The 63043-nt window shown below is 32.5% G+C and overlaps 6 protein-coding genes, 1 long non-coding RNA gene, 1 other non-coding gene and 1 pseudogene across 9 annotated transcripts; 7 read left to right on the forward strand and 2 right to left on the reverse strand.

The window, feature by feature from the left end:
- Positions 1 to 3085: 3085 nt before the first annotated feature.
- LOC117128392 lies at positions 3086 to 10344 on the forward strand. Its single transcript, XR_004451690.1, has 2 exons — positions 3086 to 3342; positions 3438 to 10344. It is a non-coding gene; the product is annotated as an uncharacterized LOC117128392 (long non-coding RNA).
- A 6801-nt stretch (positions 10345 to 17145) lies between these two features.
- Positions 17146 to 20561, forward strand: LOC103838428 (protein DETOXIFICATION 37). The gene is made up of 7 exons (XM_009114864.3): positions 17146 to 17575; positions 17869 to 18500; positions 19310 to 19366; positions 19474 to 19712; positions 19822 to 19940; positions 20043 to 20129; positions 20243 to 20561. Exons 1-7 carry the CDS (start codon positions 17270 to 17272, stop codon positions 20306 to 20308), a joined length of 1506 nt encoding a protein of 501 aa, XP_009113112.1. The 5' UTR covers positions 17146 to 17269; the 3' UTR covers positions 20309 to 20561.
- A 2655-nt stretch (positions 20562 to 23216) lies between these two features.
- Positions 23217 to 23288, forward strand: TRNAW-CCA. Its single transcript has one exon. It is a non-coding gene; the product is annotated as a tRNA-Trp (tRNA).
- Positions 23289 to 24281: 993 nt separating this feature from the next.
- Positions 24282 to 31017, reverse strand: LOC103838429 (phospholipase A I). Of its 2 annotated transcripts, none has more exons than XM_009114866.3 (18): positions 30252 to 31017; positions 30028 to 30175; positions 29861 to 29939; positions 29618 to 29771; positions 29315 to 29524; positions 28982 to 29227; positions 28744 to 28906; positions 28399 to 28659; positions 28198 to 28319; positions 27800 to 27961; positions 27471 to 27666; positions 27231 to 27367; positions 26881 to 27019; positions 26531 to 26737; positions 25973 to 26444; positions 25659 to 25875; positions 25464 to 25553; positions 24282 to 25008 (listed from the first exon to the last, which is right to left on the reverse strand). In XM_009114866.3, the coding sequence occupies exons 1-18, from the start codon at positions 30798 to 30800 to the stop codon at positions 24529 to 24531; spliced, it is 4032 nt and encodes a 1343-aa protein (XP_009113114.1). In that variant the 5' UTR covers positions 30801 to 31017; the 3' UTR covers positions 24282 to 24528. The 2 variants fall into 2 exon arrangements, with proteins under 2 accessions (XP_009113114.1, XP_009113113.1); XM_009114865.3 differs by having other exon boundaries at positions 25973 to 26447.
- A 6204-nt stretch (positions 31018 to 37221) lies between these two features.
- Positions 37222 to 43007, reverse strand: LOC103838430 (CRIB domain-containing protein RIC9). Its single transcript, XM_009114867.3, has 4 exons — positions 38150 to 43007; positions 37783 to 37880; positions 37644 to 37704; positions 37222 to 37559 (listed from the first exon to the last, which is right to left on the reverse strand). Exons 1-4 carry the CDS (start codon positions 38208 to 38210, stop codon positions 37396 to 37398), a joined length of 384 nt encoding a protein of 127 aa, XP_009113115.1. The 5' UTR covers positions 38211 to 43007; the 3' UTR covers positions 37222 to 37395.
- A 229-nt stretch (positions 43008 to 43236) lies between these two features.
- LOC103838432 (cysteine-rich PDZ-binding protein) lies at positions 43237 to 44728 on the forward strand. Its single transcript, XM_009114868.3, has 4 exons — positions 43237 to 43477; positions 43674 to 43791; positions 44270 to 44367; positions 44467 to 44728. Exons 1-4 carry the CDS (start codon positions 43462 to 43464, stop codon positions 44529 to 44531), a joined length of 297 nt encoding a protein of 98 aa, XP_009113116.1. The 5' UTR covers positions 43237 to 43461; the 3' UTR covers positions 44532 to 44728.
- Positions 44729 to 44973: 245 nt separating this feature from the next.
- On the forward strand, positions 44974 to 52097 carry LOC117128422 (annotated as a pseudogene).
- Positions 52098 to 53174: 1077 nt separating this feature from the next.
- On the forward strand, positions 53175 to 56943 carry LOC103838434 (sulfite exporter TauE/SafE family protein 2). Its single transcript, XM_009114869.3, has 4 exons — positions 53175 to 54094; positions 55913 to 56059; positions 56147 to 56302; positions 56388 to 56943. The coding sequence occupies exons 1-4, from the start codon at positions 53243 to 53245 to the stop codon at positions 56694 to 56696; spliced, it is 1464 nt and encodes a 487-aa protein (XP_009113117.1). The 5' UTR covers positions 53175 to 53242; the 3' UTR covers positions 56697 to 56943.
- Positions 56944 to 59063: 2120 nt separating this feature from the next.
- On the forward strand, positions 59064 to 60530 carry LOC103838435 (probable transcription factor At1g61730). The gene has a single exon (XM_009114871.3). The coding sequence runs from the start codon at positions 59204 to 59206 to the stop codon at positions 60344 to 60346; it is 1143 nt and encodes a 380-aa protein (XP_009113119.1). The 5' UTR covers positions 59064 to 59203; the 3' UTR covers positions 60347 to 60530.
- The last annotated feature ends 2513 nt before the right edge of the window (positions 60531 to 63043 follow it).

A 63043-nucleotide genomic window follows, 5' to 3' on the forward strand; every position in this document is an offset into this window, starting at 1 on the left:
TCAAATATTTCTAAACTATATAAAATATTTCAAAAGTTTCAGTATTATACCTTCAAAACTTAAGTAATTTCATTAAAAATTGAATCATGAATATTATATGTAACAAATTTTAGTACAATTATCAATACAAAATATCAAAAAGTATTTAAAATAGTCTTATTTATCCTTTTTTTAAAACAATCATTTTTAGAAAAATATTTAACAGCAAACACATAATGATAAAATCATATTTTAATTAAAAAAATTATAATAAATATATTGTTATAAAACATTCAAACCCACGAAATCACGGGCATCCACCTAGTATAAATTAAGATGGACCAACCCAATTCTCTAAAAAACTTCAGTTTCATTCTCATGGTGACACGTGGCTACAAAACAATGTTGTAATATTTCTCAATTAATATATAAGAGATAGTAATATACCCAATATTTCAGTCTCGGCTATGATTTTGGTTTTAGTCATCAACAAATAACAGTTAATAGTTTACTTTTACAAAAAAGAAAAGAAATTAATCTACTAATTATATCTAATTTCTATATATTACTCTATCCATCTTAAACTGAATGTTCTTTTTTTGCCTTAGATGATGGATAGGTGAGGGTATGCGTGTTTACATCTGAAAAAAAAAGAAAAAAAATATTATTTTCGTTTCACAAAGAATAGGTATTTTCCTGCATAATATACAATAATAAAACGTTAAATATAAATTGAATTTAAAAATAAATTTTATTATTATTTTACATTTTATTATATTCTCACTAATGTTTTAATGTAAAACTAGATTTTGACCCGCGCTTTGAAAGCGCGGGATATTTTATGTTATAAACATTGCAATGTTTTAGAAATCAGACCGGGCCAACCACTCGAAAACAGTCCGACCATGACTCGTCTAATAAGTTGAGTTCGATTCAGTTTAAAATTTGGGATTTGAAAAAAAAAACTGGAAAATGCAGTAAAACCGATGACTTGAAATTTTGTTGTAAGAAAAATATATATATGGTGATTTGAATGTTAATCTTATGTATGTCAACAATTTAAGTTCACATAGAATTCATTTTTTCCTTTAAACATGGTATATATACATATATAATATATAGTAAAATTTTAAAAACCCGATAAACTAGTCAGGCCAGTCAACCTGGATTTGAGAGAAACTGGAAAAATCCAGTAAAACCGATGATTTGGAACAATAAAAACTGTATTTGAAAAACCCAGGCCCGGATTAAAAAAACCATGGATTCTGCTAAACCAAAACATATTTTATAGTCTTTTAATTGTTCTAAGAATTTTGTTATGAAGCTGTTAGTGATTAATTAGTTTTTGTCTTTTCAGTTTTCACATATTATTTCATACGAAAAATTATAAGTCTTATTCCCACTTGTCATCTAAATCTTATATGTTTTCAAAATTTTCCATTAATATAACATTTAAAATTTTGTCGTAAGAAAAAATATACATGGTGATTTGAATGTTAATTTATGTATGCCAATAATTTAAGTTCATATAGAATTCCTTTTTTTCTTTCTTAAAACATATGGTATATATACATATATAATTATAATAAATTTTAAAAACTCGTTAAGCAGGTTAAACTGGTCAAACCAGTCAACCAATATATATACTGAGTCGATCTTGGTTTGGTTTTCAAAATGTTTAGAGAGTAACATCATAAATATTTTTTTTTTTTGAAAAAATAATATGATAAATGTTTTGTTACAAATTAATAGTTTTATATTATTATTTTCTAACGTGTGTATAAATATTACCAATAATTAATATTTCATTAATATTTTATAGAACTATACAATTATAGTGGTCAACTACGTTAAGTTAATAATTTTGCTAAAAACTAAATGGTGAAGCATATTAACCATGGTGGTCAGATATGGTGGTCAATCTAATCTATTAAAAGAGAAGTACAATTATAAAATACCCCTAAGTTTTCCTACTTATTTACAATGGTATGCCACAGAAGTAATTAATGAACCTATCTTTAAGTAATCATTATCTTTTCATATTTATTAAACCATTTCATAAATCAAATTTAGTTTAATTTTCGTATTTAATATATTTCCTAAAACAAATTAGCTAATTTTTGGGAATATTCAAATTTAAAATCGATTTTAACAATATTAAACTTGGATAATGTTACCATTAATTATTTTTAAACAAAATTCAAGTTTAAATTGGTATTAAACAATATGATGAATATTCCTAAAATATATGTTTAACTTACCATTAATTATTTTGAACAATAAAATCTATATATGCTAAGATTTAAATATCTTTACACTACTTATAGAACAATATGAAATATTTGTAACTGAATATTATTTTTAAGATAATTAAATCTCGCCTAAGATTATATATATTTCAAAATTTTCTAAAACCTATGTTTAACCATTTCGGTTACTGTTAATTATTTTCAAAAAAAATATTAAAATTTAAATATCTTTGAATTACTTATAAAACACTGTTTAATGTTTATAACCAAATATTATTTTCTAACGTATTTAAATCTCACCATATGCCTCATATATGATCAAAATATTTAAATTCTTATTACATTTGAAAAAAAAATTCATGTTAAAAGAAATATTACTCAAACATATCAATAGAATAGATCAATATTTCTTGAAAGTTTAGTATCGGACATGGGTCACTTTTTTCTTACAGCACGTAAACGATTTGATTGTTGTGTTTATAAAATTTTTAAAATATGATAAATATTTAAAATATAAACCAATAAACGCTTAAATAATATTCATATTATAAAAAGTAAAAATAAATATTCGCGCGGATCAAGCTATAGTTAAATCTTAAATCGTGAAGTTTGCATATATTCTGGTCAACTACATTAAGCTATTAATTTTGCAAAATAACAACATCTAAACTATTAAAACTGAAGTACAATTTTGAAATAACCCTGATTTTTTCTCAAGAATTACCATCTTATGCCATTGATCATTAATAGCCTTTTGGTCAATTACTGATATAACCAAATTTACGCTTAACCGTTAACAAAGAATGATGATAAACCGGATTTCATGGCATCTCTCCTCTCCTCGATGAAAAGTTTGTTCTTTTTTTCTTTCATCGGATTTCATTTCCGATTAATGTTTTGTTCTGTTTTTTTTTGTCTGGTTTCTTTCTCAGAGTTTCTTTTGTTCGGTTTGATTGTTCTTTTGTTATGTTTGATAAAAAAAAATCCGATTTGAAACAGAATTCTAAGTCTCTATGCCAATCTATTATGAGCGGTGTTTAATTTAATCAGTCGAAGTTTTTCTTACGAGGGAGTAAAATCACCTTCACTCAAGCTTCCCGTCATCTTGATTACTGTGGGTCATTGGGCCATTTTAATTGTTTAGTTGGGAGTAAAATTCTCTTTAGTAGTGAATATTTACAATGATTTATGTTTAAGGTTTTGGTGTAGATCGATAGAGGATGTTGAAGAAATTTAGAAAGCATGGCCAAGATAACGATACGCGACGATGGTTTCTTCCGTCCGGTGATGAAGTGCGACGGAGAAAAGTCGAAGAGGTGGACCACTAATCACGAGATTCTTGACATGTCGGTCCAAAATTTAAATGGTTTAGTTTATTTCACTTGCAATTTTATTTTGGTCCATTCGGCTTATTTTTAATTTGATTTTGAGCTATTGGGCTCCAATCTATGTACAATATTGCCTTCGTAGGCTTAATCAAAGCAAAAAAAAAAAAGACTACAATTTTGGCCTTCTTCTATAGTGAACATATATAATATAACATTATTAGTACGTTTAATTTCATTAAATGCAAGTATAACCATTTCAAACCAGAACAATCAAATATATTTTCTGTTCAGATAACACATTTTCTCTAATAAAAATATTAATATTTCCGGTCTCATTTAAAAATACTCGGAATCGGTTTTAGGAACGAGTGAGTCTGACCGGTCCGACCGGTCGGGTTTCAAAACACTGCAAATATGTAATATAGAAAATGTATTATATATTATTTAATATATATAAACTATAACTTTTATGAAAAATATACATCCGCGCGGGCGCGCGGGTCAAAGGCTAGTTCCTTTTAATGTGGAAGTTAAGAGATATTGTTGATTAAAGATACAATTTGGGTATCGTGATTACTTTACATATCATGTATCCATTTCAATAACTAAATTATAGCAACTGAAGTTTGTTTGAACGTTTTATGAATGATTTTATAAACAAAAGGATTTGCTGCTTTTAATTAAAATAAAATTCAAAAATACAAAATTTAATTGAAATCATAGCTTAAAAATAATTCAGTGGCATAAAATGGTAAATACTTCAAAACTCCAAGGATACCTCAAAAAGGCCATTCAGTTTTAATAGTATTGATTTTGAGTTAATTGAACATAAAATCAAGAGAAAATAAATAATATTATTTTTTGAAATTATATTTAAGAATAGATATATATATATACAAATATATTTAAAATTATGATTTTCGATGAATTTTATATATTTTTGGATAAAATTTATTAAATCAACTTATATAAAATTAATAAAAAATTGATACAAAAAGTGTATAATTATCAAAAAGTACAAATAACAATATTTCTAAAATTTGTTGATATATAAAACAAAATAATAATATTACTATTAAAATTTTCTATTTAAAAAAAATGTAAAAAGTTTGAAAACATTTTAGTGATAAAAATTGTATAATTATAAAAATTGAAATAAATAATATTTTAAAATTTGTAATATATTATTATATTTCTATTATTATATTATTTAATATCATATTTGAATAGATTACTTCAATGATGATGTATAATTTACTAATGTATTATAACTTTTTTACCAAAAATATAAATAAATTTTAAATGTAATTGTCTATGTCACATTTAGTTTAAATTTTGTCATCATTTATTTAGTGAAAGTGAATATAGAAAGAATATTTGTAAAAATCCATTTACGAATAATGTACAGGGAATTGTTGTTTTGGAGTTTTTACACATTTCAAAAGTAAAATTAGTATACCAGAAATAATCCTACTTTAATACATAATTTTTAGAGAAAATAATTATTATATGTAATAGTTATCTATTAATTTTTGTAAAGATGTAAAAACTACATTTAACACACAAAACAAAATTTTTGTAAAACAAACAACGATCTTTGTAAAATGGAGGTAGTGCTTTTTAGAATGCGTTAGCAGCAATCCAAACTTCCCTTCACTTAGTGGGTGTTATTGAATTTGGTAGTTTAATGGAGTTTGATGGAATTTAAGTCTGATATTAAATCCAATGTTATTCAATTGTGGAATTGAAAAAAATGAATTAAAATCCAATGTTATTGAATTAAGGATTTGTCAAATAGAATTTGGAAAGAATTAAATTCTCCTGTTATTCAATATCCTCATAGATTTTATGAGAAATAAGTTATGATAGATTTTAATGTACTTTTCCATAAAAAACAAGAGGAAACAAATCCTAACTTTTTTACGTGGATTTCAAATACTTCCTGCACCACCATTCCTTTCTTTATCATCCTTCTTCACCACAACTTATGATCCTTCCGAGTTCAAACACAACAAAGACGGTGGCTTTATGGTCTTGGCCAAGTACATAGGCGTGTTCGGCAAACTGCTCCGGTTGTGACCAAGGAAGGAGGAGGAGAGAAGAAGAAGACGGTGACGATGCAGTTTCTGTTGCCGGAGATGTACAAGAAGGCGGAGGATGCACCGCGTCCGACGGCTGAGAGAGTAGTGATTAAGGCGGCAGGAGGGAGAAATTACGGTGTGGTTATGTTCAGTCATATGGTGTTGTTTATTTGGATACAGTTGGGAAAAAATCATGGAAGTTGTTGAGATCAAGCAACCACATCTGGTTGAAGAAAATAAAAATCCATTGAGTTTTTAAACGTTGGGAACCAAATGTTTGTTCTTTTCAAAAATCTTCTCCATATATTACGTTGATTAGTTACTAAACAGATTTTGTTACCTAGATTCTCTGAATATCAATGATTTTTTATTGTTGACTTGGAAACAAAGTCTAAGCCCAAGTTCGTCATAGTTCTAAAATCCAATTGCTTATCACGTAAATAATTTATTCCCTTGATCTTTATTTTTCTTCTTATCTTTTAAGAATCCAATGAAATCCATTAAAAAGAATCCTAATTACAGTTATATTTAATTCCACCAAACTTCCCAATCCAATACCAGCCCCTTACTTTGCGGAAGCTGGACAACATTCGCTCCGAAGGATTAGGCGCACCTGAAAATAACTCAGCCAATTTTCCAAGAATAATTATGTTTTTTTTGTCAATCAAGAAAATGAAAAACAACTTGCTGTAAAGTAATCCTACAGAACATGTGTTATTTTATAAATTAAACGTATAATTTTTGGATTGTTGAATTAGATGGATTTCTAACCTAAAATTAATATGATAATTGGAATTATTTATTTATTTTATATATTACTTAGGATCTTTTGTAATTACCGATAAAGAGATTTAGCTTCTATTATTCCATCTAAGATAATGATTTTTTAGCGTGAATCTCAAAATGTTTGGGCAAAAATGGATGGGTCAACTCTGGATTAGATCGATGTGAATCAGAACTCTTGTATCATGTTAAGTGAGATAAGTTTCCAACCTAAAACCATTTAAATGATAAGTAGAGTGATCCATCTATTTTATATATTACTTAAGATTTCTTTCAACTACCGATGCAAGAGGTTTTCTCTTTAATATAGATTAATATATCTCTTTTATCTCTAATTAAATTTTATGAACAATTGATATATATAATTTTAGTAATTAAAAATATAAAATTAATTGAACCATTTTTTAAATATGCCTGAGAAACTTAAATGACATCTAACTTGAAGGGAAATATTATGGTATTTGAGTGGAAGACGGATAAAAGACAGAGGACACACGTCAGTGTATGAACCATATGCAGTCCAAACATGTGAACAAAAATCATGAACCGCCTACTACAGTAATTACACAGCAAGGTTAGAGTGTTTTTAGTGGTTTTTTGTTTTTATTATTTAATTTGATTTAAGATAATATATGTTGTTTTTTATAAATGTAGTGTGCTTCCAAAGATTTTGTAGGTCTAAGAACTAATCACCATGAAATCTGCAGAATCCAAGTTTTTTTTATCACTTAAAGCGTTTCAAGTGCCTAGATTCGAACCTAGATGGTAATACTCACAGTTGTAAACCCTTTACCACAAGAACCATTTAAAGCTCCGGTTATAATATATGTCATTTCTTAAAATAATAATTTGGTTATGTAAAATCTTTTTAAAAAATATAATTTTATACAAATACATAATTTTGGTAATTAAATTATTCAAATAGTAGATCAAATTTAATTTCATATTTTAAATATATACATAGGTACTGCTTTATACTATTAGAACCATTTTTATCAAATCAAAATATTATGTATTAAATATTTTATAATATTTAAACTATTCATACAATTATTAAGAACATTTAGCTTTTTAAAATTTTAGGTCAAGATTATAATTTACAATATACTACTTATTCATATTCAACTCATATATAATTTATAACTTATTAAATTTTATTGTATTAAATAAATAGTTTGTACATCAATTTATAAATAGTATTAAAAAACTAAAAAATTAAAAATATTGTTAAATAATGAATAATTATAAATTTAATATAAATAATAATAATATTTTAATTAGTTATTATATTTATTTGCTTTCTAAAAATTTAAATACCTATTTTAGTTATGAAATATAAATAGTAATATTGTAGATTTTCTATAATTATTTAAAATTTGTATAGTATTTTAAACTGTTTTATCTATTTTTATCATTTAAACACATGTTTTGAACTGCTAGATCTACTACGTACACATTTATACCGTTTGATCCGCTTGATTGGCTCATCTTCCGCTAGTTTTGCAACGCTTACGCTTGATCTAATTTTTCCATTCGAAACCTATATCGGTAGTAAAATCATTCGGTTAGTTGAGTCCGTCTTTTTCTCAATAAGAAATTAAGAATGAAAGCAAATTTCTCGATTGGACTCGTATTCCTTCTTTTTCTTTTTCAGTAATCACAACACTACAAAAGTGATTTAAAAAAAAAAATAAACACATGGACTATTGTATTTCCAAACATAAGATTCGAGCCAATTAGTATTGAGATTTTTTTTTTTTTGAAAAATATGATCGAGTATTGAGATCTACACAAAATTATGATCGAGTATTATTCGAACCTAATACACAATAAGACAAGATATTTTATTTGTTAAATTTGATTTGATTCATTATTTATATCCATTCAGTGCAAAAAATTGAATATCTGAAAACTTTTAAAGCAAAATAAATAATAAAACATCAATATTATTTAAAACCGAAGCAAATCCCAAATATAAAAATTTTGAGAATTGAATGTCCATTTTGATCCTACAAATATATACATACATGTATATCTTGATTATATTTATATTTTTAAATGTATAAGTTTATATAATTTCCATTCTAACATATTACTTAACAAATTATATTCACATTATTACTTGTAAAATTATTACATAAAAAAGAAAAAAATTGATGACCATTATAATTCTTTAAAAGTTTTGTCTTATTATTATTAACTAATTAAAATTTACAAAACCTGTAATTTTTCTATTTCTTCTAATTTTATTCTATATGTCATGTAAAAATGTATTTTATAAAACAGATTTGTAAATCAAGTGGCGGTAGTTTAGTGTCAATTTATTGGGGATTAATGTGTATCCACATTAGTCATGAGTTTCATTCTCCATAGGAATTAAATTATCATCAATTGGTCAGTCTGACCTTGGGCTTCGGTTCAAGTGGTTTACATGGTGGATCGTAACAGATGATCGGTTCATCCGCTGATATTAGTTGGAAAGTGTTTCAAACTCGGACCAGACAGTGTGGTAGCCAATCTATTTTGTAGCACTAAGTGTTTTCTTTCGAATCCGACCAGATCAGCCGATAAGATTTATCAAAAAACATTTGTTTTTAATTTTTTAGATTATTTGTATTAATCAAAATAGATAAAAATATTGATAAATATATCCGTAAATATTTATTTATTTTTTAGATATCCAACTTTTAGATATTTTATTTTTTAAAAAAAAGAAAGCAAATAAAAAAAAATCGAAATTCTACATACAAAGTTACAAACAAATCATAAATATTGAAAATTTGATTTGTATCTACTTCGTGTCCGCGCCTAATAAACAATATATTTATTAGTCTATATACTCTATACTAGTTAGGTTGGACATATGGATCGATATTATCGTTCAAATATCGATCAAAGAGTTAGGCACCACCTCACTAGCTATGTTCACTTTATACTTTAGACGTGTCATGAATATCGACCACACAATTACTTTTGTAATTTGTCATTTATGTGATAAATTCGTAAACCTTTTTGCATGGCATTCATAATACGTCAACACACATCGAAATGGGCACGCGCCCAGGTAGGCAAAGACGACATGCAATCTAAAATGAGCAGATATCTAATGTAATTAAGACACGTCTCTTTCTTAATTTTTTGTGCAAAAGACACGTCTCTTTATATAACCATTGTTTTTCGTCTCTGGTTGATATTACGCTGAATTCTAGCTTACCAAATAGTCGCCATCTTCCCTTTTCAGGCATTTTATTGAGACATACCAAAAAATGTAAAGTAACCAAATATTTTGCAACTTATCATTTGTGATTGCGGATATAAATTCAACTGGAATTTATTCCTTACACTAGTCGAATGTTAATTTTTATATTTTTATAAATTGTTTGAAAATATTTTTAAATATATAATTTATTTGAAATATTTTTTAGATTTTTACAAATTTATTCAGAAGGATATGTGTCCAAACTTCGTAAGAAATTTTTTTAATATCCAACGAAATTTAAATTTAAATTCAAAATTTTGATATCTAATAAAATAATTTGTATCTGAACGAATATCTGGATGCCTATGTCTAAATAATTCTTTAAACAAATAAAAATATTTATTAACCGGTTGAATTTTTGTCATACATGAATCAATTTCATTTAAACTTGTAAAATTGTTATGGTTAAGAGTAAAAGAAATGTTATTGAAATTATGGTAAATATAATTAATGAAATAATTAGAAAGAGTAAAAACGTAAAAGATGTAATAAAACACTTAAAATATGTAAATTGTATTTTGTACATCTGTAATAAATGAAATTAGCTTATTTGGAAAAAACAATAAGAATTAGTTTTAAAAAAAAAGAAAGAAAAAATGCAAAAAATCACTTAACAATAGATAAATATTATTTTGTACTTCTGTTTTAATAGAATACTAGATTTTGATCCGCACGTCTGTGCAGATATTTTTTTCATTTATAAATATATTTAATATTATTATAAATATTTTAAATATATAATTTATATTTTATGTAATATGTTTTGTAACTCTATAATATTATTGTTTATATTTCTTATTCGCCATTATTAATATATAATGATTTTTAATACATTTACTTTGTTATTCTTTTTTATTATGCATGAATATATTTTCAAGTTAGGTACAATAAAATAACAATCTGAAATAATATAGAGAATCTTCTTCAAAATATGTTTTTCTTTAATTTATACATTTTGCATATAATACATTTTTCATATAACACATTTTAAAATTTTATTTATTTATATTATAAAAAATATGTATGTTTAGTATAATATATATATTTTCATGATGTGTTTAAAATATACTTTTAACATATATCATTTTAGCATTTTAAGGAATTTATAAGTAAAACACACAGTTTTTTTTAAATAATATAGCCCTACTATTTTAGTGTATTTAATACCTAGTAGATTCTATCATATTATTTTAGTAAATTTTATTGATATATGATATTTTTGGATGTTATGAGATTATTTTTTCTTTTTATTTTTGTTAAGATTTCAAAATATTAGATTACTTTAATTCTTACAACATATATAGTTTGTTTTTTTTCGTGGTGCATTTTAAAAAGTTATTCTTTATAATTTATGATTTTATCTTTTATAAAATTTGAAATATTAACATTTTAATTTTGAATATTTATTTTCAAAATTGTATTTGTAAACAAATTTTTGGAAAATTACACAACTATTTTTGAGTTCGGAAGATTCCATGAATTTTGAATTGTTTTTTGTTACTATGGCAATACGTTATTTTCTAAAAATATTTTATTTTTTTGTAACATTTTCTAAATTTTTCTCAACATATTTTGTTATAATTAAAATAAAAAATAGATTTATAATTAAAATTTGATTTGTCACTAATATTTTTAAATGAATTATTAAAATTTCATAGTTTTCTAATAACATACTTTTAAATTGTATATGAACTAAAGGTTATTTAACTTATGTTAATAAATTTATTTTATATAAAAATATTATATAGTTTACGAATTTTAATGATGAATGATAATTTATTTAAACAAAAACATTTAAAATATAAAATTTATTAACTTACCTATTTAATATAATTTTCCATATTTAACTCATAAATCCCTTCTGTTTTTATAAAATACAGAATATAATTATAAAGTTTATAAAAAATAGTATAGAGTTTTATTTTATTTTTTAGAATAAAATTTTAATTAACATTGATTTTTAATAATATTATATTACTAATTACGAATTAATCTATATTATTAAAAGAGAAGTACAAAATAGAAATATCCCTTAGTTTTACCACTTATTTACATTAGAATGCCATTGAGATATTTATTGAACCTATATTTAAGCATGTTTGTCTTTTCCTAATTTAAATAATAACTTTAAGCATTTAATATCTTTCCAAAATTTAAATAATAAATTTCCTTTATCAAATCATAACCAAAATAAATTACCTAATATATTACATATTAACATATTCAATATTTTTAATATTTATAAGTAAAAAGAAAAAAATAAAAAAATCACACATCATAATCAATTTATATAACATATAAATCAAATATAAAATAGTTTATTCATATCTTAGTATAATGCTTTCATAATATAAGTCCAATTAGTTATAAATATTGGATTTGTTTATATGATACATTTTGATATAATAGACGATTAAAATCACAAAATATAATTATTCAAAGTAATAAATAAAATTGTTATGTTTAAAAATATTATATTAATAATTAGTTAATATATTTTAATTTACATATATATATATATATATTATACCATTAGTACAAAGAAAAAAATTAAAGTGAAAGTAAATATTTACGGGTCAAACACTAGAAATAAATAACAACATCAAGATTATTTTTCTTTAACAAATTTATTTTAATTGAAACTATAGTTCCAAATATGTTTATATATTTCATGTATTTATAAATTTATTTTCTTTGTCTTTAAGGAAGCTTAGATTTTGAAATTAGAAAAAATATGACCACCTCAATATTATTTTAATTAGAAAATTTAAAATTTATATCAAATTTTTTTATTAAACTTTTGATTTTTATTTTTATTAAAATTTCAATTTTCAATATGAATTTATGTTTCAATATTACAAATGCATTATTTAATATAAACAAAAAAAAACTAAAAACATAAAATAAATACCCGCCCGGTTGGGCGGGTCAAGGTCTAGTTATTGTATTATTTTATAAAATTTTTAATTTTTAAGGAAGATTTTGTTAGATTCTTTCTCAATAGATTTTATTATAATTAAAAAATAAAATTTAAAATTTATAGCTGATTTATTATTAATATAAATAATCAGATATGTCATATTAACTAATTTCTTAAGTTGTCCTACTATGTTTTTGTTAATAGTAGATAAAAATAGGGGTATAAATTAATAGATTAGATATATATATTTAAGAAACCATATTCAATATCTTTGTAACTGCATGTCACGTAGAATATAGTAGTAATAAAGGTAGGTTTTAGAGTCTCTTACGTATATTCTGGAATCTTTTGGATACTATATACCCCAATTATCCTTTTCAGTGGTATATCCAAACCCAATAACAGCCTTGGATTGTAGTCGAAATGTGAATTTATTCTGTTGCGTAGTAGTGAATCAATATTTAGTATCGACCACAGAACGAAACAATTCTTCAAATTACAAGATTAGTTCTCAAGTATCTCTTGAGTATCTCGTAGTCACATTCGAATCTGTCTATTCAGGATCTTGTGTGTCTGTATGTATTTAGTATATACTACTACTATTTTCAAAGAGTAATCCAAGTGAAATACTGGCACTAGCAAAATTTTGACATCGTTTCTAAAGCTAGTATCATTTAATGAAATAAAGGGCGGTCGTCTATGCTGCTTCAGTGGCCGTGAGCTTCGACTCCTCACCTTCGGACCTCCTGTTCGTGGTCCCTAATTGTCTCTCTCCAATGTCGCCGGCTTTAGATTGTTGTGGAAGTCGGGGACTGTTGGGTTGGTTTGAGCCCTGGTTCTATTTCCATCTTTGCGGTCGCAATTGGTGGTTCTAACAGCGCCAATTTCGGTTCGTCGGTTCTCGACGGCTACGGGCGTGTGGTGGTTCTCGTGTCTTTGATCGCCGCATCGAATGCTCGGTCTTCGCTCACATCCCAGCACTTCATAGGTTTGCTTGAGCCTCTTGTGGTGGTGTGCGGGGCAGTTGTGTGCAGGTTTGGGCTCTGATTAGGGATAGCAGAGGTGGCGGCCCACTTTGCTCGGTTCGGCGCAGTGTACAGGCCGTTTCCGGGTCTAATAATTGCTCGATTTGGATGTTGTGGGTGAGTTGCACCGCTGCTGTTGCTGTTGTTCGTATGGGCATTTCTTTGAGGCGCTCGGCAAGCTGTTTTCGGGTGGGTCATTATCTTTAAGAGCGGATCACCGGGGAGGCCAAAATTACTGGGTTCCGACTCTCGGTTGAACTTGGCTCATCCTTTTGCGGCAAGCTGTTGGTGCGGACTAAGCTGTGTCTTGGGACTGTGGTTGTGGTGGTCGTGTTTGCTTGTCTATCGCTACTCGATCGAGTGTGTGTTTAGGATTTTATTTTTCTTATTCTGCTTCTTGTTATCTATGTATTTCTGTCACAAATTAAAAACTTGGTAATAATATCTTAACATTTTTACCAAAAAAAAAATGTGTTCCTACGCATAAGTTGCAAAAGAAAAAAAACAATACAAGTTTATTATAGTAAATAGTAAATTGTTTATAAAGAAAACAAACTAATTGTTTCGAAGCATTGTTTTATTTTGCCTGCCAATAAAATATGGTTGTCTGAACTGAAACAAAATAGAAGTTATTGCTAGTCCGTTGCAGTTTAATGTTCTATAAATGGTTACTCGCGTCGCGTCTTGTTTAATGTTTGCTACACAAAATAAAATTTGTGTAGGAATTATCTTCTGAATAACTTTAGCTAGGTGTTTACAGCAGTAATATACCTGATCAAAATTAAATGCTGACAAAAAAAGAAGATCAAAATTAAAAAGAAAAAAGAAAAATTCACAAGTCATTGTGTATTTACGAGCGATAATACTGGATGGTTGCTTTTGCTTACTTAAAATGTTTCTAATTCAACACTAATTGAATTAGTATACATATATGTCATGATCATTATAAACACATGACTAGGCCGAACTCATTCGAGAGCCTTTTTTGCATGAGTTCTTTAACATGATAATTAAACCATTAAAGTGAAGAGGACTGCGTATCCATCGGATTAGTCCTAAATCACTAATGTATATAAGCAAACAAAATGCTTTAAGAACATCTAAGTTGTCTTAGTCATACAAATTATCTTCAAACGACAAGGTATCATTTAAATATGGAATAATATGTTGTCTTATTCGATTTAAAATAAGTTAGAATTTTCGAAAGAATTAGTTTTATATTGGAATGGTTGTTAAATCAAGTAAAACAAATTATTATATGAAGTTATCAGAACTATTGGGGTTTTTAGTTTTTAGGAAGGAATCTACAATTGAATAGCCCATCAAATGATAATAATGACCACGTCTACACTCAAGAATAATGCCCTTTCTCAACAACAAAAAAAGTCTACACTCTATTATAGTGTACCTAGACGCAGAAAATATTGCTCGCAACTTGCAACCAGTGATATCTAATGTTTTAATGTCATGTAAATTGACACGCATAAATACTAAACACCCATTGCAATATGCAATCAAGTTATGTTAACTCAATGGAGTAAGTATATAAGGAAAAGCCTAAGGGTCCAATTGGCATTAGGGTTTCGAGGGATTTGTGGGATTAGAAAGTCCCTGAGCTTATTTTTTACCAATCATGTTTTTTTTTTTAAATTAATCATTCTAAAGTTATTATAAGTTTCTCTCTTGCCTTTTGTGTTGTTTTTTTAAAAGCCAACAATGGATTTGATTGGTAAGACCATCTCCAATGGCTTACTCTATTTTTTACTCTAAAATAGAGTTTGAGTTTGCTCCAATGATACTCTATTTTAGAGTAGAAAATAGAGTGATAAACAAAAAAAATAAATTACTCTATATTTGGAGTAAATCTATTTTTCACTCTATTATAGAGTGAGAAATAAAGTACTATTAGAGCATTTTCTACTCTAAACTTTATTTTAGAGTGAAAAATATAGTAGGGTTGGAGATGCTTTAAGAGTTGTGATTTTATTTTTTTACTCTAGAAATATTGCTGTAATTTTTTTCTTTTTCACTCTAGATTTTTAATTTTTAAAAATCTTTAAATTTAGACGGTAGGTATTTGTCTCTGCAGAGCAATTATAAAAAAAAATGAGTTTAAAGAATTGCTGTGGATTTAAAAAAAAAGCTGTGAATTTAAAAAAAAAATGCAAATCAAGATTGGTGTAGATTTAGAGATGTGGGTATAATTGTGGTTGTAGAAAGCATATACAATAATAGCCAATCACACCCAATATGTGACTTCTAAAACTTTGTTTTTCTGAAAACGTTTTTTTTTCTTCCTTTTTAAACTAAATTCTTTATTTAAGTTTGTAACAATTTTATTAAAACTTAAGATTGACAAATTAATCATTGATTTTTTTTCTTGTTCATTTGAGATTCATATTGTACTAATCATATATATTATTTTTTTTAAAAAATAATATAATTTTACTTTTTAAATAAAATATATTAAATAGTATTCAAAACTTTTCCAATTTTAACTACTATTTAAATTTTAATAAAACTTAAACTAACGGCTAAAGTTTCAACAGCCAAATTCTCTACGGTTCTTATTCTAAAGCCAAAGCCTAAATCAAAAGTCCTTATCAGTCGGACCCTAAAAAGCCACAGTGATGCTTGAAACAAAACATTATTTGACAAAGATGGGTTATTATAATCTCTTGATAATCTAAAATAATTAGTATATTTTACTAAGATCACGTATAATAGAAAATCACATTCAGATTCTATAAAACAATCTAATTTCATAAATGATTTACAAAACAATAAAATAATTTTTTTGATAAAATATTTTTTACATGTGTTGCTAATGTAATTGATTGAATTTACTCAAACAAGCTTTTCACACACACTTGTCTTAATTAATATAACAAATTATTTGTATTTGATGCCATTCTTCTCATTAAAAAGATCCAACACTTAAATAGGTTTCAAACCGTTGTTGGTATTAGTTTTCAAATGATCAATCATTTCAATATTATAGAAATGTGCATATATCAGTTATTTTTACTAATGTTTAGTTAGTTTAGAAAATTATACAGTTTGAGATTTTGTAGAAATAGTTTAGATAAAAATTGAAATTGTTTAAGAAAATATGCTGTCATATTTACATGTTATCTATTTTTAAAAAAATATAATATATATTGAAAATGATTGTGAAAATGAAACATAAGCATTTTGTAAAATCTTTTTTCAAAGAATATTTAGGGCATTTCCAACTTCATTCTATTTTTTCTTTTAAAAATAGAGTTTATTATAAAGTTATTTTATTTTAGAGGAAAAAATAAAGTAAAAATGGTATAATTTTGGGCCTTGCTGGATACAATACAACAGAAAACAAAATTATTCAAAAGTGCAAAACAGCCTTTCCCCGTTTCTTCATTTCCAGTTTTGATTTATTTATTATACAAAAAGAACAAAAGGGGATCATAGTCAAATAAAAAGTTAAATATTATTATTTCCGTCAGCATACACGGCAAAACTCGCATTATATAAGGCCTACCGAAGTTGCAGAGAGACACAGACACACACACACACAAGAGATAGAGAGAGAGAGAGAGACTATCATCTTTCCCAAATTTCGATTTATTATTTTCTCGAATATTCCAGCAAAAAAATAAAGAAATAATGAATTCAGAATCTTTAGAAAATCTCCACCGACCACTGATTGAATCATCGAAATCGTTCATCGACTACCGGCTCGAGACTGTCTTAACCGACCGTGAACTGCCGTACCTCCGCCGGATCTACCTGGCGATGATGATAGAGATGAAGTTCCTCTTCCACCTTGCCGCTCCGGCGATCTTCGTCTACGTCATCAACAACGGAATGTCCATCCTCACTCGTATCTTTGCCGGCCACGTAGGCAGCTCCCAACTCGCCGCCGCTTCACTCGGAAACAGTGGTTTCAACATGTTCACTTATGGACTTCTGGTAATAACAGTCTCCTCTGAATCTTAACCGGTTTCTAAACCGATCTGTTGTAACTTAAACTTAATCTAAACCGGTTACTCAACTGATCTACTGCAATTTGCAACGTAAACCGAATCTAACCGGTTCTATTGAAACTTAAACTGAATCTAACCGGTTCTATTGCAACTTAAACTGAATCTAACCGGTTTGTTGATTTCTGATAATAACGATTTCATCTCTAAACAGTTTTCTTAACCGATCTATTTCAACTTAATCTGAATCTAACCGGTTTTGTTAATGTTCCGGTTATGTAGCTCGGTATGGGAAGTGCGGTGGAGACGTTATGTGGACAAGCGCACGGAGCTCATCGTTACGAGATGCTCGGCGTTTATCTCCAGAGATCAACGGTGGTTCTCATCATCACATGTCTCCCCATGTCGCTCCTCTTCATCTTCTCCAAGCCTCTCCTCAACACACTCGGCGAGCCAGAACAAGTCGCGTCAATGGCTTCCGTCTTCGTCTACGGCATGATCCCAGTGATATTCGCCTACGCGGTTAACTTCCCCATCCAGAAGTTCCTCCAAGCTCAGAGCATCGTCACGCCGAGCGCTTACATCTCGGCCGCGACTTTGGTCATTCACCTTGTCCTCTCGTGGATCGCTGTGTATCGACTAGGGTTCGGTCTCTTGGCTTTGTCTTTGATCCATAGCTTGTCGTGGTGGATCATCGTCGCGGCTCAGATTGTTTACATCAAGATGAGTCCGAGATGTCAACGGACGTGGGAAGGTTTTAGCTGGAAAGCTTTTGAAGGTCTTTGGGACTTTTTCCGGTTATCGGCGGCTTCAGCGGTGATGCTCTGCCTAGAGTCGTGGTACTCTCAGATTCTTGTTTTACTCGCCGGACTTCTCAAGAACCCTGAGCTTGCTTTGGATTCTTTAGCTATATGGTAACTTTCAAAACTCTAAAATCTTACATAATAACATTAATTAAATTGCAAAAATAACATTAAATTGCAAAACAAGATATTTAATTGAATATCTACGTAATTAGCAGTTTTTTTTTACATACTACTCCCTTTATTTTTTTTAATATAAATCGTTTTAAAATTATGTAAACAAATTAAAAAATCATTAATATTTTATATTTTTAAACAAAAATATCACTAATTATTTATTTAACTTGGTCATATAATATTAAATATTAATAAATTTTACATAGAAAAACCAAAAACGTTATATAATTTAGAACATAAAAATTTCTCTAAAATAACTTATATTAAAAAACGGAAGAGTATTCGTTTTCATATACATTATAAATTAAGTGTACACTATTTAGCAATGGATTTGAACATGGGATTTTGTCGTATTAAGATAGACAAAAGTAATTATTGCAAAAGTGTGTATTTAAAACAAAATTATTTCCAAGTTCAGAAATTCAATGAATGTGAAGATAGTTATAAATAATCGCATTAAAGCGAGACAGATGTAATTATTAACAATTAAATAGTTGTAAGTGTTATGATTTCATTTTCAATGAGGGGTCGAAAAAGACAACACGGCTCCTCCTCGTCACGTCGTTTTCTTAGTCAGTTGAGCCCAGAGAAAAGCTCTTTGAGCTTCTGTCTTCACCTTTGTCGTTTTCTATAGAGTTTCAAACTGCGTGTCGTTTCCAATGAGTAAAACGGCATGGACTTATGTGCCTGCTTAACCCATATTATCAATTTACTCATCAAATTTCTGTGTTTTTCTTTTGCAGCATGTCAATTTCTGCAATCTCATTCATGGTCTCTGTTGGATTCAACGCAGCTGCAAGGTTGGAAACAAATAGTTTATTTTCCCCTTCAAAATATTAATAAATCTTATTCTTTGTGGTTACTAATAATAATGTTTTTTTTTTGTTGGTTTTCAAATTATGAATAGTGTGAGAGTAAGCAATGAGTTAGGAGCTGGAAACCCAAGAGCGGCTGCGTTTTCAACGTTTGTAACGACAGGAGTATCATTACTGCTAGCGGTTTTTGAAGCCGTTGTGGTCATGTCGTGGCGAAATGTCATCAGCTATGCGTTTACTGATAGTCCTGAGGTGGCCGAGGCCGTTGCGGATTTATCTCCCTTTTTAGCCATCACCATTGTCCTCAATGGAGTTCAGCCTGTTTTGTCAGGTGAAAAAGAAACCCACAATTAAATCAAATCAAATTTTAGTTGATTAATACCTTTAATTATTAATTAGTTTTAAGATTTTAAACTAATTTTGTTGATAAAAACTTTTAGGTGTGGCTGTTGGGTGTGGATGGCAAGCATTTGTGGCGTACGTTAACATTGGTTGTTACTACGTTGTGGGAATTCCGATTGGGTTCATACTTGGTTTCACCTATGATATGGGAGCAAAGGTAAATATACTAACTCTTATTTACTTTTGTTAACGTAAATGTACCTATTAAATAATGATAAATGAAAATAACTAAGTGTGTTTGTAATGATTATTGGTACAGGGAATATGGACAGGGATGATTGGTGGCACATTAATGCAAACCATAATCCTAGTGATTGTTACCTTTAGAACTGATTGGGATAAAGAGGTATATAAAAAACATTTTCTATGCTTTTAGGTGAAAAGTGTTAGGCATAGATCTTGGTATGCTTTAGGATAGACATGGACCATATGGTAAAGTTTTTTTTTTAAATCATTTAGGTGGAGAAAGCTTCGAGCCGTCTGGACCAATGGGAAGAGAGCCGTGAGCCGCTTCTGAAGCAGTAAACAATGGACAATATTTTTGAGAGAGTATTACATGAAAGATGCCAATTTAATTGATAAAACACAGATTTTTCAATCGAAAAAAAAAACACATATTTTTTCAATCGAAAAATGTATGTTGTTTTGTTGATTAATGACTCGGAAATTTATTTATTTATTCCTGGAAAAGGGGGGAGAGGAAAGAAAATTGTAATCAGTATTTCAGTGTGAGTGAATATATGTATTTTTTATTAAAGAGAGTGAGTTTTTTCACCAATTTACACTGTTTACAGACACAACCAGATGTTTCAGTCATAATGGCACTACAAAATATATTAACCTATGAACATTAGACACAAAATCGAAAGTCTCTTTTGCTTTTTTTTTTTCCACGAAAAAGTAATTTATTTCATTCAAAAGAAACATACAAGAGCCCACATAGAAATGGCTACAAGAACCCACACAAGGGTGACTCAAAACATAAACTCGGAGATGAATGAACAATTTCCATCCACAAAAGCCCACATAAAGGCGGCTACTTAAACCCACACCGGGGAAGCTTACAATACCAAGAAACCAAAACCGACACTAGATAAGGCTAAGCAACCCGAGCGAATGAAAAGATAATTAGCAGATTTTAAACTTTTGTAGAGGCCAATGATCGGAAATTGCAGCTGCTGCTGGCTATAGCTCGCCACGCGGAAAATTTCACCTCCTACACCATGACTTATCGCTGCTGCTACACGCACGCAAAACGATAACGCCCAAGAACTCAAACCCTGCGACTTCATGACACGACAGGAAGAACCGCTACACGGTCACCTTTCCTTCAGATAATGGTGCGACGCACATCGCGCCCACTTACTCATAGATAGAAGCCCAGATACAAACTCAACTAAGACGAGGCCTTACCATACGGACCCTCCAGAACCACAGCCTGAGAACCGAAAAGCGATCACTGCACCCACCACTCTACGAATAACCTCTGCTAACCCAACTCTCACCACGCTTTAACACTACCACCACTAACGGATTCAAGAAACCCACCAACACACTAAGGAAAATTTTTAAAGACCAAGCTATGACAGCAAACCAACTGAGAACTAAACAACAACCAACCAACACAAATACCACAAAGACAAGCCACTAACACAGACAAAAATAACAACAACAACACCGAAACCTACAACAAAGACAACAAGACCTAGAACTACGACACTCGGGATTGAAAGACATCAGCAAAGGGAATAAGCTGGAACGATACCGGCGGGATGAGACTCCGTCGAAAGACACCAAGAGACAGAACTTCTCACGCGCCACCACCTCCTGCACCGGCCCTTCAAACGACGGATAGAGCTATAACACACCGAGGCCGGTGAGAGAAACATCCTCAACAGATTCACGCGCCGCCTAACGGAGAGGAACACCGGAGATCTCCAAACGGAAAACGAGATCTGACAAACCTCAAACCCTAAAAACCGACTCCCTGAACTGACCAACCTTACACGCCTCGCCGGGACTCCAAAGACTGACGAACTCCACAACCGAACGAAACCTCATGAGCAGATCGCTGGAGAAGTGAAGTCGGAAGAAACCAGAACCCCTTGCATCTTGGACGGAGGAGAGGAACTAGAAGCAGAGAGCAAACAAAGACGAGGACTAAAGGCTAGGAGAGACGCCTCCGACACCGTCTAATCCGGCGCCGGAGCAAGGCGGAGGTTTCTATTGTTGTTTGCAAAAGTCTATTTTGCTATTCAGCTGTTTTATTTCCTCTTCCTGGATAATAACTGACCTCAAGGCTCTGAATCTGTGACAAATATTGGCGGATCACCTCTATTGTAGGCTGCAACATTGGCCAAACTTCTTCTACTCCATTTATCATCTTGACTAGGGTTAGAGAGTCAGATTCAAATATAATATTCTTGTAACCAAAGCCTGCCAAAGTTTCTGCAGCCCATTTTAGCGCTTCTATTTCTGTAATAATGGTTGAAACCGATCTTGTCACAGCTCTTGCCCCTGTACATAATACATGAGCTTTCTCATCTCAGCAAATCCACCCTAGCCCGCTATTCTCTTTGTTTTTATTCCAGGTTCCACTGCTGTTGCATTTCAACCAATTCTTGGAAGGTGGATTCCAAGAGCAACTCCGGTTTGTAAAAATGGGACTTACTTTTTAGTTTTATTGATTTTTTCTACGGTTTGGTTTTTCACTTAACTGAAAGATAGGTTAAAAGAAAATAAAAAATGGAATATTTACGTTAAAAGCTACCTCCAGTCATGTACTAGTATGTTATTATTATTAGTGCTGAACCAATTGAAAATGGTCCAACCTTTCCTGACAAAAGAAATAAAATGGTCCAGTCAATAATTAACTAAATTTAATGAATCCAACCATCATCATCACAATGATTCATGTGCTTTGGTTTTCAATTGTTTCTTGTGTAGTCATATAGTATTGAACAATAATAATACTCTTTTACCAACCAGCCATTATTATTATTCTTTTGTGATTGGTTGTCTAATTTGGAAAATAAAGTGTATTAACAACCAACCAAAAAGACAAGATCTAGAAGTAACAACATAAACGGCCAGTTTGAAGAACAGTGAGAGATTTATCATGTAAAATTCTTTTCCATCACGTATAAGTAAGTTATAACTAATGAAAAATATAAAATAAATGATGTTAACCATTTTTTGTAGTGAATAACAAAGAAGCTAGAAAAGTTAGTGAAGAAAGGTCACTCACTAGAAAACTATACCATTGAAACCAGGTCCGCATACCTGATCATGTATTATGTGTTGACACTGATGTTATTATTGCTTAGATTTTTAACGATGCTAATAGTGGTTTGGAAATAAACTAGAGTTTGCTTGAAAACATCACAAAACTATTGTGGGAATGTCTATATTGCAAGTGGATATGTATACCACCGGATCCGTGGCGCAATGGTAGCGCGTCTGACTCCAGATCAGAAGGTTGCGTGTTCGATTCACGTCGGGTTCAAAACCCCGGTTCTATAGGATCTTTACTTTTTCATCTCCATCTCCATTTCGCTGTGCTTTTACTTATGTCATCAAGATTCGTCCAAACGACCTCAAAATGGAGCGTTTCACTGTTCATGCCGTTGTTCACTACGCTCATGCGAACATGCTTGACCATAGTTAGCCCGAGAAGTTAGAGATCCCTCGGTAAAGTCATTGAACGCTCTTCTCTTCGCTTGCGTGGTAGCTAAGGATTACGAGGAAACGAAACGAGTTTACATAGAGATGCATAATATCGAACTTGATGTCAAGAAGACAAAAGAAGTATGAAGGGTTCTGCTAGTTCGTCTTACTCCATTATTGCAGAGAGGAAGGGGATAGAGCCGACAAGGTTAGCTTTGGTCTGATGATTGCTGGTAAGCTTGGAGAGTATGGAGAAGAACTGGGTTCCGAGTTTTGGAATCATGAAGTTGCTTGTTAATGGACTAGCTAAGGATTCAATGGTCGAAGAGGCAAAAGAGCTCATTGCTCAAGTGAAAGAGGAGTTCACCAGAAATGTCGACTTGTGGAATAAAGTCGAAGCAGCATTGCCTCACTGAATGAAAGATATATAATGGCTCTGACCATTACGAGGTTGGTATTTTCAGATTACGTTTTTTTTGTCTACCTTCAGGCTTGACAGCAATGAATGATAACTCATTTTGGTTTTTTTTTCAGATATAATTGAAGTTCATAAGTATCTTTGGTAGTATTGTTTTCTTGTGAGCATTGAAACTGTTTTAGCATGTCTTAGTGGTTAACAGTCAACCTATAGGCTATACGCCACCTATTATGATGATCATATGTATAAAATAAGTTTAATCTTACATGCTTACTACAAGGTATGCTGGCCTCTTCCAAATAAATGAAGACAAACCCTAAAAATACAAAAGTCAAATCCTATGGCCTATAGAGGTTGTTGATGACACATGTGATTCTCTTTTGTAGTATATTCATAATTCACATCCCAAGCAAAAAGTATAATACAATTCTATCAATTATTGAAATCTAAAAACAAAAAATGAGTGAGAAGTTAAGGCATAAAGAGATTTTCTCTACCAAAATTTGTAAAAATCTTTTATTTCTTGTACCTCTTTAAAGATTTATAAGCAAGAAACTTACTGTTATATGCAGAAACGAACAAATTATTGTATTTTTCAGTTTTCTTCTCCCTCCGGTCAAAAAAGTATAAAATTAATAAAAAAGAGATTGTTGTCTCCTCTCTATACATTGGGGAGATGACAAGTGTACCTTAGCTTCCGATGAGAGGCAAGAGCTTTCTGAAGAGCAACATCGACACTTGCATTCTCTCTGAACAACATATCATATAGCTGGCAAACAAACTCAGACACTTGCTCTTCTTCGTCTTCCCAAAGACCAGAGCACTTATTGTCGTCTCTGTTCATCTTCTCATGGTCACTATCTTCCCAGTCACTTGTCGCTGTCGGGGTCGGTGGTTCCATCTGTTCCCTTTCGGCTTCCTCTTCTTCTTCGTCTTCTTCTTCTCCAATCTCAAACTTACCGTTTTCTCCAATGTTGTATTCAAATGGGGAACCTTGAGATGTGATTAGAGGTGTCTCTTGCGGTTCGGTTGAAGGACCAATCACAGCTTTGGCACCAGAGTCTAAGAAGGCTTTAACTACAGCTTGTGTTGGTCCAAATGTTCCTGAGTAGAGTATAATCCTGTCTCTCCATGCTCCTACCTGTTTCACAGAATAGGCTTAAAAGCATAAGCGTATGTACGATCTTTTCTTTCATGCTACCTGATAACATCTACGGAGAAATCAACAATAACATAACGGCCTTTGTCTCTTCTCTCCAATCAAGAAACAGTGAATCAAAAACCGAACCAAGAACCAACTACAATTAGGGTTTTGTTAATAGAGTCCTCAAACACTCCCAAAGCCTAAGAGACTCCTAAGTATCCAGTACCGAAGACAACTAAAATGTAACCGAAACTACTTAGTTAACATAATATATTTTAACATGTGACATTCTTCTTATCAAGATTTGTAACCATCAACCAAACATGAGTATGAGTGTACAGACACTTCTTTTGTACAAGTTAGCCTTTTCAGGAATGCAAGAATGAGAATATGCCAGCAGGAAACTAGCAGACAGTTTTTCTTTGGTTGTACAAAGGTCAGAGTGGCATTACCATCCAGCGAATGTCATCTGGAGTTAGGTGGGTCGAAGGGACCGTTCTGCGGAACATAAATGCTGCGATTTCTTGATCATCTTCCATCACCTTCAAATTAAATTAACAAGTAACGTCACAAACAAACAAAAATACTCTGCAAAGCTATCTTACTAACATCACAAAGAAATTGGAAATGAGAGAGCATATTCTTACTTGGGTTTGGCGTCCGATATAACGGTGGATGATATTCCCAACCTGGAAGCATTTCTTGATACGCACCAGATCCGAGATTGAGCAGATGTTGGAAAGAATTGATGCAGCCTTTCGGCGATTGCTTTGCATGACTGATAATATACTGAATTTGACGCTTTGGAGAAACTTATCCGCTAGATCTCCAGGTTCAGCAACCACAAATACATCATTTTGCCAACTAAATGAAACCAGAAAGCAAATGTATCTATTAACTCCAAATCAACATTTTAGACCTGAGGGGTTCTGTGGTGAAAATGGAGAAGTTTGAATGTTACCTTAGGATCGAACCATTAGAATCATTCTGAAGCGCGAGATGTATAATCCCCACTTGGGGTAAATTCTGTAGCTTTTCATGCATTTGACGTAATGGAAGATAGAGTTGTCTTTTTGGTGGAGGAGATGATGGAGGCGACAAAACGGTCTTTCCAGCATGACCTCCGTCCAAGCTAAGTGGTGGAACCATGTCAATCCTGTTAAACTTTTGTGGGCCATGATCAGGAGTAAAGAGAAGGGGGCTCGTAGGCAAGCTTCCGCTTATTAAAGGAGAGTTAAATGGCGTTGGGAAAGCAGTTCCTGGAGATGGTTTCGGACCTCCAGGAGTAGCATGTAGTGAAGATAACTTTATTCCATTACTCGAACAAAATGACTCAAGTGCACGAGCGTGATGATTAACTCTCCCTGAGTCAGGACTATGCTGAGCCTCCACAAGCAAAACATTGCGTCTCCATCCTAGAGAAGGACTGCTCTCTACTGTCATAAAAATGTTAAGTCACTAACTAAGCTAATAGTTTGAGAAGGTTTTTATCAAGCGCATTTAATTTGGAAATATATACCTCTTCTGTTTGGTTGCTTTCCATTCATAAACCGTGGTTTCAAATTCTCACACCACTTCTCATCGTTTAGGAAGGGGAGTGTTAATCTCTCGCAGACGTTTTTAAGTACTTGGGAATTGCTTTGTATGTATTCATCAATTGCAGCTTCTAATTTTAGCCAAATCGCTGGATCAGTCTCATCCAACTCCATTCCACAACGATCATCAACTGCATAGATAAAACATATGTATTATGTACATGCTTAACTAGATTCAAAACACTTCCACATTATACTAATTGGCATGGATTAGAATTTAAGTTTTCCTAGGTGTTATATAATGTTATTGCACGTTGTAAGTGCTGGACATTACCTGGGTTGAATCGAAAATATTGTATCTCTGGCAACATGGGAAGCAATGTGCTTAGAGCTTCTTCAACCCGTTCCACTGAGCAAGCACTCTCAATCAGTACTTGTCCAGTATCTAAGTAACGCCATCCACCTTTACGTACCTATTGACAAAATTACTTAACACTATAAATATGATCAGCTTTTATTCGCCTTATGTATAAAGACGGCCAGCTTTTACTCGCCCTATGTATTTCAGTGGGTTTTATCTTATAAACAAAGACTTTTAACAATTTGACCATTTGTAATTGACACTTGCAGCCACAAATCAATCAACTAAATTTCACAATTAAGAGAGAAAAAAACACGACTTACCCTTGTTGGTACAGAGCCAGAGCCAATCGAAACCAAGCAGTCAATTTTTGTGTCAGGCCATAGAAGTTGTGCTTCTCTAATGGCAAATATAGTAGGATTGTTTGCCACTATTGCACCATCTTGCCAGCGGTATGAATCTTAAGCGATTTGAAAAGCAAACAAAGATTATAAAAAATATCAGCGTAGAAGCTTATTTAAGTCTCAAGGATAAAACTAGAAAAGAAAAAGGTAGACTTGTACCGACTGAAAAATCATCAAGATAATATGGAGCAGCTGATGATGCGCGTATTGCTTGCCAAACCTGATGCTTACAACTTCCCATAAACGCACTTTGCTTGTAGTAGCCAGCTTGATCACTGGCAGTTGATGAAGTTAATGTACTGCCGCCTGAATGATCTGAAAATGCATATGACATTTCCGGAGTTCCAACAGAATACTGCAAACAGAAAACAGAGAGCATATGATACACAAGAGAAGTATAGAAAGGAGAATGTAAAGTGGTATACCCTTCCTAGCAAAATAACAGAAAATACGGAAATAACCAAAAATGAAAAAGGGAAGTGTTGTACCTGGTAGTTCCGGAATATAAATGGTTGCGCAGGCATCACACTAACAAGAGTAGATACGACAAAAACTTTCGGAACATTCTTCACAGCTGATTCTATTAGTAAGTCCCCATCCTCATCAGCACACATTTCCTTTAACAGTCTCTCGAACTCGTCTGCGCTATGCTGCAAGACAGTATATTATAGAACCTGATTCCAAGTCATGTAGGAACCAACAAGAGCTATTCGATTTTCTACAAGTATATCTTTTTACAATTTGAAGGAAATCATACACTAGTCCAAGACGCTAAACAACATAAAAGATGATAAATCCTTATAAACAAAACAATAAAGGACTGCTCTTTAATTTTATGTCGCTAGAGAAGAAGCAATTATGAATAGACCAAAGGATCTGTATATACCTTGGATCCATGGATGACAACTCTGAAACTTTGCGATGAACTTTTATATAGTTGATCCAACTTTTCCCGCCAACTTGCAGCTTCATTGTCCCTTGGGACAGGTTCAGCAAAAACAAGCTTTCCTAAAGAAAAATAACTCAAAGTAAAGTCCAGAACCAGTAAGTCAACGAAGCTGCAAATCTCAAAGGGAATTCTACACACCTAGATTCTTGTAAATTTCTTCGCATTGCTCCAGTGTCATAAGCTTGACACCAAGAGCAATAGCTAGCATTCCTCCTGTTGATGTGCCACATATAAGGTCAAATAGTTCATGTATACGCTTGCCACTTCCCTTCTCAATCTCTTTGAGAATCTGCACCGTTGCAAGACCTTTCATTCCACCTCCATCCATGGTGAGTATACGCAGTCCTTGTTTTGGTACTTGCCTACCTTTTATGGAACGTCGCAGAATATCATTTTCTCCTGTCATCAGAGGAACAATATTTTATGTAATGCCCAGCTCAGAGTGTTAAACAGTTATGCAATATAGCACATCAAGAAACACACCAAGAATTGCCAAAGCTCGAGCTGCAGCTTTATTGACTCGTGGTTCAGGTGTGACAGTCAACCGCATCAATAACTCCCTCAAACTCTCGGAAGTAATCAGAATACGACGATTTTCCAAACAGAAGGCCAAGTTCCCAACTGCTAATAAGGCTTGTCTTTGAACCTAAGGAAAATGAAAACTCAGTTAAAAAAGCTGCAGGTTTTACTTATAAGGAGAGCCGAAATGCAGCTATCTTACTTCAGGATTCTTATGAGCACAAAGGGATTTTAAGGATTTCAGCATATCCTTGGTGAGCATCTTCTGAGAAACGGAATCAGAGACGAAAGCTAAGGTGACCACGACTTGTAGCACAGATATCACTTCGTCTGGGGCCGCAGATTTCAGAACAGTTTCAGTTGGCTTCATTATATCACACTTCATCAGCTGCATTGCTACGCTAACATCTCGAGCAAGAGACGATAAAGCAACACATGCTTGCTCAACCTATCAAACCTGTAGTTATGGTGATTGTTCCCAAAAGAAAGTATAAATTTATTTTCTAGTAATAGCAGAGAACAAAAACCAACATACCACATGGCGATTGTCACTAGTTATCATACTTATAAGCTGCCTCACTGCATTTTCATCTTTACCAATAACAGAACGGTTTCCTTCATCTTGCATTATCTTCACCAATGTAGATGCTAGAAGAGGATGGTGACAGGACGAAGAACGGAATATAAGGGGAGAGAAGGCACTTAGCTTGTGCCTAGATGCCCCAAAATAGGAAGTGTTTTCTGTCTAGCATCATGCAAACGCACTCTTAGCCTACAAACTTAATCATCTAGAGAGTAAAAAGTGGCAGAGAGATTGTGTGATGGGTTTTCTTCTTACCTCTATCTGTACATTAACTGATCTAAGATTCTCATCAGACACAATTCTGACATTTACAAGAGACAACTGGCGAAGCTGATGCAAAGGTAATATCTCTGGAAGGAATTCAAGGGGATTACCAAAAAGCCGTAGTATTCGTAGCCCAGCCATCGCCCTGCATTTCAATCAAATAAAAAATCAGCCTCCTACCTACTAAATTCAAGAAATGGCAAAACAGAGATATCAGCTATCTGCCAAAATGACCTGAAATCAAGCAGAGGCCGGATGAGTTTATTGTGTTCCAAGGACAATTCGACAAGACCTACGCACTGTCTTAGTTCCGCTGCACAAGAGTTCAAACTAACATCATACATACCAATTCTCTTTTAGCATTAAGATGCGAATAACAAGTATAAGCAAGTAAAGCTCACCTGGAACAGAGATAAGCAAGTTGTTGTCAACTCTAAGAACTTTAAGGTTCTTCAGCTTCCCTAGCTCAGGTGGCAAAACTGACAATTTATTGTTCTCAAGGCAAAGCTTTTCAAGAAGAGGCAACTCAGTCACTTCAACAGGCATTACCTGCCCAAATCAATAAAGCTTAATGCTTTATCACAACACTCTTCATTAAAATCAAGAAACGTTAAAAAGACCATACCAACAAACCAACACCAGACAGACTCAACGAGGTCACAGTCTTCCAATGCTCCCCACATGACGAAGCAACATCAATAGCCGGCGCAGGAATCGCCGCAGGCATCATATCAGACCTCATCAGCCTCGTTAACACCCCTACACCATCGTACTGCTGACCAGAGCCAGCAGCTTTCATCAACGTAACTGCACGCAACGGCTCTCTCCGTTTCTCAACTCTCATCACCACCCCAACTTCCTCTCCTTCCCCGTTGAATTCAACCACCACCGTATCGTTCGGCGCAGGCAAAGCCACCATCAGCTGCGACTCGAGCCGCAACGCGACCTGGTCCTCGGAATCCCCCGCCGTCCAGTCCAAATCGATCCGGAAACCTAGCTCCGGATCCTCCACCGCGGAGGGAGACGAGCAGGCGGATGACGTGATCGACGTCGGAGATCCGAACGGAGAAGCGGACGGTGATCGGATTGGATCCTCGTTTAGATCGTCCGCGCCGTAAGAGAGACTCAGACGGAAACTCTCCGACGATCTCTTCCACCCTAACCCCCACGACATCTCGATGATCGCCGATCACCACCGCGGGTGGGTGTAACCGCAACCGGAGAGCGTCAGATCAAATGGGCGAGTCGTGGATCGGATTGGATGATTGAGAATTCGAAATTGCAGAAGAGAGATCGATAATGCGGATTCGATCAGAGAGGAGACTACGACGAGTCTTTCATCTGCATTCAACGGAACTCAAATGTTCTTCGTCTCTGATCTTCTTCACCGGAGGTTAGTGATTTTTATAAAATGGTACCAAAACGTCGTCGTTGGGTTGAAGATTGTAAGGCCGAGGGAAAAGATGTTATAAAAGCCCATAGTAGTTTTTGAGCCCACCAACTAGGTATCAAATACTACAATGATGAATGATATGAAGCTGTGCCCGAGGATATAGAGAAGAAAACATCACTGAAGAGCACAAGGCAGCATGGACCAGTTGATGATACGGTTGTCGAAAACAATGAGGTGACTCGGTAGAGAAAGATTGTGTATTCTTCGAACTACCTGAATGATGTTTTTGGAAGACCCCATGATGGAAAGAAGACTGTTGGATCGATCAAGTTATACGAGATACATAGATTTTACATAAGATCTATAGCTAAAAATCTATCATACTAAAATATATATTATCTTTCACCTTTAATTTATGTAAAATATGATATATTAAGCAATTATTTAAGTTTGATCCTCTTTTTTTTTTTTTGATAAAGTTTGATCCTAGAATTCAAGCATTATAGTGCAGCTTTTCAAAAACTAAACTCATATTATATCTTTTTATACAAAAATATAGTAAAGAAATATGTGATCTTAACAAATTTTCCATGAAGAGCTTATGAATTGAATCCAATTGCAATCCCTATAAATCACAAAGTCAGTGTAAATATTATAAAGCCTTTTATAGAAATAAAAGTGTAGATATTATAACTTCCATTGTTTTATAATAATAATATTAATAACAATAATACAGGTCACAAGATGCAATCCAAATATCAAACCGAGAATTACAAAGATGAAGAAAACATGGTGATGCAGCGCATCCTTATCGGTTTATGATCTTGGTTATCTCTTAAACCGAGTCTGTTATGTTTTAGCTTATCACTTTAGGATTCATAATTATCTTAGGATTTGTTGGTGTTATTTTGACTAGATAATTACTATCTAAGTCGGTCTTTGGTTTTAGTTTTATTATTTAAGGAAGTCTCCTTCCATTGTAATCGATACCTTATTATTGAATAAAAACAGAGCTTCTCAAGTTCATAATTTCTCTTGTTCTCGGCATTCTCCAGAGAATCAACGACAACAAGATCAAAAGAGACGTTTGGGCATTCTGAGACTAAACAAACATCCTTTTGAAACCGTCCGCTGCGCCACATGGGCATATAAAAAGTAGAGAATATAATTTAAAATTGGAAGCTAACACGAAAAGGATTTTCAAACCCAAACTAGGAGAAGGAGATATGGAACTAGTCTTGATTTCCATGTCTTATGATATCAACCATGTTAAATAGATTTGTGAAAAACAACGAGATTTGAACAAGAGAGAGGAGAGAGAAGTAACTTTCTCTCTTTGGTCTCTCCACCCCCGCCGCCGACTAAACCCTAATTTCTTTAACTTCATTTTGTTTAAAGAGGCCGGCGGCAGTCCTGGCCGTCGGCCTCCTCCCCCTGTTAGTCGTAGTCTGCTTCAACCATACATAGCCATGATTCAGAAACGTTGTCCCCTCCTTCTTGTTTTCTGCGATTCTGGATTTTTGTCTCTGCAAATCTAATCGGAAGTGTGGTGAGTACCTCTCTTCTCTGGAATCCAGTCGAGGTCGTGATAGTTTCGTGAATCCTGGTGGCCTTGCTTCTCTGCCTCTCTAGTCCGCCGGCGTCAGATCTGGGTCAGATCTGAGCCCAAGCCATCGTGATTTGTAGGAAGCGTCGCTGCCTCTCCTCTCATCACATCCGACTTGCCTCCCGGTGGTCTGTCTGTCATGTAGATCCAAGGTGCGTAGAGCCTCTCCTCGGGGTTTGTTTCCTCTGAGAGCGGCGAAGCCATGGTTCTCCGTTGAGAGCTTCTTCTCTTAGCTTCAAGTGTCAGCTTCCATGGTAATTTCTGTTGTTGCTCTGTTTCTCTTTGTTGTGGTTTGAGGATTGATACTCAGGGTCCTTGAGGACAGACCCACTGTGTCTCTAAAAACCACTATGGGAGAGACTTGCTACTGATGAATTTTCACCTGTTTTTGAGAATTCGTATGGCTTCTCCCGATCTTCACCTCCGTCTACAAGCTCCGGGCTGCTCCTCCTGCGTGTGTGAGCTCTCCCCGAGAGGCTTCTGGTTTTGGTTTCAACGGAGTCTACCTCAGCCTGCACCGGAGTGGATTGCATGGCCCTCCGTCGTCGCGGCAGAGAGAATCCTCGGAGTTCACCAAAGCCTGCACCGGTGTGGTGTGTTGTTGGCCCTCCGTCGTCGCGGCCGAGTGACTCTATGGATTTCGTCTACGGTGAACCAACTCTGCGCAGCCTTCTCCTCGTCACCATTCATGGTACTTGGAAGCGCTTGTAAGGAACCTTTGTTGATGCTTGTTGCTTTACTGATAGATCAAAGTGTTGTTCTGTTGATCAATCTTGTGGTCTAAATTAGATGTTTAGGGTTTTTTATATTTTTTGCGGTCCCTTTTATCTGAATGGCTTAGTTGCATATGAGATTACAATTCCTTGTAATCAAACCTTCATTACCATTTAATGATATTTACCCTTTTAGCAAAAAAATAAATAATAGATTTGTACTTTCTCTCTCTTTTTTTCTTAACAGAGACTTCGAAATAATAAACAAAATAATCAGATTTTCTTAAAATAAAGCAAACTAAAGTTTTTTTCGAGAAGGTGATTAACAGTAAGTGATGAATATACGTAAACGAAAGTCTAGAGATGAATATTATACGAAATATCAATATAAGACCATTTATCTAGGAAGTTTAAAGTGTTCACTCCTACGAAATCTTGTGTAAAGCTACTTTGTACTCACTAACAGAGCTGAGCAAACTTATATTCAGGCTGTAACATTTTATAAAATTAAAAAGACATTCAGAAATAAATTTGATATTAATTAGTACCCTGATTTGCAAAAAGAAATAAAGCAAAGCTAAAGCTCTGAAAATTAAAATCCTAACTAGATTTTGACCCGCGCTTTCAAAGCGCGGGATATTATTTCAATTAAATTATCAATTTTATTTTATTTTGATTCAATGTGCGACAAAACATTTAGATTTCAACGTGTGATCTAGTGGTGGGCATCCGGATATCCAATTTGTTTCGGGTTTAGTCAGTTTTTGGGTTTTTGTGATTAAAAATTTCAGTCTCATTCGGATATTTATAAATTTTAGTTCAGATTCGCTTCAGATCTTTACGGGTTTGGATAAACTGTTTAAATTATTTTTAAAAAATTAAATTTACATATGCTTTAAATTTTTCAAATCTAAAATAAAAATAATATATACATATAAATTTTAATATATGTTTGCTAAAATACCTAAAAATTAACATATAAATTGTTTTTTTTAAAAAAAAATTATGAAGATTTGTAATTTTTTAGAGATTATGTGTTTTGTATGAGATAACCTAATACATTTATGTATATGAAAAGATTGTTCAGAGGACGATATGGCTAACAGATTTTTATTCTAAAAGAATATTCTAAAGTATGTAACTGAAATAAATGATTTTATTTAATTTTTAATTATATTATGTCAAAATTACTATGCATTCAAATTTTCATCAAAACTATAAAAAAATTGTTCTATTAAAATTTTTAAATATATAATATAAAAATTAAACATAAAATTTTATATTTTTAAAAAAATATGTCAATTATGTAGAAGTTTTAAATTATCATCAAATAATTTGTTCACAAACGAAAAATAGTATTATATTTAAAATTTAATATAGTGTAGTTTTCATTATATGTATCTTAGTTTTTCATGAAAGTAAAACTTATATTTAAAAATACCAAAATTTAATAATCTAACTAAAAACAATTAGAATGCTACAATTTAAATTGGACTTCATTTTGTCAGCCTAAATTATTTAACTCGGCCCAAATGGCCTAAGGAAAAAATAATTTGTACCGAAAAAATATTTTGCAGGGCTAATGTTCTGTAAATAAAGGAAAACAAACCAAGTACATAGACAAATTACCACAACATTATACAATCATGTAATCAGTAAGTTACTTTTAACTATTTTATTAAATTTTGTAGAAGGTAGTAAGTTACTTGCATTGGAGATTTGGAGTTCTCCTGTCAAATAAAATCAGTTAAAAGAACGACTTACATACCACATATATTAAGACCAACAACATTTTTTAGAATAGTTTAAAGCAAGTTTATAACTCTAAATCTCCCTATGTTAGCAAATCTTATAAGCATATGGTTATTCCTTCTTCGTCTTATGTGCAAGCAGAATGAGGATTTTAGCAAACTTTCCCCAAAGAGAGCAGAGAACACGGGAATCACTATAATACAAAAACATGAATTAGTAAGTATACTTTTTATGCATCATATCGAATAAGTTTCAAAAAATGAGAGAGAAATCTATGGTACCGACTTGATGTCTCGAAGAGTCTCCAGTTTCATCATTGGTTTGCTTGAAAATTGAATTGTTTCTACCTCTCCCAAATTCATAACCTGACCAAAAAAATTTTAAGAGCAGAAATGAATAACAGTATATACATATTGTAAATAGTGTAAAATCAGTAGTCTTACATTCTGATCTGCAATAATCATCTCCAAACTTACTCATATTAAGCACTAAACTGCTTCCAGCTATGAATTATTTTGACTTGAATCCACCAGCCTATTTTGAAATGTTTGATATCACTTGGGGTACTGTTTTTTTAGGAGGCGCCATCTAGATTCACGATATAGGTAGAGTAGGATATTGGTTTGATGAGTCTTTTGGGTTGGCGTCGACCTTCTACTTATTCATAGCGTGAACTTGAAGACGAAGTTAAGATATTTAGCAAATCCCTAGAAAATCTATAAAATGGCATAAAATATTTGTATACCAAGTAAAGATACCAAACTCGGTTGAAAAGATCGACAATATATAATTTATAATAAATGACACAAAATATTTGCAAACCAAGTAAAATATCAAAAATCGATTTATTTAAAACATTAAATACCAAGTTATTTCCCCTTATTCTTCCCTTTTATAATAAGATTAGATTGATTAATAATCTATTGTCAGACATAATTAACATTTAGATTATATTCGGTTTGATAGGATAATTTGCAAAATCTATCAAAGCAGTTATACAACGAACAAATCCTTACTAAAATTAAGGACAAATTAAAATATGAGATTCTCTTGTAATTTGCAAACCGTCAAACTGTAATTCTGTTAAACTTTGAAATTATTATTTAAATATAATTTTTTTAAACATATAGAATAGCACGTAAGTTGAGATATTTTAGTATATGTTGCTCAAATTATAGTACATATTTGTAAGACTTAAAAATGATATTGTGAAATGACTACATGCATTAAGATATATAGTTTTGATATATAATAAGAAAACATATAATAAGAAAACATAGACACATTTGTAGTGCCTAAATTAAACACTTTATATAACTACACACAGCTGATATCATTCACGTTTCGGTAAGTAATTTCAAACACTTTATATAACTTAATTGATGACTTGAGAGTAGTTCTAAATAATATTTTGAAATGAGTATATGCATTAGTATTTACAGTTTTGTTATATGATATAAAAATATGAATGACACACATTTGTAATCTCTGAAAACGAAAGGGAAATGTTTCTGGTGCTTTGAATCTCTTTTGAGTTTATGGTCAAACTCAGTAACATAGTCGTTGTTTTTGATATATGTAGGTTATGGAAAAGTTAAATGTTTCTGGTGCTTTGAATCTTCTATATGAAACCCGAATTGTATGTGTCGATTGTTTTGGAAATATGCTTGATATATTCTTTTGTAGTATTTTCCTTTTTTTTTTAAGAAAAAGCCAGTGGCATGGTATTGTAATTATAGGAAAAAAGTAAGGGCATAATCCTATAAGGGATTTTGCTTTAATAGTATAGATACAGACCAATAGGTCGTCCAAGAAATTATGTATGCAAGCTCAAGTTTTAAAAAATTAAAGAGAGATATATTTTCAAACTAAAAATTGAGAAAATTGTTATTGAAAATATTCATTTTTAATAATTTTCAAACTTAATTAGTTTACCACCAAAATATTAATGTAATAATTTTTTTTATCCTGTAGAAACAGCTAAAATGATACTTTTTTTTTTGGGCAAACAGCTAACACAATTCGAATAGCAAACAGCAAACAGCTAAAATGATACTAAGTTTAGGAAAATGTAAAACTTTGTGTGGTTTTGAAAGCATCATAAAACCTTACTAAAACATCATACCTCAACTTACCAAAAAGAACTTGGTAACACAATTCGAATATCATTGCAAAGACACTCTCAATATTAATATGTACACACTTCTGAAGATAGATATCTCGAATGAAACAACAACATTGATATCTCACTATATTCTCTACATTATTAATTAAACAACGGCAATGAACTATAAAGTTAAAATAATCAAGCAATGACCTTGCTTGATCTTAAGAATCTTGGTGACCATGGATCACACAATTTAGAGGCTTTTGAAGAGAGTTTCTTCTTCAGGTATTGTTTCTTTGATTCTTTCCCCAATTCTTTGCTGCTTTCAACTTCTCCAAATGCTTCCATGGCTGATTTCAAATCTATATAATTTAAAAACAACATAATTATATTATTTTTTCTGAAAAAATAATTATAGTTTATGGTAAAGGAAAAATAAAACTTGCCTGTAAACGGCCACGATGAATTTGGCTCTAAAACGTTGTTGCTCGTTTTGAATTCACGTAGCTGTAAGAAAAATAATAAACCGGTTCAGTCTAAACCAACATCGATTAACGTTGTAATTGCTAAAATAAAATGTTTTACCCAACTCGGTGCACTACTCGATGAACTATCCCAACCGATATGTGACACGTGTCGAACATCTGTAGGATAACCTATATCCATCTCTTCATCCTTCTCATCTACAAAAAAGAATTTCTCATTAATTCATTTTGTTAATCATTAAAATGATCATTTATATGGCCGTTTAGTAAAAGCTAAACTAGAAGAAACCACTGATGTCAGAGAACAGAAACACTTGAAGTTCTTCTGATAAACACAAGTAATCATTTATAATCGATTATTATAGTAAAATTAACCGATTATAAACACATGTATTGAGTTCATAATCATTTACATGAATTGGCCAAAGGAAAATTATAAACACATGTAATTATTTATAATCGATTACCCGAAATGTCGGAGAAACACTTGAAGCTCTTCTGATAAATTCCCTTGAATCTTGTTGACATGCTCGAATCCCAGACACTTGGACGATAATGTCAAAATGAACAAAAAAGGTTTGGTTTACGAGAGCAATGAAGGAAAAAGACCAGAAATGATTGGAGATGAAGAAAAAAAGGAACAAAAAGCTCTTTTGTCAAGAATGGAATGATATGTAAGAGTAAGACAAATAAAATATAGGGGAGACATGAAAGAGTAGTGGTGCATTAGATAACTACAAACTATATTCTTTTCAATTATTAGAAAATATAAAATTGTTTATTTTTCAAAGGGAAACAATGTTTTATTTCGAGAATGTTGTCTAAAGTAAACTAGTTAAAGGTTTAGGTGTCAAATTACCCATTCCACGAGTTTTAGTTCAACTACTAGACCCATAGACTCGAATCTTAGCCGTTCGAGGAAATCAGCAAAGTTGCTAAAAAGTAAAAACTAATGTATATGTTAAAAAAAAAAACTGGTTCAACTACATAATTTGCTGCTTTGGTAGGAAATAGTTTTTTAATTTATTTATCAACTAAGACCCGGTTCGTACCCGGGCGAAACCATTCTCTTTGTCTTTTTCAAAAAAAAAAAAAACTAAGACAATATAAATGTTCAAAAAATCAACTAAATCAATATATACACAAATGAAAAAACAATTCTCTCAAATAGTCTTTTTAAGTTTTTTTCACAAAAATAGCCATAAAAAAATGACCAAAATAGTCTTTTTATTTTGAAATTTTTCATAATTATTTTTTTATTTTTTAAAATTTGAAACCCTATCACCAAAACCTCATCCCTTAACGCTAAACTCTAAATCTAGATTAATTAACCATAAGGTAAAAATATACTTTTACCCTTTAATAAAACTTCATTTGGTTATTTTTAAAAATGGCTATCATAAAAAAAATTCTCCAAATGAAATCAAAGATTTGTTCTAACAACTTCAAAAGTATGTGATGAATGATATACTCACTCAAGTCTCAAGTTTGAACTCCACAAAATTTTCATTGCATATGTTCTTTTTGCTATTTTTACTGAATAACAAATTATTTCCCTTTTGAATCAATACTAGATTCGGATCTCTGCAACCGTGCGGGTTTTGTTTCGATCCTTTTATTTGCAAAAGTTACTATCTTGATTATAAAATGGCTAATAATTTAACATAATTGTAAATAGTTTTTACATTTTATATTACAAATTCATGTTCATACATATGTGTAAGGTTAATTTCAAACAATTATGTCAGGATTTTAATCACACCTAACTGCTTAGATAGATGAAACAATGGTATAAGGTTAATTCTACAAATTATCATGTTTTAAGGAGATAGATGAAAAGCTGTCATTTATCATTATATTAAGTTTAAAGTGTATAACTAATCAACAACGATTAATATATTATACAAAGAGTAAACACAAAAAATATTGTTGTCGAATCAAATGATTAGCCTTAAGCATTTTTTATAGATTTGGAAATCTACACATTTTGAGATATTTGAGTTGTGGCCTTCACGTTTTTTAGTTCCTATATTTATGTATACAAATGTAATGCAATCGTCATTGTCTTTAATTGTAGATTGTGATAACAGACAATGTGACTAGGTGAGACAGCTGTGTTGGTTTTGTTTATATATGTTGAAAATTGTGCTTAGTCACTTTCAAGACACCTCTTGCCTTTGGGTTAAATCTTCTATCCCGTCAGAAAAATGTAACTGATTATAGTATTTATGTGTGGCTTTATTTCGGAAAGAGTAAAAGTCAATTTCTTTAGGAATGATCATAATCCATTTTAGTAAATGTTATATTGCCACTGTATTTCATTTTTGGTTTGCAGTTTAAGTTCGTTTTAATTAAGTAGATAAAAATATTTTATTGCTTTGATTTGGCAATCAATTAGGGCCTAATTTCTTTATAAAAATATAATCCAACCCTGCCAGTCTTAACTAATTTCTGAACCAAACTAATCAAACTAACTAAAACTTTGAAAAGACAGTTGAGCTAACCATAAAATGAATTTAACCGCAACAGAAAACCCTAAGTTTTAACCATAATTCAAGTGAAACCAAAAACTTTGGTTAATGTTAGTAAAATTTTCATTAATTGAAATACTCGAATGCCAATGCTGAACCAATTTTTTTTTGTTTAATTCAGCACATTTTTTTTCTAACCGAACTAAATAAACTGAATAATCCGAATAAGGTGAACCCGTAAGCCTACATCATGCATTGCAAGCATGATGACATAGAAGAGCTAATCGCTTTGTGGAGCCAGAAATTTTATAACTAAAACTAAAAGGCCAATATAACGAAAAGCCCAAAAGGGAGTTGGACAGAGTTGGTAGTTATAAGAAAATATCATATGGATAAAGTCATAAAACTACTATTGGCTGTAGATTCGTTTGAAAAAATAGCATCACAACAAACACAACAAACAATCAGAGGTATAACCACTTCACTTGTGTTGTTCCAAAAAAAAACACTTCATTTGTGTAATGCATCATGCCATCTCCAACCCAACCGTAAAATACCATTATAGTGTAATTTCTATACCAAAATTTATTCAACCCAACTGCAAAAATCTCATCATTTTAGTGCAAAACTACACTTATTTTTATTAATAAAATATTAATTAGATAAATATCAGTGGCAAGATAAAAACATATAAAATGGATAAATAATTATATATAATCAATATATTACAAATATTAGAATAGTTTATTTAGTTTGTTATTTTAATATTATTATATTTTATAATAATAATAATAATTTATTTTAAAACAATTATTTTAGTGTTATACATTTTTGTTCAATATAATTACATAATAATTTTTAATAATAAAATTTATAACTAAATAATATAAAAATCAAAAATACAATTTTGATGTAAACTTTGTATTGTAGTCGAAAAAGAAAATAAAGTTTGATACTAAAATGATATAGTTCTCACATTAAAATAGTGTTATGGATTGGAAATACTTTATGAGAGGCGTGATTAGCATTTTTCCAGGTATATCATGGTGCCCACGCGCACAAGCCTGTCATGTTGATAGGCTAAAGCTAGCAAAGTTATAAAACGAAACTCAATCTCTATCACAAAAGATTGGATGAAAGAACTCATATATTAAACCGATCTTGACTCAGGTTGATTCTCAAACAGATAACAGGCGATGGTTGTAAATTTTTCCTAGAGATCAAACTGAAAACTCAAAAGAAAAGAGCAAGATCAACAACAAAACAAAAGATCAAACGACACTTTCAAAATAAAGTAGCATTCGATGTAACACAATCTTTTTATGAATATAATTTACATTCATTAAAAAAACTTTGTATCTTAGAGTGATCTCAAGACTCAATATTTCTGTGATCTTAATAATTTGACAATGTGGACAAACGCCAAGAGCAATCCAACCGTGAATCCCTCAGCTCCGAGCTGCACTCCAGATCCTTGGTAGAAGAAAACAAGCTTGTTCGGATCATTATGATCCTGAAGAAACATAGGCATTTCCTAACGATGTTGTGCATTGTTACTGCCACGATGAAGAAATAAATGAAGCTAGCACCTGCCAAAGCCTAAGATCATAGAGAATAGACGACATTTTTACCTATAATTTTAGAATCTTTTTTTCTACAACATATAGTAAACAAATAAAACAGGATGTAGAAAAAAAAATAGGTAAGAACAACCAGTGGCGAATCACGACGAATGGGATCACTTGTCACGAGTCACGACTAGTTTAAAAAAAAAAAAATTTAGTTCAAAATTATGGTTTTTGAAATAATTAGCTTAAATGTCATAAAACTGTTCCCGGTTCACTCAAAATTCATGTAATGACTCTGGTATCAATTATAACAATCGACAATGTGGTTTCAATATTTTTAAAGGACTTTTAAGAAGTCCCACACATAATGATGACCAAATAAATAAAAAACAAACCTCAAAAACCAATATTAAAATGATGAGAATTTCTTGGTGTACAAGTATAGTTGACCATTCGATTTTCTTGAGTCCCAAACATATTTGATACGCAGTGCTCCCCAAGTACATGTCTCTATATATGTACACATTATTAAACTCAACAATGCATCAACTCTCAAATCAAAATAAGCAAAAATGAAGAGAGAAGGTCGCCAACACGGTGTTGTTCGGACATTGATGATTCTTCCTTCCGAATTAAACCCGCGACCCGCAAAACTGTTTGTGAACCGGTTTGATTCACCACCAGCTTTTGGAGTATTTGCCAAAGTGTCATCAAAACCGACTAACCACTCGAAATTCACAGGAAGATGTGAAAGGTCCAAGTGCAGTGATTGCCATGCCTCACCGGCTAAGAAGTCAGCCAACAAATCTAAAGGTCGCCGTAAGGAACAAGCAATGGCTTCGTGGACTGAGGATAAGCTACATTGTCTCGTCAGATCGGACTTAAGCGGAGAAGATTATGAAGCTCTTGTGTATGATAATGACAATTATTATTAATAATCATCAGTTTGAGATATATATATATATATATATCTGTTTATGTGAAGGTTGTTTTTATACATATGAACATTGAAAAAACAAATATTGTAAGACCTCAATCTCAGCCTTTTCTATTTTCTGTTTTTTTTTTTTTTACTTTCTCGCATACAAAAATATATGAATACGTAACACAATACTACTTCCGTTCCCGAAAGTAAGATGTTTTAAATTTTTTTCTTATTCCACAAAGAGAGATTTTTTATATTGTTAAAGTACTTTTTTATACTTTTGAGGAATTAATTGAGAATATTTGAATTGATTAAATTCCATTGATAGAAAATTATTGGAAAGTGTATAATAAAGTAAAAATAAATTAAATTATAAACATTTATTAAGTTTTTAATAAGTGTGTATACTTTAGAAAATCTTACTTTCGGGAACAGAGGGAGTATAAAGTTTTTAGTTTAGATTTTACAATGTTTTCATAATTACTCATAGGTTAAAAATACTCAATATTTAATTTCTTAAAATACTCAAATATTTAATGAATATTTATATTTTAGTAATTTTTAAGATTTTTCGTGAGATGATCTAAGTAATGATGCCTATGGTTGCTATTTTGCAATTGGTGGGTGACGCTAAAACGAAACGCGATTCCGCCTCTAGTCGCGCGTTTTAACCGACAACGGTAACTATACTTTCCAGAAAAGGAAAAATAAAATAATAAAAGTTAATAAATAAAAAAAGGAGTTAGCTTTCTCTCTCGTGTCGAATCGAATTGGGCGATAGGGTTTCTTCATCAATCTCTGGGGAGACGACGAAGATGGTGTGCGATAAGTGTAAGCCCTCCTCTTATTTCATCTCAGATCTTCAATTCCGTATTCGAATCGAATTGGATCGATCATCAAAACCTAATGATCTCTAGATCTATTTTATTTACCATATGGTTTCTGATTCGGTTTGGTTTGGTTTCTAGATCTGTTAAATTAGTGGAAAGCATGAACCTTTTTGTGTGAATCTTTGCTGCTTGTGTAGGTGAGAAGAAGTTATCAAAGGTGATAGTTCCAGATAAGTGGAAGGATGGTGCTCGTAATGTAACCGAAGGTGGTGGCCGCAAGATCAACGAGAACAAACTTCTCTCCAAGAAGAACAGGTTCCCTTCCTTCATCTTCCTTAAACTGTGTAGAAACATCTAAATAGCCTTAAAGGTGTAATCTTTGTATTGTCTTTGTTTTAGGCTGAGTATTGGTTTGCTTCTCGTTAGCTCTTTCTAAGATTCATTAGTAGATGTTGAAGTTATAGTGGAAAAGGTGATACATTTGTAGTTTTTAAGGCGAGTTCTGTTCTGTTCTAGTTTGAGTTGAGTGTTGTTTTGTTTCTTCTAAGAATCATCAGTGCATTAGTTAGTGTAGAAGTTCTCATTGGATGTTTGTATTGTCTTTCTTGAGTTGAGTATTGGTTTTCGTAGAATCAACATTGGTATATGTTTAGGAAGATCAAATGTTTGCAAAAAACACGTGTTGTAGTAGTATAGTGCTCGCTATTGAAGTAGTAGTTATAATTGTCGAATGTCGAGATAAGTGTTGTTGTTGTTTTTTCTTGGCTGATTCTGATGTTTATTTACTTTGTAGATGGACACCTTATGGTACTGCTACCACCAAGTGCACGATCTGCAAGCAGCAAGTGCATCAAGATGGTAAATATTGTCACACATGTGCCTATAGCAAAGGTAAACTTAGTACATAGCCTCTACCTATCTGTTAGATAGTCATGTAAGGGTGTAACTCAATGAACTGATGGATTTGGCTCTTCATTCATGGTTGTGCAGGTGTGTGTGCCATGTGCGGGAAGCAAGTGTTGGACACGAAGATGTATAAGCAAAGCAATGTTTAACCAAATCCACTAAGCTTCTTCACCCTTTGATGTCTATTTGCATAACCAGGGGACTATCTTTGTTATATCCTGAGCTCTTTGAACAATCTCAGTCATGTGTTAATTCTCTGTACCTCTCTCTTTTGTTTCTATTAATAACAAACAAAAGCTTCCCTCTTTTAAGGTGTGATCATGATAGTTCTAATCTTTCGTTTTAATCTTGTCGTTTCTCTGTGTTTATTGGGTGAACATGAAATTATGAGCGAGTCAAAACCGGACCATCCCATAATCAGACGTGATCCAACTTGTACATGCAAATTAGTTCTCAAGATTCTGCTTCTCCCATAGCCTTCTCTGCACCAGATCTTCTTTCTTGTATTCATCTGACAATCAGCACACTTTTTTTTGAGTCAGATCTTTCATGCACGTCTTGGGTTGGTTCGGGTATGAAAAATAGAATAGGTTTCCGAGATTTGTCCATGACTCAAGAGACACTCCAAAGTGATCTTCGGGTTAGGTAAGATGGGTCTTCCCATGTATCCAACTGCTGTACCATACTAGCAGCTGAAAGGCTACAGAGAGTTGAATCAGTACTCTTGATAAATAGAAATTGGAGTCAGAGACCTTTCAAAAAGGGAAACCTTGATGATGATAACGGGTAGGCGAATGAATCGAACACCAAGGAGTTCCCAGACTGACGGATTTACCTTTCAATCTGCTTTGGACCCTTCTTCTTGCTACACACTCCACAGGACCGGCCATGGGCCAAAGTCCATGAAGCAAGCAAGGGAAAATTAAACCAACATGTCTCTTGTTCTACAACGTCTTCTTTTTTTTTGTAGAAGCCGGAAAACCGGACTGACATAAACGATAAAATAAGAAACGATATTAAGGAAATATACGAATGTAAAGACGAATACAAGAACGATAAGAAATCATGTTCGCAAAGAGACATGGAGTCGAGATATGATCTCTTTCCTTAACTCAAAATATTCGCTCCGTTAGTGAGACGGAACTGTACGAATATAGAGTCCCAGAATAAAACCATGGCAAACGAATCACGCCTCACTCGTGATCGCCCTATCGAACTATAAACTCTACGAAACACTCTCGCAAAATAGACTTACGCAGAGGGATTTTTGCTGTTGGATTTTGATACGGAAAAAATTCCAGAAATGAGAAGAGAGACGAGTTGTATTTAAAGAGATGGACGAGGAGCGAATTCCCGTAACTGTTGCATAACGTGCGCTCGTTAGTGGGGATTTGGCAAAGATCTCGGGAAGTTTAAGTTACAAACTTATTCCCCAAGACTCGCTCTCTCTCTCTCTCTCTCTCTCTTATCTCGTTTAAATATCTCGAGAGGATGAACTGCATGACGTTTTTATTTTATAGACAAACTGCTTGTCGTTTCAAATAAAATGCATGTTGTTTTTTAGATTTTAAATGGCAAGATGTTGAGCTTAACTTGGTCCAAAAAGAATAATTCTTATCGGGCCAAAGGCCCTCCACCCAAGCCCAAGCCCAAGCCCAAGCCCAAGCCCACGCCGAGCCGCCCAGACGGCGGCGGCGGCGCGCGCGTGGGGAGTCTCTTCCTCTTCTGACTCGTTTAAACAAGTGAGTGTGTTATCCCATATATAAACATCTCACTTTTGTTCCTCTTCCCCGATGTGGAACTTTGTTACTCCCTCTTCATTTACTAGAAACAAGGCTGAGGCCCATTTCTTTTCATCAGTTCACAATTATTTAAAGAGTATTTTACACTATAAGTCAGTTTCCAAGTTTTTATTACATTCTAGGTCAGTTACCACTACTGAGGTAGTTTTTTATGACTAGAAACCAAACCATCCTTAAGTAGACCATCTTTATCTAACTAAAGTGGTCTTACATTTTCTAAATTTTATTGTTTTTCTTCTCTTTCTCGAGAGTATAGAAAAATAATTTTGAAATCAAAAGGTTCTTCTTCACATCTCACTCTTCGACCTCTAGATCTCAAGTCATCTATGTCGCAGGTTTTCTTCGCCCTATTTCCTCGTCATCCTCGGTGACTGCCGGTGAATCTCAGTCGAGCTGGATTGCGAAACTGTTAGTTCGTCTTCTCCTTCGCCGTGAAATCAACACAAACGGATTCTTCCTCCACATCGTGCTATTCAATTCATCTCTCTTGTGCTCGTAGTGGTTGTTATGTTCAAAATCCGCCACGGTGGCCGTGTTTCAATTCATCTCTCCTGTGTTTTTTAACTCATTTCCCTTGACCAAAAATTCACTAATTTTGAAATCTGAATTTGAAAAACATTTTACAAATGATAAAACTACGATCTTGAAGTGTAACCTATAGTTAAAACATAAAAGAATGAAAGATTATGTGAAAGAAATCAATGGCGGCCATAAAATTTTTGCAGAAAATCCTAAAATTCTGGGGAAGACGAAGACATATTTACTAAAATGCCACTGATTAAAAAATTGAAAATAAACAAAATATGTACACATTAATGGGTTGTACACATGGATAATAATGTGTATGTACACTATTATATTAGTAATTTGTAAACATATCTAAAGGTGTTTGCGTGATTAATAAATACTTATAAAGAAATATACAAGTATGTACACTATTTTATCATATATTGCATTCAGTTGTGTTCTGCTATTGGTAAGTTTGGACATGGCCAAATAGTGTACATATGCAAAAAACGAAAATCTTTGTACATTTGTACATAGTGAATAATCTTTAGATGTGGTGTAATATTGGTAAATTTGTACATGTACTTGGTAAGTGTCCATATGGACAACATGGAAACTTCATACATATGTACATGATGCTAAACTTGTAGTTGTATTTTACGGGTGGGATGTACATTACATATGTATACATGTGGACAGTAAAAAACGATGTTTTGTAATACTAGTAAATGTGTTGTGTTTAATGTGGACACTACATTATGTGAACACGGTAGAAAACGATGGTTTTTAACGTGTTGTGGACAGTAAAAAATGATGGTTTTAAACATGTTGGATGTACATTACATATGTGTACATGTAGACAGTAAAAACGATGGTTTTTAACGTGTTGTGTTTAATGTGGACACTACATTATGTGAACACGGTAGACAATGTACACTGTGATGTGTACATAGTTTATTGATAAAAGGAGTCCATGTGGACATGTTAAATACCAATGTACACGTTGCGATATCTTAAAAGAATTAATGAATATTGATTCAACTTTGTTGTAGTAGTAGTAACAATGTTATGATATCAGATGATTCTAATGATTTTGAGTATCTTCTTATAGTTATGATCATATTAGGTTTCGTTTATTGTATTTGTTTGTTTATTTGCATATCACATGGGTAAAAATGCAAATTTGAAAGTCTAATTAGGTGTCTTTTAGTTGTTTTTATTGTATTTGCATAGATGTATTCTTACTACAAGGGGTTAAAATGTAGTTTCTGAAGTTTGGGATGAAATTAAGGACCAATTTTCACATTTAAAAAGTATTGGGGTTACAAAATAAATAACAAATAAATTTAGGGACCAAATATGCAAAAATGCCCAAATTAGCCATAGTTCCTCTCAAGCTTTTCCTGCCAATTACAAAACGCATCAGAGAGGCGGGAGGGTCACAACGACGATGAATCACGACAAGGAAAATGAGTTGAGACACTGTTTCACTTTGCAGTAAAGGAGAAGAGATGATGTTTCTACGGCGGCGAGAGTTTAGGTCATGGCGGTGACAGAGATGAATTAAAAAACACATATCAATGATGAGAAGGAAGAATTGCGGCAGAGAAGAAAGAGTTGTGGTGAAAAAGAAGAGAAGCCGTAGAGAAAGAAGAGTTGCGGCGTCGGAAAAAAATACAAGCCAATGTGAAGAAATTTTTTTTAATATTTTTTTGTTTTCTTAATTTGTGTTTAGGTTTCAAACACTTGGTTCCGTGAGAAAGAGAAAATTGACTACTTTCAAAAATTGTGGGGCCATTTTAGTTAGGCCTATGCCTTTAGTTAACAAAAACTACCTCAGTAGTCATAACTGTTTTATAGTGTTATTAAAAACTTGAAACTGCCTTGAAGTGTAATATTTTCTTATTTAAATAAGTCATGGGCTTTATTAATAATTGATCCAACATTTTTAACATCGTTCATACGCTGAAAATAAAAACCAAATATCATCATTTATATACTTGGTTGTCAATTATTTTCTTCCCAATGTGATATGGGTTGTCTTGTTTTCTTACCAATGTGATATACCCATTATATTATGCAAGGTATCTTTGGCTTTATTCTAGATTAGCACCGAGTATGTAGTTTTAGCATAAACCTCACAAGCCACCACTCGGTTCACATTATTTATTATTACTTCCCATTACCAATTTACCCACCACCATTAACACAAATAAAAAATGCATAACAAGATCGACTCTTTACCGGTAAGATCCGACCGATCAGCTGACCCACATCGTGTCCCCACTCCGAGAGCGAAACTGTTCACAAGGTCAAAGACAGCCTCACAACAAGAGTCTCTAAACTCATATGTGCCATTTTCTTATAACTTTTGTATGTTTAGGCAATGTTTTTTTTCATCTTATGGATCAGTCTGCGTCCTCACCAACCCCGTTTCCACATCCACGAGTTCTCATATAAGCAAGCTTCAAGATAACGGCTCATAACTCGAACCAAAACGTTGGCGTGTATGACACCATGGAAGTATCCGTTTATTACAGAGAGAAACGGGTCGGGTCAACTAAACTCATTCACTCTTTTACCAGGACCCGAAGACACACGAGCTGGATCGAATGAGCCTTACGTGGGCCATCAATGGCAGTGAATAAGGACCGTTGGATGGAGATGGGACGAGACAGGAATCAAGGGTAGGTAGTGTTCTGTTTGGAGGTGTTGTCCGTGATACGGTTTAAGGTGTACATGTGGCACAATAAGAGTCATAGGATGCACGCAAACTGTTATATTGAGGTCGGTTGGGACGACTTGTTGCTTGGTGGGAGCAAAGCCGAGATGTCCAATTGATTTTACTTGACTAGATGTGTCACATTTGCATTCGTTCAATATGTCGGCTGTATCTTAATTGATAGATTGTAAAGTGAAAAAGGTATTCCAAATGTTGCCAATTCAACAACATAAATATATATTGATCTAATTTTGAATACTTATTTCCAATAATGAGAATTTAGAATCGGTTGGATATTTATGGTTGGATCAAAGTATAAGCACGACCCAGGTGACTTCCCAAGAGCCAAACAGTTGGAGATTACAAAAATGTTATTACGAATAAAGGATTACGACGTTTTACCGGAAAGTGCACAACACTTTAAATATCTCATAAAATAAAGTGCATGAAAAGCATTCAATATTTAGTCTAGATAACATAATGAACCTGTTTGGTCTAGTTTAATAAGAAAATAGACGTAGAGCTTAAGATATGTTTTTATGTTTTCTCCAGACAATAAGACTTGAGTAATAGTTTTTCAATTCGCCACATGGCTTGATATATAAATTTATACAAAGACAAATTGTATATCTGTCCAAAGAATAATTGTAACTTGTAAGATTAACTTTCCCAGATTCAGGTTCAGAGGCCTAAACAATCAATATAATATTCAAGCAGTATGCGTTAATATTTTAATACATTTTGTTAATTGTAGAAGTGTTTTAAATCTTTATGTACCAGTATAAGACAATATTCATTGGATGCAACGTGATCACGATGGACATGTAGAAAATGGGGACCCAAAGTCTTTGTGCTACGGTATTCATTTTAAGATTTTAAAAGTGATTTTAATGAGATAAAAGTGTTTTTCCAAAAGAAAAAGAAATATCAAATTTTGAGACTAGTATAAATATGAGGCTAAATATTGTAATTTTATTCATTCACATAATCAATATACAAACTTTAAGCGGATATTTACTTCAACCGGAATTTTTTTAAATCTTTTTGTTTTCTTCAAAATTAATTTGTGTTTGTTCACAGATATAAAGCCAAATATTGTAATTTTATTCATTCACATAATCAATATACAAATTTTAAACGGATATTTACTTCAACTGGAAATTTTTTAAATCTTTTTATTTTCTTCAAAATTAATTTGTGTTTGTTCACAGCGCGTTGTATCTCACTGTCGGTTCAATATGCTAATCAAATGTTACTAAAGATCATTTACATATACATATATATATATATATATATATATTTATTGTTCATGATGAAATAGTTTAAATAGTTCCTTCTGTTGGTTTTTCTATTACTTGATATCTATAATTAATTGAGTAACGATTGGGTATTGAGTATGTGTTCGTTTTCTTAGGGGTGAAGTGCGATCTACTATACAGATTAAGGAGATGTTTCTAGGATAGATTATTCTACACAATCTTAAGGACCAGTGAGAGAGAATATATAAGAGATTTACATTTCTAAGATTTTTTATGTCTAAATCATGCATTTTTTAATGAAGAATTAAAGGACATTTACACCAAAAAGATAATTCAAAGGACTATTTTGTTAGATTCTCTCTTTTTGTTAGGCAGCCGTTTAAGAACAAAATGATGTTCGGAAGCGAAAACCAATTCTTTGAACCGAATTTTCACATTATTTTTTTCAATATTTTGTTTGAAGCCCGTATAGACTAATTTATCTAAGTTTTTATGTGGATATTCTAATAAACAAAACGATTGGTATTGTAAGATGTATAATAACTACATAATTATAAATTGAGTTTTCTTTTCTTTTTGAGAAACTTTTAAATAACTCTAATAATTACAAATAAGTAGATTGGTTCAAAACGAGAAACGATCATAAAAAAACAATTCATTGTGTTAAAGGAAAGAAAAGATAAGTAATACGAAATTTTAAGAATACAAAAAGTTCACCGTTAATATAAAGGTTTAAAATTTAGTACCAACTATATAATCGGTTATCCAAAACCGGAAAACAATTTAACCAGTTACTGGATCAAGTTAGTTCGTGTACACGTGAAGGATTCATTGATATCTGGTTTATGGAGTCGACATGTATATGCAAACAACGAGTTGATCTACATAAAACGAAACATTACACAAAGTATATTTTCTGCCAACTCATGAGTTTAAAGATAAGTATTTACATTAATAAATAAAATTAAGATATATCATATATATAATACTACATTGATTTGACAATTACCTGCTTACTTTATATTAGAAAACATTGGACAAATCATGAGAATGTCACATGAGCTTATAAATCACCGTTTGATTAAACAAATAAACATTTTGCTTATAACCAAAACAACAAAATAAATTATTTGCATGTGGGGTTTATGGTATAATTTCTTGCATGTGGGGTTGACGTAAGAAAATATAAAAATTTGCATGTGGTCGGAACATGTGAATTTTCAAAAGAAAATTTTACACTTATTTTTTTTTGTCAAGTATGCGAATTTCATTAACTTAATAATGAGGCAATGAGATACAATAGGCTTCGAAGAATCTAGTCCTAATGAATCTAAATCTCTAAGTTGACAAGACAAAGCAGTGGAGCATTAGCAAGCCACAAAAAAAAAAGGCATAAAAAATTCACTAAAACTAATAAGGTTCAAACACAACCATGAGGATGTGAGTAAAGCTTAACTAACTAAACAGATCCAAAGACAACTTTTTAGCTAACAGTAGACCAAAGTGAAGATTTTGAAGCCGGCATTAAAGTCCCTCGGGTCGATAGAGAATCACAACCGAAGAACAGTTCAAAGAACCGCAGACCCAGTAGCGGTCCTGGTAGGAAACGGAGGAAGCATCAGCTTCCAGCCGTTTTTAAAATACATAACTTATCGGCTTTCATTTTTTCAAAAGTTTCATTAGTTCAACCGACAAAACATGCACAGTAAGTAAGTGGCTGTCATGGTTTCAATTCTTTGAAACTGCAAACGTTTTCATAATTTATTCTTGTTTTTATAATTTATTCCGGTCCAAATTTTTTTTTAAGCTTCCGGTCCAATATTTTTTCAGAAGTTTCAAGGCCGGGCCTGCGCAGACCGTCCCGAAGGCGATTTCAACATAAGGATAATATAACAAATTTATATTCTTTCAAGAGTATTTATATATGTATATGGAATGCAGCAATTCATGGTTCACTTGGTTAACAATAAGAAAGCAAATCATTGTTAACTAGATGAGTCATTTTTTGTATCTTCTGATATCTTAGGTTCAGTCCATTATATATAAATCAAAGCTCTCTTATTTTTTTCTTTGGTTTATTATATTATTTTATATTTGATGAAAAACAAAATGTAAAAGCAACTCTATTTATATCTCAATAAAATAATACCTAAATAGTTTTCTCTAAGAACAATATATATATATATATATATTTCAAAATTTATTATATTTTTTAATTTATTATATTCATGTAAAAAGATTTAATATGAAGTATATTGTATGCAAATCATAAAATTAAAATATCTACATATTATTCTATTATCTTTGTATTTATAGATATTATATTATTTTCTTTATTTACTAATACTTTATACTTTAGGGATAAAGATGCTGACAAGAATGAATAAGATAGTGTCCAAAACATCTATGTGGCATGTCTCAGCACTTTCTCACCACTTGCCAAAAGTTGAGTGGTCTCTTTTACGTTCTTCATCTATTTGTATTTTTTTTTTCTTTTTTTTTTCTACTTGACAATGCCATGCATAAACTCTCTCTTGAATTGCTTCTCCTATATAAACTTCTAAACATAAATGTCACACACACAGAAAAATCTCGACATCTCCAGAAATAGTCCCAAAACTTGTCAAAAATCAAAAACAACCCCAAACATAAAAATGAGAAACAATCTCGTCCCTCTAACTCTCTCCTTCCTCACCATCACCATCCTCCTAACTCCATCAATGGCAGAACCAGAACCTTCCTTTATCTTCCCCATCCATCAACTCCTCAACAAAACCAGCTCATGGCTCGACTTTCCCAACAAATTCAACCAACCAAAGATCGAACTAACCGCATCAACACTCATCGCCGTTGTACTCTCTTTCCTCGCCGCAACTATCTCAAGCGCCGGCGGTATAGGCGGCGGAGGTTTATACGTTCCTATAATGACCATCGTCGCGGGACTCGACTTAAAAACAGCTTCAAGCTTCTCTGCTTTCATGGTAACAGGAGGATCCATAGCAAACGTGGGGTGCAATCTTTTCGTCAGAAACCCTAAAGCTGGAGGCAAGACGATGATCGACTTCGACTTGGCTCTGCTTCTTGAACCGTGTATGCTTCTTGGAGTTAGTGTCGGAGTGATATGCAACCTCGTGTTTCCGAACTGGCTTATAACGAGTCTCTTCGCCGTGTTTCTTGCGTGGTCGACGGTGAAGACGTTTGGAAACGGGCTTTATTACTGGAGGTTGGAGTCGGAGATGGTGAAGGTCAGAGAGGCGAGTATGGTCGGCGAAGAAGATGAGAAGATGGAGAGTGTGAAGTTGCCTCTTTTGGTAGATTATGAGAGACCAAAGAGGTTTCCATGGATGAAGCTTGGAGTTTTGGTGATTATTTGGCTCTCTTACTTTGCAGTTTACCTTCTTCGCGGAAACAAATACGGCGAGGTAATGATAACATTTATTTTTTTTTGGTGTAAATGATAACATTTAGTTTATCAGTATTATAGTATTAACTTTACATTTATTGAACCATCTTTAGTTAATTATGTCTTTTAAGGTAATAAAAAGCAAGAAAAAAAAAGCTTTGCAATATTGTAGAAATATATCAAATTATTTGGTAATCATGATATTATATCATTTCGCTAATTTGAGTGAAGCTTCCTTTTTGGCATCGAGTGAAACTTCGTTTGTCACGTCTCACGAGTTATTGTTAGTAATCTTATACTGAATTCATGTTACATTACTACAAGTAAACTAATAATTCAGTCAAGATGGATTATCATTAATAATGATTTGTTACAAATATTCTGTAAGATATGATTCAAATTTTGTTTTAAGTAGGTTTTGACACTAATTTATTATTTTTATTATATATTATGAAAATTATTATACTACGATTTTTTTATTGAGAATTTTACGAAAATATGCTACAAATTAAAAATTCTGATAAACTCCTATAAACTTGTTTCAATGATACCAAATCGCATTTAATATGTTAGATTAATGAATACTAATTAACCACGAGAATTTCTACAGTTTAAGTTAGTAATAATCTTTCTATTTCAAAAAGTTTTAAATTTTTTTTATAAAGGTTTCAAAAATATACATATATGTTTTAGTTGATTTTTATTAGCTAATAATGATAAATTACAAACTTAAAAAATTGATTGGATTTATTAAAATGCTATTGGTATAAAATTATAGAAAATTTGTATTCACAAAATAATATATTTAAAATTAAAATATAATATATTTTTAATGTAAAACACACATTTTCTTATAAACAGAGGGAGTACTATTTTAATATTATATAGAGAAAGTAATATTTCAAAATACAAATTTCATGTCCTAAATATGGTTATTGTGTCTATAAACTAATGAGGGACATTTTAGGAAAAAAAAAGAAGAAAAAACCTAATGAGGAAATTTAAGAGGTTAAATGAGAAATAAATTAATCACGTTTGAATTGTTCTCATCTACCTGCATGCCATTTATTTTTATTGCTGGGGGTGGGGGATCACGCGGTGATGATGCGTTTGAAAAACGTAGGGAACTTTTTTGGTTAATAGCGATGGCGAACTTGTTCACGTGAAGACAGATTATCATCAATGATGTGGCTTCTAGAGTTTGGTCATTTTTTTTGGTGCAACTCTAGAGTTTGGTCCTATGTGGAAAAAGTCGTGTCTTTTTCTTCTTACTATCTTTAATAAGTTTTGAACTTTTTAAGATTCCGTAACCTTTCAGAGATGCTTGGGCTACTATTTTGTTTTATTTTCAGTATTTTTCTTCTTAAGAAAAAGTATATATGTAAGAAAGGTGAATTCTTGGTAAAAAGAATATCTAATTTTTTTTCGGAATTTTGAAAGATTTTTGTTGCTTTTTACTACTATGATTTGGTTATTTTTATTATAACTATGGGTATGGTGGATTCTCTTTTGAAAATCTAGATATTATACAAAATCCACTTGAACTTTTTCCTATCATTTTCGTTTTAGGAATGATTTCATTAATCTATATAAGATTTCTTGTTTTCTCAGTTTTGTTGAACAATCTTTGATGATATGACGAATTTATACTCTAATCAATTTTAAAGACATTATAAAAGATACTTGAACGTACCAACTAATGGACACTCACTGTCCTCTTCAGTAGAATTATGGTGCCATTTGCTGTCTTTTTAACTTTTTACATGTAAATATGACAATGCGTACTAAGTAATTTGCATTCAATTAACTTATGAACTTCAATACTTTGCATTTGCAGGGAATCATATCAATCGAGCCATGTGGAATGACTTACTGGCTGCTCTCGTCAACTCAAATACCACTCACTCTCTTCTTCACTCTTTGGATCTGCTTCAGTGACAATGTTCAAGGCAACCAGTGTTCTGAAAACCATGTCTCAGTAAAGGTCCGATTTCACAAAACCAATAAACACTTATTAGTTGCCAAAAAAGAAGATAAAATTGACAAATATCTGAAAACATTTTTTGTGTAGGATGTAGAAGATTTGACGTCAAATAATGGAGGAAGATCAAACAAGTGCATGTTTCCTATGATGGCTCTATTAGCTGGAGTTTTGGGTGGTGTTTTTGGTATTGGAGGTGGAATGCTCATAAGCCCTCTCCTCCTACAAGTTGGTATCGCTCCTGAGGTAATATATAGGTTCTTGGCTCGATCAAGAAAATAGTTTATTTCGCTATATCAAGTAAATAAACTCTGTTTTTGTTTTGATGTAGGTAACTGCAGCGACATGTTCTTTCATGGTTTTGTTTTCATCGACAATGTCTGCGATTCAATACTTGTTACTAGGCATGGAACATACTGGAACTGCAAGTCTATTTGCGATTGTATGTTTTGTGGCATCACTCGTAGGACTAATGGTGGTCCAAAAGGTTATAACCCAGTATGGAAGGGCTTCGATAATCGTATTCTCGGTTGGTATCGTCATGGCACTGAGCATTGTGTTGATGACCAGCTATGGAGCTCTTGATATTTGGAATGATTTTATCTCTGGCAGTTACATGGGTTTCAAATTACCTTGTTGAGACCAAACAAAAAGGTTTTGCTTTCTTTGGTTAATAGTTAATAATAGATGTGTATACCCATCATGTTCAGTTCTTGCATGTTTTCGTTCGTTGTTCGATTGTTCATTAGAATTTTTACTTTTTTTGTATGATTTTTAAATCAATATTCAGAATGCACATCTCGTGAATTCTGAGTACATGGTCAAAATAAAATACATTGTAAGACCAGAACTCATATTAACATCACACTTGTGCATTTCTTGGATAATTTTATTGCCACGATTATATATAGCTTAAGAATTTACGTAAATACAAAACTATCACATTCCAGCATAACAACACTACCTGAAAGATTCATGTATACATAAGTCACCGGTGTACTAAATCTTACACCTTATACCGAACCGCCTTTTCTTTTAATACGCAGTAGAAGTTAGAAATTTAAGGCTAACAAAAATTTAAGATTCATATTGATCTGGTCATTTTCTTAATTATATTCATTCCCAAAAACCTTTGCTAGGGAATACACAGCAGATTACAGACACTGGAATTAAGCAAAATAGGTACAAACAACAAACCATTCTACTCGGAATCCATAAGACGATATAGCAAGTGGCTAGCCGGATCAAATTTTATCCTCATTTCTTGGCCTGAGTTTAATCTGGGAAAGGACGACAAGCGTCCCACTCTCCTCCAGCGTAAAATCTATGACGAAGTACTAAGTGGGGATGAGTGAATTGAAAGACAAAAAAGCCAAACCTGATGACTCCAGGACCCAGTCTACGCATAAGAGAAAGGACGAGGTGAAATGGTAGCTGCTTTGCCAAGGGAGAAACGGAAACCTGCGTTGAGTATCTTCAACCCATAACACTATTTTTATGTCAAAACCATGCTATTTTGGTGTAGTTTCAACACTAAAAAAATATTTTTCTCCAACCACAACACTAAACTTTACACTAAAAATTATTTTATAATATTATATGTATTTAACTTTTTATTTGTCATTTATTTAATTGTAAATTTTATTAATAAAATAAGTGAAAAGTTTTTTAGTGGAGTGAATAGTGTTATAGTGTGGTGAATAGTGTCACACCAAATTTGGTGTGAAATTATAGTGTGACATTAAAATAGTGTGATTTTGCCGTTGGGTTGAAGAACTTTTAGTGCAAAAATTACATTAAAATAGTGTTTTACAGTTTGGTTGGAGATGATCTAATAAGAAAAAAAAAACACATTTTGTCGAGGGAAACAAAGAATCTACATCAACATTGCGATGCCAAAGGAATTCAAAACGCGCTACCACAAAAGTCACCCAAAAACTCCGATGACCAAAAGAGATCTAAAGGACCTGCACATTTCTGCTCCAAAAGACAGATTCCCACACTGCAAAAGAAGGCACCAATGACAAACGATGCCAATGCACAAATGACTAGAATCCAAAAATCTATTATCAGAGAGCGTAAATCCAAATCAAAAGACTCTAAGGACGAAACAGTGAGCAGAGGAGGACAAAGGACCGAGAAGCTCACAAGACTTCTCTCGACGTTAAAGCAAAGACCATTCCATGTGCCAGAACAAAAATAAGAAACCGTCCAAAAATCCAACGAACTAGTCATTTTTATTACTCTAATTTTCTTTTAGGTTAATACTTTAATTATAGTGTTAAATTCTACTAATATCATATAATGAGATATCTTGGTAAGTGTTGCTAAAAAAAGAGATATCTTGGTAAGAAATTAGATTAATGCTTATGCGCTAAAAGCTTTATTTTCAATGATTTTCAGTGTACATATCTATTGAACTATTTAAAATATTGAAATGATAAATAAATAATTTCTTAAAAAATTATTTTAAAAAATATTCTTATCATATGCTTTTATTATTTAAAATTAATTTTATTAATTTATAATAAATGCTATTATTATATTTATCAGATATTGAAGAAGGATCTTACCGTTAATGTTTGAAGAACTTTCCTCTTTGTTTTCCAACACATTCTTCTTTTTCATTCTGACACATTCTTATCGTTTTCAAGTAAATAATCTAATTTTATGGGCTTAGCTTTTATTTCAGTTTCCGATCTCATTCTATTTGGGCTTTGGTCATTTGGGTTATCATAAACCCGGTTATATTTTTTTTTCTTGAAATTTTAGAATAAATATAAAAGTTTCCAGAACTATATTCTTAACAATAAAATTGTTAACTTTTTTTTTCCAAAATAAAGTTTCCAGAATAATATCAAATTCTCTTTCCTTTTTTTATCCTCTAAAATAAATAGCTTTATTAATTAATTAAAAATGTATATAAATTAGTAATAGTCACATTTACGCAGCCAAGCACTTAATTAAACTAATAAACCTTAAATCCAAAATTCCTTAACCCAAATCTAAAAAAAAAAGGAAAAAAGAAAGAAAAAGGAAAACCCCTAAAGTATCTTATTGGAAGACAGCAAACACTTCTCTTTATATTCCTTCTCTCTAACTGTACTTGCCGTCCCACAGACAAAAGCCCTAACCACTTCTCTTCCAATGTCGAAGAAACGCAACCCTTTGGAAGATCCACCCGCCGCTTCTTCAAGCGACGAAGAAGAAGTCGAGTCTTCCGCCGAGGAAGAAGAAGAAGAAGACGATAACTCCTCATCCGAAGAAGAAGACGACGATCCCAAACCTCCTCCTCCCTCCTCCTCCGCCGTCACCATCGCCGTCCCAGGCAAACCCACCGCCTCCCTCCCCGCCGCCGATTCAGAATCCGGATCCGAGACCGAGACCGACTCCGAATCTGAACCGGAGCAGCCAACAAACAAGGGATCTGGCAAAGCCATCCTCACCGCCAAGAAGTCCAACGACGCTCCTCCTCCGCCGCCTGTTGCTCTCGCTTTACCGGCGAAATCGGGATCCAAGCGACCTAGCACTGAAGGTTCGTCAAAGGAGACGAACTCCAAGCGGGTTAAGAAGGATGAAGAGAAGAGAGAAGACTCCAAGAAGCCAGCTGCCTTTCAGAGACTATGGACCGAAGAAGATGAGATCGCTGTCTTGCAAGGTATGATCGATTTCAAGAATGATACAGGGAAGTCTCCTTACGACGACACTAATGTTTACTATGACTACATCAAGAAGTCTATTAGCTTTGAGGTTAGCAAGAACCAGTTTATGGATAAGATTAGGAGTTTAAGGAAGAAGTACATCGGTAAGGAGAAACCGTCTTTCACGAAGCCGCATGATCAGAAGTCTTATAGGCTGTGTCAGTACATCTGGGGACCTGATGGGATGGGTCTTGAATCCGCTGTTAAGTCCAACGGTGCGTCGAAAAAGAGTCAGAAGAAGACTAAGAAGCTTGACTCCGTGAAGCAGGAGCTTTCCTTTGGTGCCTCCCCCAATGGTAAGACGGTTGATGATGATGAGAATGATGTGGAGGTGGCGGTTGCTGCTAAGAAGCATGATTGGTTTGAGAACTCGTTTCTTGTTAAGGGGATTGCGGGGTTCGGTGTTGATGAGCATTATGTGAAACAGAGATGGAGTTTGGTTCCGGTCGAGACCAAGAAGAAGGTTGAAGAGAAGCTTAAGCTGTTGCAGGCCAAGGAAATTGAGTTTGTGTTGCAGAAGACTGAGGTTTTGCATGAAGTGACCACCATGATTGCTGAAGCATATAAGAACAAGCCATTAGATATATAGATTGAATGCCAATGTCTCTCTTTTGCTTTTTTTTTTTTTTTTGAACTTAGGGTTTACCCTTTTGATTCCATGTTATGATCTATCTATGATTATGTAATTTTCTGGTTTATTTTGATGGTTTTCTCTCATATGAAACTCTCTGTTTTGGTTTTGTTGCTTATATATAAAAGTAGGCCTGGGATTTTAAACCGGATTGTCTGAATCGAACCGATGTTTACATTCGGGTTTGACTGATAAACCGATCGGCAACATTCATGTTCTATTGTTACTGATGTGGGACGCAACTCTTTTAAAGCGACTAAAACTTAAGGTAGAACCCACCCAAAGATAGCTTGTAAATGGACGGGATCATGTGGGAGGTAACATAAGTTTTGTTTAAATATACATTATCAAATCTTAAACTGGTTAGTTAAAGTAAACAAACTCTTTTGTAACTCATTTCAAAAATCTTGAGAGTAACATAGTAGATGATGTCAGATCAGCTAGTCAATAACAGTTCAGAGTCTTTTTTTTTTCCTACTCTTAGGTGAGAATTAATCAAAGAAGAGGAAGGTAAACAAGTAAGTTGTTACCAGTGGCTGACCCAGGAATGAAATTAACCTGGGTCATAACTTATCTAGTTAATTGAAAAAAATTCTACAAGGTATTATAATAGCAATTGAACCCGGGTCATGAGGGTTTAAAAGCATCACTCTACCAACTATGCTACTGATTTTAATATGTTTCTTTAAACAAATCATTTTTTTTGGATATTTAAGGGGTATCACATGACACCCCATTCTCCTTCATAGGCCAGTCTATGGTTGTGACAAAGATCATGTGCTTACTTTCTACAAAGCCTTTTGATCAACGGTTGCGATGGACCATAAGATCCATTAAAAAATTAGGGATAAAATTTAATTTAACGTAACAAGCAAATAATGAATATAATTACTGTCTGCGAATGATTTGAAAATGAAAAAAATGTTTCTTATTTATCTCTGAAGATGATATAATAATGATGAATAAAAGGTATGCGAATACAAGTGAATCCGAGAGTAAAATGGATATAATTTAGATGTAAGAAGCTTGGATCTCCTTCTCTATTCTCCTTTGTCATCTTTTTATATTCGTCTGGTGGAGGAACGTGACGGCGATGTGATCTATGACATGTATCTGTTTTAAATACCGCCTTTAAGGCTCTGATATCCCTTACGTTTTATGTTAAATCGGCCAGGTCGTCATTGACTATATTCTGAGCTCGGCATTCTTGGGTCGTTAGCCATGCCGGGCATTGATTCTGAATTGGGTGATGAATTGGTGACGGGTGGTTTATGAATTTCAAAATACGGTTCGAGATCCTGGTTCGCCGTATTTGTGGTGATTTAATCTGATGTCTGATTGCTGTGACCAAGATATTATTGTTGGAAAATGAATTGTTTCGGCGTTAATGATTGTTTGAGCTAAAACTCGCATTTTCAAATTTTATATTGGAAGAAAGTATAACCTTCTTTGAGGGTCCAGATTCTTTGCATAACCTCACAAACACGAAACATGAAATAGCATAGTAGTGTTTTTTATTGATTGCAACACGAACAATTCGACACAGAGTTACACCAAAAAGACAGTCGAACAAAGCCAAAAACATCCAAGTCTAGAATTGGTAGTCTAACCACTTATGTCGTATGTTCTCTAAAACTAACATGAATTTCTCAGCAATTTTGTTTCTGGATCCCTTCCTTGAGTTTTCAAAGTCTTGTTTATATACTCCTCCAAGATCGACTGCATTATCTTCTATTTTCTCCGATCTTCCCTTATTTGTCGAGATCTCTTTTGGAAATTTTCATATATTGAAACTGAGCTATTTTACGTGTTCAGACCATTTTACGAGTTATGCATTTTTATATTTTATAGGAACAATTTTCTTTTTGCTCCGAGTTGCAGGTTTTTGTAGCGTTACTTTACAAAATAATAAAACATTTTGTTTCGTTGAAATCATATCTGTGTTTAAGTTGTTTCCGACTTGACATTTTTTATATGATCAAATTACATCAAGCAACTCTTTTATTTGATGATCATATCCACAAAGAGTGAGGATCATGCAATAGAGTCATTGGTTTCTAGTTAAGCTAAATCAGAAATATCAAAGCAATAAAAAATAAACTAGATGATAACCCGCGCTCTGCGCGGAGTGATTTTTTAAAAATACGTTGTATTTAAATAGTATACTTTGCTATGAATAACTTTTTTTTTACATTTGAATCTTAGGAGTGGACACTCGGGTACCATTTGGTTCGGTTCGATTTGGTTCGGTTCGGTTTGTTATGATCTTTGCGAGTTCGATTTAATTTGAATCTTTGCGGGTTTGGTTTGAGTTTGGATTCGGATAACTCATTTAACTTTTAAAACAAAATAAAATTCATATATACTTTAAATATCTCAAAATCTAAAATAAAAATAATATATAACATATAAATTTGAATAATGTATGCCAAAATACCTAAACTTAAAATAAAATTTGGTTTACCTTAAATATTTGGATATGAAATAAATAGATATTTTAAGTAATTTTGGTATTTTGAGTATCCTTTAACTATTTTAAATATGTACTTTTAACTATTTATCCTTTGTTATATTTTGAATTTTTTAAAACGTCTATAAATTACTTTAAAATATGTACTTGGACCTCTTAATGTATTTGGTGTGCAAGTCAAGTTA

Source organism: Brassica rapa, chromosome A09, assembly GCF_000309985.2.
Source record: "Brassica rapa cultivar Chiifu-401-42 chromosome A09, CAAS_Brap_v3.01, whole genome shotgun sequence".
NCBI classification, from domain to species: domain Eukaryota; kingdom Viridiplantae; phylum Streptophyta; class Magnoliopsida; order Brassicales; family Brassicaceae; genus Brassica; species Brassica rapa.

What these genes read in the sequence shown, in the direction of transcription:
- LOC103838435 (XM_009114871.3), top strand. Translation starts at nt 59,204, where the DNA reads ATGTCGAAGAAACGCAACCCTTTGGAAGATCCACCCGCCGCTTCTTCA.
- LOC103838429 (XM_009114865.3), bottom strand. Translation starts at nt 30,800, where the DNA reads ATGTCGTGGGGGTTAGGGTGGAAGAGATCGTCGGAGAGTTTCCGTCTG. An exon ending in GTGCTCATAAGAATCCTGAA is followed by an intron (nt 28,907 to 28,981) that starts GTAAGATAGCTG and finishes CATTTTCCTTAG; the next exon opens with GTTCAAAGACAAGCCTTATT. An exon ending in ATATTTTCGATTCAACCCAG is followed by an intron (nt 26,738 to 26,880) that starts GTAATGTCCAGC and finishes TTATCTATGCAG; the next exon opens with TTGATGATCGTTGTGGAATG.
- LOC103838428 (XM_009114864.3), top strand. Translation starts at nt 17,270, where the DNA reads ATGAATTCAGAATCTTTAGAAAATCTCCACCGACCACTGATTGAATCA. An exon ending in TGTTCACTTATGGACTTCTG is followed by an intron (nt 17,576 to 17,868) that starts GTAATAACAGTC and finishes CCGGTTATGTAG; the next exon opens with CTCGGTATGGGAAGTGCGGT. An exon ending in GAACTGATTGGGATAAAGAG is followed by an intron (nt 20,130 to 20,242) that starts GTATATAAAAAA and finishes TAAATCATTTAG; the next exon opens with GTGGAGAAAGCTTCGAGCCG.
- LOC103838432 (XM_009114868.3), top strand. An exon ending in CTTCTCTCCAAGAAGAACAG is followed by an intron (nt 43,792 to 44,269) that starts GTTCCCTTCCTT and finishes TTTACTTTGTAG; the next exon opens with ATGGACACCTTATGGTACTG. An exon ending in CACATGTGCCTATAGCAAAG is followed by an intron (nt 44,368 to 44,466) that starts GTAAACTTAGTA and finishes ATGGTTGTGCAG; the next exon opens with GTGTGTGTGCCATGTGCGGG.
- LOC103838430 (XM_009114867.3), bottom strand. Translation starts at nt 38,210, where the DNA reads ATGTCAACAAGATTCAAGGGAATTTATCAGAAGAGCTTCAAGTGTTTC. An exon ending in GTGTTTCTCCGACATTTCGG is followed by an intron (nt 37,881 to 38,149) that starts GTAATCGATTAT and finishes TCTTTTTTGTAG; the next exon opens with ATGAGAAGGATGAAGAGATG. An exon ending in TTCATCGTGGCCGTTTACAG is followed by an intron (nt 37,560 to 37,643) that starts GCAAGTTTTATT and finishes TAAATTATATAG; the next exon opens with ATTTGAAATCAGCCATGGAA.
- LOC103838434 (XM_009114869.3), top strand. Translation starts at nt 53,243, where the DNA reads ATGTCACACACACAGAAAAATCTCGACATCTCCAGAAATAGTCCCAAA. An exon ending in GCGGAAACAAATACGGCGAG is followed by an intron (nt 54,095 to 55,912) that starts GTAATGATAACA and finishes TTGCATTTGCAG; the next exon opens with GGAATCATATCAATCGAGCC. An exon ending in AAGTTGGTATCGCTCCTGAG is followed by an intron (nt 56,303 to 56,387) that starts GTAATATATAGG and finishes GTTTTGATGTAG; the next exon opens with GTAACTGCAGCGACATGTTC.